Source organism: Danio rerio, chromosome 13 (assembly GCF_049306965.1).
Source record: "Danio rerio strain Tuebingen ecotype United States chromosome 13, GRCz12tu, whole genome shotgun sequence".
NCBI lineage: Eukaryota > Metazoa > Chordata > Actinopteri > Cypriniformes > Danionidae > Danio > Danio rerio.
The window spans coordinates 21,084,681-21,154,627 of record NC_133188.1 but is presented as its reverse complement, the minus strand read 5'-3'; positions in this window follow the sequence as shown (position 1 = coordinate 21,154,627).

Genomic DNA, 69,947 nt, shown 5'->3' with positions numbered 1-69,947 from the left:
CCCCAGAGTACCCACTGGACCTCCACCTAGGGGCCTCTGACTCCAGCAAGCTACCCAGGGGTCCACCTCTCTCAATGGGCTTGCAGTATAGGCCCCAGGGTGCCCCCTTTCCCTTCACCTAGGGGCTTCTGACCCAAGCAACCGACCCAGGGTTCCACCTCTCTTCCTGTACTTGCAGTAAAGGCCCCAGAGTGCCCCCTTGCCCTCCACCTAGGGGCCTCTGACCCCAGCAAGCTACCCAGGGGTCCACCTCTCTTTGTGGACTTGCAGAATAGGCCCCAGGGTGCCACCTGTCCCTCAACCTAGGGGCCTCTGACCCCTGCAAGCTACCCAGGGGTCCACCTCTTTCCCTGGACCTGCAGTATAGGCCCAAGAGTGCCCCCTGGCCCTCAACCTAGGGGCCTCTGACACCAGCAAGCGACCCAGAGTTCCACCTCTCTCCCTGGACTTGCAGTATAGGCCCCAGAGTGCCCACTGGACCTCCCCCTAGGGGCCTCTGACTCCAGCAAGCTACCCAGGGGTCCACCTCTCTCAATGGGCTTGCAGTATAGGCCCCAGAGTGCCCCCTTTGGCCCTCCAACTAGAGGCCTCGTATCCCAGCAAGCTACCCAGCGGCCCACCTCTCTCCCTGGACTTGCAATATAGACCCCAGCGTGCCCCATGGCCCTCCACCTAGGGGCTTCTAACCCCAGCAAGCTACCCAGGGGTCCACCTCTCTTCCTGGACTTGCAGTATAGGCCCCAGGGTGCCCCTTTCCCTTCACCTAGGGGCTTCTGACCCCAGCAAGCTACCCAGGGGTCCAACTCTCTCCCTGGACTTGCAATATAGGCCCCAGGTTGCCCTATGGCCCTCCACCTAGGGGCCTCTTACCCCAGCAAGCTACCCAGGGGTCAAACTCTCTCCCTGGACTTCCAGTATAATCCCCAGGGTGCCCTCTTTCCCTCAACCAAGGGGCCTCTGACCCCAGCAAGCTACCCAGGGGTCCACCTTTCTCCCTGGACTTGCAGAATAGGCCCCAAGGTGCCCCCTGGCCCTCCAACTAGGGGCCTCTGATTCCAGCAAGCTACCCAGGGTTCCACCTCTCTCCCTGGACTTGCAGTATAGGCCCCAGGGTGAACCCTGGCCCTCAACCTAGGGGCCTCTGACACCAGCAAGCTACCCAGAGTTCCACCTCTCTCCCTGAACTTGCAGTATAGGCCCCAGAGTACCCACTGGACCTCCACCTAGGGGCCTCTGACTCCAGCAAGCTACCCAGGGGTCCACCTCTCTCAATGGGCTTGCAGTATAGGCCCCAGGGTGCCCCCTTTCCCTTCACCTAGGGGCTTCTGACCCAAGCAACCGACCCAGGGTTCCACCTCTCTTCCTGTACTTGCAGTAAAGGCCCCAGAGTGCCCCCTTGCCCTCCACCTAGGGGCCTCTGACCCCAGCAAGCTACCCAGGGGTCCACCTCTCTTTGTGGACTTGCAGAATAGGCCCCAGGGTGCCCCCTGTCCCTCAACCTAGGGGCCTCTGACCCCTGCAAGCTACCCCTGGGGACCACCTCTCTCCCTGGACTTGCAGTATAGGCCCCAGGGTGCCTTCTGGCCTTCCATAAAGGGGCATCTGACCCCAGCAAGCTACCCAGGGGTCCACCTCTCTCCCTGGACTTTCAGTATAGGCCCCTGGGTGCCCACTGGCCCTGCACCTAGGGGCCTTTGACTCTAGCAAGCTACCCAGGTGTCCACCTCTCTTCCTGTACTTGCACTACAGGCCCCAGGCTGAATCCTGGCCCTCCACCTAGGGGCCTCTGACCCCAGCAAGCTACCCAGGGGTCCACCTCTCTTTTCCTGGACTTGCACTACAGGTTCCAGGGTGCCCAGTGGCCCTCCACCTAGGGGCCTCTGACCCCAGCAAGCTACCCAGGGGTCCACCTCTCTCCATGGACTTGCAGTAAAAGCCACAGGGTTGCCCCCTTGCCTCCACCTTGGGGCCTCTGACCCCAGCAAGCTACCCAGGGGTCCCAGGTCGCCCCCTGGCCCTCAACCTAGGGGCCTCTGACACCAGCAAGCGACCCAGAGTTCCACCTCTCTCCCTGGACTTGCAGTATAGGCCCAAGGGTGCCCCCTTTCCCTCCACCTAGGGGCTTCTGACCCCAGCAAGCGACCCAGGGTTTCACCTCTCTTTGTGGACTTGCAGAATAGGCCCCATGGTGCCCCCTGTCCCTCAACCTAGGGGCCTCTGATCCCTGCAAGCTACCCAGGGGACCACCTCTCTCCCTGGACTTGCAGTATAGGCCCCAGGGTGCCCCCTGGCCCTCCACCTAAGGGTCTCTGACTCCAGCAAGCTACTCAGGGGTCCACCTCTCTCCCTAGACTTGAAGTATAAACCCCAAGGTGCCCCCTGGCCCTCCACCGTGGGGCCTCTGACCCCAGCAAGCTACCAGAGGGTCCAGCTCTCTCCCTGGACTTGCAGTATAGGCCGCAGGGTTACCTCTTTCCCTCCTCCTAGGGGCCTCTGACCCCAGCAAGCGACCCAGGGGTCCACTTCTCTCACTGGACTTGCAGTATAGGCCCCAGGGTGACATCTTTCCCTCAACCTAGGGGCCTCTGACCCCAGCAACCTACCCAGGGGTCCACCTCTCTCCCTGGACTTGCAGAATAGGCCCCAAGGTGCCCCCTGGCCCTCCAACTAGGGGCCTCTGACTCCAGCAAGCTACCCAGGGTTTCACCTCTCTCAATGGACTTGCAGTATAGGCCCCAGGGTGCCCTCAGGCCCTGCACCTAAGGGCCTCTGACTCAAGCAAGCTACCCAGTGGTCCACCTCTCTCCCTGGACTTGCAGTATAGGCCCCAGGGTTGCCTTCTTGCCCTCCACCTAGAGGTCTCTGACCCCAGCAAGCTACCCATGGGTCCACCTCTCTCCCTGGACTTGCACTATAGGTTCCAGGGTGCCCAGTGGCCCTCCACCTAGGGGCCTCTGACGCCAGCAAGCTACCCAGGGGTCCACCTCTCTCCCTGGACTTGCAGTAAAAGCCCCAGGGTTGCCCCCTTGCCTCCACCTTGGGGCCTCTGACCCCAGCAAGCTACCCAGGGGTCCACCTCTCTCCCTGGACTTGCAGAATAGGCCCCAAGGTGTCCCCTGGCCCTCCAACTAGAGCCTCTGACTCCAGCAAGCTACCCAGGGTGCCACCTCTCTCCCTGGACTTTAAGTATAGGCCCCAGGTCGCCCCCTGGCCCTCAACCTAGGGGCCTCTGACACCAGAAAGCGACCCAGAGTTCCACCTCTCTCCCTGGACTTGCAGTAAAGGCCCCAGGGTGCCCCCTTTCCCTCCACCTAGGGGCTTCTGACCCCAGCAAGCAACCCAGTGTTCCACCTCTCTTTGTGGACTTGCAGAATAGGCCCCATGGTGCCCCCTGTCCCTCAACCTAGGGGCCTCTGACCCCTGCAAGCTACCCAGGGGACCACCTCTCTGCCTGGACTTGCAGTATAGGCCCCAGGGTGCCCCCTGGCCCTCAACCTAGGGGCCTCTGACCCCAGCAAGATAACCAGGGGACCACCTCTCTCCCTGGACTTGCAGTATAGGCATCTGGGTGCCCCCTGGCCCTCCACCTAGTGGCCTTTGACCCCAGCAACTTACCCAGGGGTCCACCTCTCTCCCTGGACTTGCAATATAGGCCACTGGGTGCCCCCTGGCCTTCCACTTAGGGGCCTCTGACCCCTGCAAGCTACCCAGGGGACCACCTCTCTCCCTGGACTTGCAGTATAGGCCCCAGGGTGCCCCCTTGCCCTCCAACAAGGGGTCTTTGACCCCAGCAAGCTACCCAGGGGTCCACCTCTCTCCCTGGACTTGCAGTATAGGCCCCAGGGTGCCCCCAGGCCCTGCACCTAAGGGCCTCTGACTCCAGCAAGCTACCCAGTGGTCCACCTCTCTCCCTGGACTTGCAGTATAGGCCCCAGGGTGCCCCCTGGCCCTCAACCAAGGGGCCTCTGACACCAGCAAGCGACCCAGAGTTCCACCTCTCTCCCTGGACTTGCAGTTAAGGCCCCAGGGTTGCCCCCTTGCCCTCCACCTAGGGGTCTCTGACTCCAGCAAGCTACTCAGGGGTCCACCTCTCTCCCTAGACTTGAAGTATAAACCCCAAGGTGCCCCCTGGCCCTCCACCTAGGGGCCTCTGACCCCAGCAAGCTACCCAAGGGTCCAGCTCTCTCCCTGGACTTGCAGTATAGGCCGCAGGGTTACCCCTTTCCCTCCACCTAGGGGCCTCTGACCCCAGCAAGCAACCCAGGGGTCCACCTCTCTCCCTGGACTTGCAGTGTAGTTCCCAGAGAGCTCCCTTGCCTCCACCTAAGGGCCTCTTACCCCAGCAAGCTACCCAGGGGTCCACCTCTCTTTGTGGACTTGCAGTATAGGCCCCAGGGTGACCTCTTTCCCTCAACCAAGGGGCCTCTGACCCCAGCAAGCTACCCCAGGGTCCACCTCTCTCCCTGGACTTGCAGAATAGGCCCCAAGGTGCCCCCTGGCCCTCCAACTAGGGGCCTCTGACTCCACCTCTCTCCCTGGACTTGCAGTATAGGCCCCAGGGTGCCCCCTGGCCCTCAACCTAGGGGCATCTGACACACAGCAAGCGACCCAGAGTTCCACCTCTCTCCCTGGACTTGCAGTATAGGCCCCAGAGTGCCCACTGGACCTCCACCTAGGGGCCTCTGACTCCAGCAAGCTACCCAGGGGTCCACCTCTCTCAATGGGCTTGCAGTATAGGCCCCAGAGTGCCCTTTGGCCCTCCACCTAGAGGCCTCGTATCCCAGCAAGCTACCCAGGGGACCACCTCTCTCTCTGGACTTGCAATATGGGCCCCAGCGTGCCCCATGGCCCTCCACCTAGGGGCCTCTAACCCCAGCAAGCTACCCAGGGGTCCACCTCTCTCCCTGGACTTGAACTATAGACCCCAGGGTGCCCCCTGGCCCTCCACCTAGGGGCCTCTGACATCAGCAAGCCACCCAGGGGTCCACCTCTTTCCCTGGACTTGCAGTATAGGCCCAAGAGTGCCCCCTTTCCCTCCACCTAGGGGCCTCTGACCCCAGCAAGCTACCCAGGGGTCCACCTCTCTCCCTGGACTTGCAGCATAATCCCAAGGGTGCCCCCTTGCCCTCCAACAAGGGGTCTTTGACCCCAGCAAGCTACCCAGGGGTCCACCTCTCTCCCTGGACTTGCAGTATAGGCCCCAGGGTGCCCCCAGGCCCTGCACCTAAGGGCCTCTGACTCCAGCAAGCTACCCAGTGGTCCACCTCTCTCCCTGGACTTGCAGTATAGGCCCAAGGGTTGCCTTCTTGCCCTCCTCCTAGGGGTCTCTGACCCCAGCAAGCTACCCAGGGGTCCACCTCTCTCCCTGGACTTGCACTACAGGTTCCAGGGTGCCCAGTGGCCCTCCACCTAGGGGCCTCTGTCCCCAGCAAGCTACCCAGGGGTCCACCTCTCTCCCTGGACTTGCAGTAAAAGCCCCAGGGTTGCCCCATTGCCTCCACCTTGGGGCCTCTGACCCCAGCAAGCTACCCAGGGGTCCACCTCTCTCAATGGGCTTGCAGTATAAGCCCCAGGTCGCCCGCTGGCCCTCAACCTAGGGGCTTCTGACCCAAGCAAGCGACCCAGGGTTTCACCTCTCTTTGTGGACTTGCAGAATAGGCCCCTTGGTGCCCCCTGTCCCTCAACCTAGGGGCCTCTGACCCCTGCAAGCTACCCAGGGGACCACCTCTCTCCCTGGACTTGCAGCATAATCCCAAGGAAGCCCCCTTGCCCTCCAACAAGGGGTCTTTGACCCCAGCAAGCTACCCAGGGGTCCACCTCTCTCCCTGGACTTGCAGTATAGGCCCCAAGGTGCCCCCAGGCCCTGCACCTAAGGGCCTCTGACTCCAGCAAGCTACCCAGTGGTCCACCTCTCTCCCTGGACTTGCAGTGTAGGCCCCAGGGTGCCCCCTGGCCCTCAACCTAGGGGCCTCTGACACCAGCAAGCGACCCAGAGTTCCACCTCTCTCCCTGAACTTGCAGTTAAGGCCCCAGGGTTGCCCCCTTGCCCTCCACCTAGGGGTCTCTGACTCCAGCAAGCTACTCAGGGGTACACCTCTCTCCCTAGACTTGAAGTATAAACCACAAGGTGCCCCCTGGCCCTCCACCTAGGGGCCTCTGACCCCAGCAAGCTACCCAAGGGTCCACCTCTCTCCCTGGACTTGCAGTATAGGCCGCAGGGTTACCCCTTTCCCTCCACCTAGGGGCCTCTGACCCAAGCAAGCGACCCAGGGGTCCACTTCTCTCCCTGGACTTGCAGTGTAGTTCCCAGAGAGCCCCCTTGCCTCCACCTAAGGGCCTCTTACCCCAGCAAGCTACCCAGGGGTCCACCTCTCTTTGTGGACTTGCAGTATAGGCCCCAGGGTGACCTCTTTCCCTCAACCAAGGGGCCTCTGACCCCAGCAAGCTACCCAAGGGTCCACCTCTCTCCCTGGACTTGCAGAAAAGGCCCCAAGGTGCCCCCTGGCCCTCCAACTAGGGGCCTCTGACTCCACCTCTCTCCCTGGACTTGCAGTATAGGCCCCAGGGTGCCCCCTGGCCCTCAACCTAGGGGCATCTGACACACAGCAAGCGACCCAGAGTTCCACCTCTCTCCCTGGACTTGCAGTATAGGCCCCAGAGTGCCCACTGGACCTCCACCTAGGGGCCTCTGACTCCAGCAAGCTACCCAGGGGTCCACCTCTCTCAATGGGCTTGCAGTATAGGCCCCGGAGTGCCCTTTGGCCCTCCACCTAGAGGCCTCGTATCCCAGCAAGCTACCCAGGGGCCCACCTCTCTCCCTGGACTTGCAATATGGAACCCAGCGTGCCCCATGGCCCTCCACCTAGGGGCCTCTAACCCCAGCAAGCTACCCAGCGGTCCACCTCTCTCCCTGGACTTGAACTATGGACCCCAGGGTGCCCCCTGGCCCTCAACCTAGGGGCCTCTGACAACAGCAAGCTACCCAGGGGTCCACCTCTTTCCCTGGACCTGCAGTATAGGCCCAAGGGTGCCCCCTGGCCCTCAACCTAGAGGCCTCGTATCCCAGCAAGCTACCCAGCGGCCCACCTCTCTCCCTGGACTTGCAGTATAGGCCCCAGAGTGCCCACTGGACCTCCCCCTAGGGGCATCTGACTCCAGCAAGCTGCCCAGGGGTCCACCTCTCTCAATGGGCTTGCAGTATAGGCCCCAGGGTGCCCCTTTCCCTCCACCTAGGGGCTTCTAACCCCAGCAAGCTACCCAGGGGTCCACCTCTCTCCCTGGACTTGCAATATAGGCCCCAGGTTGCCCCATGGCCCTCCACCTAGGGGCCTCTGACCCCAGCAAGCTACCCAGGGGTCAAACTCTCTCCCTGGACTTGCAGTATAGGCCCCATGGTGCCCTCTTTCCCTCAACCAAGGGGCCTCTGACCCCAGCAAGCTACCCAGGGGTCCAACTTTCTCCCTGGACTTGCAGAATAGGCCCCAAGGTGCCCCCTGGCCCTCCAACTAGGGGCCTCTGATTCCAGCAAGCTACCCAGGGTTCCACCTCTCTCCCTGGACTTGCAGTATAGGCCCCAGGGTGCCCCCTGGCCCTCAACCTAGGGAACTCTGACACCAGCAAGCGACCCAGAGTTCCACCTCTCTCCCTGGACTTGCAGTATAGGCCCCAGGGTGCCCCTTTCCCTCCACCTAGGGGCTTCTGACCCCAGCAAGCTACCCAGGGGTCCACCTCTCTCCCTGGACTTGCAATATAGGCCCCAGGGTGCCCCATGGCCGTCCACCTAGGGGCTTCTGACCCCAGCAAGCTACCCAGGTGTCCACCTCTCTCCCTGGACTTGCAGTATAGGCCCCAGGGTGCCCCCTTTTCCTTCACCTAGGGGCTTCTGACCCAAGCAACCAACCCAGGGTTCCACCTCTCTTCCTTTACTTGCAGTAAAGGCCCCAGAGTGCTCCCTGGCCCTCCACCTAGGGGCCTCTGACCCCAGCAAGCTACCCAGGGGTCCACCTCTCTTTGTGGACTTGCAGAATAGGCCCCAGGGTGCCCCCTGTCCCTCAACCTAGGGGCCTCTGACCCCTGCAAGCTACCCAGGGGACCACCTCTCTCCCTGGACTTGCAGTAGAGGCCCCAGGGTGCCTTCTGGCCTTCCAACAAGGGGCATCTGACCCTAGCAAGCTACCCAGGGGTCCACCTCTCTCCCTGGACTTGCAGTATAGGCCCCAGGGTGCCCCCAGGCCCTGCACCTAAGGGCCTCTGACTCCAGCAAGCTACCCAGTGGTCCACCTCTCTCCCTGGACTTGCAGTATAGGCCCCAGGTTGCCCCCTGGCCCTCAACCTAGGGGCCTCTGACACCAGCAAGCGACCCAGAGTTCCACCTCTCTCCCTGGACTTGCAGTTAAGGCCCCAGGGTTGCCCCCTTGCCCTCCACCTAGTGGTCTCTGACTCCAGCAAGCTACTCAGGGGTCCACCTCTCTCCCTAGACTTGAAGTATAAACCACAAGGTGCCCCCTGGCCCTCCACCTAGGGGCCTATGACCCCAGCAAGCTACCCAAGGGTCCACCTCTCTCCCTGGACTTGCAGTATAGGCCGCAGGGTTACCCCTTTCCCTCCACCTAGGGGCCTCTGACCCCAGCAAGCGACCCAGGGGTCCACCTCTCTCCCTGGACTTGCAGTGTAGTTCCCAGAGAGCCCCCTTGCCTCCACCTAAGGGCCTCTTACCCCAGCAAGCTACCCGTGGGTCCACCTCTCTTTGTGGACTTGCAGTATAGGCCCCAGGGTGACCTCTTTCCCTCAACCAAGGGGCCTCTGACCCCAGCAAGCTACCCAAGGGTCCACCTCTCTCCCTGGACTTGCAGAATAGGCCCCAAGGTGCCCCCTGGCCCTCCAACTAGGGGCCTCTGACTCCACCTCTCTCCCTGGACTTGCAGTATAGGCCCCAGGGTGCCCCCTGGCCCTCAACCTAGGGGCATCTGACACACAGCAGGCGACCCAGAGTTCCACCTCTCTCCCTGGACTTGCAGTATAGGCCCCAGAGTGCCCACTGGACCTCCACCTAGGGGCCTCTGACTCCAGCAAGCTACCCAGGGGTCCACCTCTCTCAATGAGCTTGCAGTATAGGCCCCAGAGTGCCCTTTGGCCCTCCACCTAGAGGCCTCGTATCCCAGCAAGCTACCCAGGGGCCCACCTCTCTCCCTGGATTTGCAATATGGGCCCCAGCGTGCCCCATGGCCCTCCACCTAGGGGCCTCTAACCCCAGCAAGCTACCCAGGGGTCCACCTCTCTCCCTGGACTTGAACTATAGACCCCAGGGTGCCCCCTGGCCCTCAACCTAGGGGCCTCTGACAACAGCAAGCTACCCAGGGGTCCACCTCTTTCCCTGGACCTGCAGTATAGGCCCAAGGGTGCCCCCTGGCCCTCAACCTAGGGGCCTCTGACACCAGCAAGCAACCCAGAGTTCCACCTCTCTCCCTGGACTTGCAGTATAGGCCCCAGAGTGCCCACTGGACCTCCCCCTAGGGGCCTCTGACTCCAGCAAGCTACCCAGGGGTCCACCTCTCTCAATGGGCTTGCAGTATAGGCCCCAGAGTGCCCCCTGGCCCTCCACCAAGAGGCCTCGTATCCCAGCAAGCTACGCAGCGGCCCGCCTCTCTCCCTGGACTTGCAATATAGACCCCAGCGTGCCCCAATGCCCTCCACCTAGGGGCTTCTAACCCCAGCAAGCTACCCAGGGGTCCACCTCTCTCCCTGGACTTGCAGTATAGGCCCCAGGGTGCCCCTTTCCCTCCACCTAAGGGCTTCTGACCCCAGCAAGCTACCCAGGGGTCCACCTCTCTCCCTGGACTTGCAATATAGGCCCCAGGTTGCCCCATGGCCCTCCACCTAGGGGCCTCTGACCCCAGCAAGCTACCCAGGGGTCAAACTCTCTCCCTGGACTTGCAGTATAGGCCCCAGGGTGCCCTCTTTCCCTCAACCAAGGGGCCTCTGACCCCAGCAAGCTACCCAGGGGTCCACCTTTCTCCCTGGACTTGCAGAATAGGCCCCAAGGTGCCCCCTGGCCCTCCAACTAGGGGCCTTTGATTCCAGCAAGCTACCCAGGGTTCCACCTCTCTCCCTGGACTTGCAGTATAGGCCCCAGGGTGCCCCATGGCCATCCACCTAGGGGCCTCTGACACCAGCAAGCTACCCAGGGGTCCACCTCTCTCCCTTGACTTGCAGTATAGGCCCCAGGGTGCCCCCTTTCCCTTCACCTAGGGGCTTCTGACCCAAGCAACCGACCCAGGGTTCCACCTCTCTTCCTGTACTTGCAGTAAAGGCCCCAGAGTGCTCCCTGGCCCTCCACCTAGGGGCCTCTGACCCCAGCAAGCTACCCAGGGGTCCACCTCTCTTTGTGGACTTGCAGAATAGGCCCCAGGGTGCCCCCTGTCCCTCAACCTATGGGCCTCTAACCCCTGCAAGGTACCCAGGGGACCACCTCTCTCCCTGGACTTGCAGTATAGGCCCCAGGGTGCCTTCTGTCCTTCCAAAAAGGGGCATCTGACCCCAGAAAGCTACCCAGGGGTCCACCTCTCTCCCTGGACTTGCAGTATAGGCCCCAGGGTGCCCATTGGCCCTGCACCTAGGGGCCTTTGACTCTGGCAAGCAACCCAGGTGTCCACCTCTCTTCCTGGACTTGCACTATAGGCCCCAGGCTGAATCCTGGCACTCCACCTAGGGGCCTCTGACCCCACCAAGCTACCCAGGGGTCCACCTCTCTCCCTGGACTTGAACTATAGACCCCAGGGTGCCCCCTGGCCCTCCACCTAGGGGCCTCTGACATCAGCAAGCCACCCAGGGGTCCACCTCTTTCCCTGGACTTGCAGTATAGGCCCAAGGGTGCCCCCTTTCTCTCCACCTAGGGGCCTCTGACCCCAGCAAGCTACCCAGGGGTCCACCTCTCTCCCTGGACTTGCAGCATAATCCCAAGGGTGCCCCCTTGCCCTCCAACAAGGGGTCTTTGACCCCAGCAAGCTACCCAGGGGTCCACCTCTCTCCCTGGACTTGCAGTATAGGCCCCAGGGTGCCCCCAGGCCCTGCACCTAAGGGCCTCTGACTCCAGCAAGCTACCCAGTGGTCCACCTCTCTCCCTGGACTTGCAGTATAGGCCCAAGGGTTGCCTTCTTGCCCTCCTCCGAGGGGTCTCTGACCCCAGCAAGCTACCCAGGGGTCCACCTCTCTTCCTGGACTGGCACTACAGATTCCAGGGTGCCCAGTGGCCCTCCACCTAGGGGCCTCTGACCCCAGCAAGCTACCCAGGGGTCCACCTCTCTCCCTGGACTTGCAGTATAAGCGACAGGTCGCCCACTGGCCCTCAACCTAGGGGCTTCTGACCCCAGCAAACGACCCAGGGTTTCACCTCTCTTTGTGGACTTGCAGAATAGGCCCCATGGTGCCCCCTGTCCCTCAACCTAGGGGCCTCTGACCCCTGCAAGCTACCCAGGGGACCACCTCTCTCCCTGGACTTGCAGCATAATCCCAAGGGTGCCCCTTTGCCCTCCAACAAGGGGTCTTTGACCCCAGCAAGCTACCCAGGGGTCCACCTCTCTCCCTGGACTTGCAGTATAGGCCCCAGGGTGCCCCCAGGCCCAGCACCTAAGGGCCTCTGACTCCAGCAAGCTACCCAGTGGTCCACCTCTCTCCCTGGACTTGCAGTATAGGCCCCAGGGTGCCCCCTGGCCCTCAACCTAGGGGCCTCTGACACCAGCAAGCGACCCAGAGTTCCACCTCTCTCCCTGGACTTGCAGTTAAGGCCCCAGGGTTGCCCCCTTGCCCTCCACCTAGGGGTCTCTGACTCCAGCAAGCTACTCAGGGGTCCACCTCTCTCCCTAGACTTGAAGTATAAACCACAAGGTGCCCCCTGGCCCTCCACCTAGGGGCCTCTGACCCCAGCAAGCTACCCAGGGGTCCCAGGTCGCCCCCTGGCCCTCAACCTAGGGGCCTCTGACACCAGCAAGCGACCCAGAGTTCCGCCTCTCTCCCTGGACTTGCAGTATAGGCCAAAGGGTGCCCCCTTTCCCTCCACCTAGGGGCTTCTGACCCCAGCAAGCGACCCAGGGTTTCACCTCTCTTTGTGGACTTGCAGAATAGGCCCCATGGTGCCCCCTGTCCCTCAACCTAGGGGCCTCTGACCCCTGCAAGCTACCCAAGGGACCACCTCTCTTCCTGGACTTGCAGTATAGGCCCCAGGGTGCCCCCTGGCCCTCAACCTAGGGGCCTCTGACCCCAGCAAGATAACCAGGGGACCACCTCTCTCCCTGGACTTGCAGTATAGGCCCCTGGGTGCCCCCTGGCCCTTCACCTAGTGGCCTTTGACCCCAGCAGGCTACCCAGGGGTCCACCTCTCTAACTTGACTTGCAATATAGGCCACTGGGTGCCCTCTGGCCTTCCACTTAGGGGCCTCTGACCCCAGCAAGCTAACCAGGGGTCCACCTCTCTCCCTGGACTTGCAGTTAAGGCCCCAGGGTTGCCCCCTTGCCCTCCACCTAGGGGTCTCTGACTCCAGCAAGCTACTCAGGGGTCCACCTCTCTCCCTAGACTTGAAGTATAAACCCCAAGGTGCCCCCTGGCCCTCCACCTAGGGGCCTCTGAACCCAGCAAGCTACCCAAGGGTCCACCTCTCTCCCTGGACTTGCAGTATAGGCCGCAGGGTTACCCCTTTCCTTCCACCTAGGGGCCTCTGACCCCAGCAAGCGACCCAGGGGTCCACCTCTCTCCCTGGACTTGCAGTGTAGTTCCCAGAGAGCGCCCTTGCCTCCACCTAAGGGCCTCTTACCCCAGCAAGCTACCCAGGGGTCCACCTCTCTTTGTGGACTTGCAGTATTGGCCCCAGGGTGACCTCTTTCCCTCAACCAAGGGGCCTCTGACCGCAGCAAGCTACCCAGGGGTCCACCTCTCTCCCTGGACTTGCAGAATAGGCCCCAAGGTGCCCCCTGGCCCTCCAACTAGGGGCCTCTGACAACAGCAAGCTACCCAGGGGTCCACCTCTTTCCCTGGACCTGCAGTATAGGCCCAAGGGTACCCCCTGGACCTCCCCCTAGGGGCCTCTGACTCCAGCAAGCTACCCAGGGGTCCACCTCTCTCAATGGGCTTGCAGTATAGGCCCCAGAGTGCCCCCTGGCCCTCCACCTAGAGGCCTCGTATCCCAGCAAGCTACCCAGCGGCCCACCTCTCTCCCTGGACTTGCAATATAGGCCCCAGCGTGCCCCATGGCCCTCCACCTAGGGGCTTCTAACCCCAGCAAGCTACCCAGGGGTCCACCTCTCTCCCTGGACTTGCAGTATAGGCCCCAGGGTGCCCCTTTCCCTACACCTAGGGGCTTCTGACCCCAGCAAGCTACCCAGGGGTCCACCTCTCTCACTGGACTTGCAATATAGGTCCCAGGTTGCCCCATGTCCCTCCACCTAGGGGCCTCTGACCCCAGCAAGCTACCCAGGGGTCAAACTCTCTCCCTGGACTTGCAGTATAAACCCCAGGGTGCCCTCTTTCCCTCAACCAAGGGGCCTCTTACCCCAGCAAGCTACCCAGGGGTCCACCTCTCTCCCTGGACTTGCAGAATAGGCCTCAAGGTGCCCCCTGGCTTTCCAACTAGGGGCCTCTGATTCCAGCAAGCTACCCAGGGTTCCACCTCTCTCCCTGGACTTGCAGTATAGGCCCCAGGGTGCCCCCTGGCCCTCAACCTAGGGGTCTCTGACACCAGCAAGCGACCCAGAGTTCCACCTCTCTCCCTGGACTTGCAGTATAGGCCCCAGAGTACCCACTGGACCTCCACCTAGGGGCCTCTGACTCCAGCAAGCTACCCAGGGGTCCACCTCTCTCAATGGGCTTGCAGTATAGGCCCCAGAGTGCCCCCTGGCCCTCCACCTAGAGGCCTCGTATCCCAGCAAGCTACCCAAGGGTCCACCTCTCTCCCTGGACTTGCAATATGGGCCCCAGTGTGCCCCATGGCCCTCCACCTAGGGGCCTCTAACCCCAGCAAGCTACCCAGGGGTCCACCTCTCTCCCTGGACTTGCAATATAGGCCCCAGGGTGCCCCATGGCCGTCCACCTAGGGGCCGCTGACCCCAGCAAGCTACCCAGGGGTCCACCTCTCTCCCTGGACTTGCAGTATAGGCCCCATGGTGCCCCCTTTCCCTTCACCTAGGGGCTTCTGACCCAAGCAACCGACCCAGGGTTCCACCTCTCTTCCTGTACTTGCAGTACAGGCCCCAGAGTGCTCCCTGGCCCTCCACCTAGGGGCCTCTGACCCCAGCAAGCTACCCAGGGGTCCACCTCTCTTTGTGGACTTGCAGAATAGGCCCCAGGGTGCCCCCTGTCCCTCAACCTAGGGGCCTCTGACCCCTGCAAGCTACCCAGGGGACCACCTCTCTCCCTGGACTTGCAGTATAGGCCCCAGGCTGAATCCTGGCCCTGCACCTAGGGGCTTTTGACTCTAGCAAGCTACCCAGGTGTCCACCTCTCTTCCTGGACTTGCACTATAGGCCCCAGGCTGAATCCTGGCCCTCCAACTAGGGGCCTCTGACCCCAGCAAGCTACCCAGGGGTCCACCTCTCTCCCTGGACTTGCAATATAGGCCCAAGGGTGCCCCCTCTCCCTCCACCTAGGGGCCTCTGACCCCAGCAAGCTACCCAGGGGTCCACCTCTCTCCCTGGACTTGCAGTAAAGGCCCCAGGGTTGCCCCCTTGCCTCCACCTAGGGGCCTCTGACCCCAGCAAGCTACCCAGGGGTCCACCTCTCTCCCTGGACTTGCAGTATATTGCCCAGGGTGCCCCCTGGTCCTCAACCTAGGGGCCTCTGACACCAGCAAGCTACTCATTTTTCCAACTCTCTCCCTGGACTTGCAGTATAGGCCCCAGGGTGCCTTCTGGCCTTCCAACAAGGGGCATCTGACCCTAGCAAGCTACCCAGGGGTCCACCTCTCTCCCTGGACTTGCAGTATAGGCCCCAGGGTGCCCACTGGCCCTGCACCTAGGGGCCTTTGACTCTAGCAAGCTACCCAGGTGTCCACCTCTCTTCCTGGACTTGCACTATAGGCCCCAGGCTGAATCATGGCTATCCACCTAGGGGCCTCTGACTCCAGCAAGCGACCCAGGGGTCCACCTCTCTACCTGGACTTGAACTATAGACCCCAGGGTGCCCCCTGGCCCTCCACCTAGGGGCCTCTGACATCAGCAAGCCACCCAGGGGTCCACCTCTTTCCCTGGACTTGCAGTATAGGCGCAAGGGTGCCCCCTTTCCCTCCACCTAGGGGCCTCTGACCCCAGCAAGCTACCCAGGAGTCCACCTCTCTCCCTGGACTTGCAGCATAATCCCAAGGGTGCCCCCTTGCCCTCCAACAAGGGGTCTTTGACCCCAGCAAGCTACCCAGGGGTCCACATTTCTCCCTGGACTTGCAGTATAGGCCCCAGGGTGCCCCCAGGCCCTGCACCTAAGGGCCTCTGACTCCAGCAAGCTACCCAGTTGTCCACCTCTCTCCCTGGACTTGCAGTATAGGCCCAAGGGTAGCCTTCTTGCCCTCCTCCTAGGGGTCTCTGACCCCAGCAAGCTACCCAGAGGTCCACCTCTCTCCCTGGACTTGCACTACAGGTTCCAGGGTGCCCAGTGGCCCTCCACCTAGGGGCCTCTGACCCCAGCAAGCTACCCAGGGGTCCACCTCTCTCCCTGGACTTGCAGTATAGGCCCCATGGTGCCCCCTTTCCCTTCACCTAGGGGCTTCTGACCCAAGCAACCGACCCAAGGTTCCACCTCTCTTCCTGTACTTGCAGTACAGGCCCCAGAGTGCTCCCTGGCCCTCCACCTAGGGGCCTCTGACCCCAGCAAGCTACCCAGGGGTCCACCTCTCTTTGTGGACTTGCAGAATAGGCCCCAGGGTGCCCCCTGTCCCTCAACCTAGGGGCCTCTGACCCCTGCAAGCTACCCAGGTGTCCACCTCTCTTCCTGGACTTGCACTATAGGCCCCAGGCTGAATCCTGGCCCTCCACCTAGGGGCCTCTGACCCCAGCAAGCTACCCAGGGGTCCACCTCTCTCCCTGGACTTGCATTATAGGCCCAAGGGTGCCCCCTCTCCCTCCACCTAGGGGCCTCTGACCCCAGCAAGCGACCCAGGGGTCCACCTCTCTACCTGGACTTGAACTATAGACCCCAGGGTGCCCCCTGGCCCTCCACCTAGGGGCCTCTGACATCAGCAAGCCACCCAGGGGTCCACCTCTTTCCCTGGACTTGCAGTATAGGCCCCAGGGTGCCCCCTGTCCCTCAACCTAGGGGCCTCTGACCCCTGCAAGCTACCCAGGTGTCCACCTCTCTTCCTGGACTTGCACTATAGGCCCCAGGCTGAATCCTGGCCCTCCACCTAGGGGCCTCTGACCCCAGCAAGCTACCCAGGGGTCCACCTCTCTCCCTGGACTTGCATTATAGGCCCAAGGGTGCCCCCTTTCCCTCCACCCAGGGGCCTCTGACCCCAGCAAGCTACCCAGAGGTCCACCTCTCTCCCTGGACTTGCAGCATAATCCCTAGGGTGCCCCCTTGCCCTCCAACAAGGGGTCTTTGACCCCAGCAAGCTACCCAGGGGTCCACCTCTCTCCCTGGACTTGCAGGTAAGGCCCCAGGGTTGCCCCCTTGCCCTCCACCTAAGTGTCTCTGACTCCAGCAAGCTACTTAGGGGTCCACCTCTCTCCCTGGATTTGCAGTATAGAACCCAATGTGCCCCCTGGCCCTCCACCCAGGGCCCTCTTACCCCAGCAACCTACCCAAGGGTCCACCTCTCTCCCAGGACTTGCAGTATAGGCCCAGGGTGACCCCTTTCCCTCCATTTAGGGGCCTCTGACCCCAGCAAGCGACCCAGGGGTCCACCTCTCTCCCTGGACTTGCAGTATAGGCCCCAGGGTGCCCCCTGGCCCTCAACCTAGGGGCCTCTGACCCCAGCAAGCTACCCAGGTTACCACCTCTCTCCCTGGACTTGCAGTATAGGCCCCAGGGTGCCTTCTGGCCTTCCAACAAGGGGCCTCTGACAACAGCAAGCTACCCAGGGGTCCACCTCTCTATTTGGACTTGCCGTATAGGCCACAGGGTGCCCCCTGGCCCCCCCATGTAGAGGCCTATCACCCCAGCAAGCTACCCAGGGGTCCACCTCTCTCCCTGGACTTAAAATTTAGGTCCAAGGGTGCCCCTAGCCCTCCATCTAAGGGCCTCTGACCCCAGAAAGCTACCCAGGGGTCCACCTCTCTGCCTGGACTTGCACTATAGGTTCCAGGATGTACCCTGGCCCTCCATCTAGGGGCCTCTGACCCCAGCAAGCCACCCAGGGGTCCACCTCTCTCCCTGGACTTGCAGGATAGACCCCAAGGTGCCCCCTAGCCTTCCACCCAGGGGCCTCTGACCCTTGCAAGCTACCCAGGGGTCCACCTCTCTTCCTGGACTTGCAGTATAGGCCCCAGCGTGCCCTCTGGCCCTCCAGCTAATGGCCTCTGACCCCAGCAAGTTACCCTGGGATCCACCTGTCTCTCGGACTTGCAGAATAGGCCAAGGGGTGCCGCCTGGCTATCCAACTAGGGGCTTCTGACCCCAGAAAGCTACCTAGGGGTCCACCTCTCTCCCTGGACTTGCAGTATATGCTCCAGAGTGCCCCCTGGCCCTCAACATAGGGGCCTCTGACCCAAACAAGCCACCCAGGGGTCCACCTCTCTCCCTCGACTTGCAGTAAAGACCCCAGAGTGCCCCCTGGCCTTCCACCTAGAGGCCTCATACCCCAGCAAGCTACCCAGGGGACCACCTCTCTCCCTGGACTTGCAGTATAGGCCGCAGGGTGCCCCTTTTCCCTCCACTTAGGGCCCTCTGACCCCAGCAAACGACCCAGGGGTCCACCTCTCTCCGTGGACTTGCAGTATAGGCCCCAGGGTGCCCCCTGGCCCTCAACCTAGGGGCCTCTGACCCCAGCAAGCTACACAGGGGACCACCTCTCTCCCTGGACTTGATGTATAGGCCCCAGGGTGCCCTGCCCTGCACCTAGGAGCCTCTGACCCCAGCAAGCTACCCAGGGGTCCACCTCTCTCCCTGGACTTGCAGTATAGGCCCCAGGGTGCCCTGCCCTTCACCTAGGGGCCTCTGACCCCAGCAAGCTACCCAGGGGTCCACCTTTCTCCCTGGACTTGCAGTATAGGCCACAGGGTGCGCCCTGGCCCCCCCACGTAGAGGCCTATCACCCCAGCAAGCTACCCAGGGGTCCACCTCTCTCCCTGGGTTTAAAATATAGGTCCAAGGGTGCCCCCTGGCCCTTCATCTAGGGGCCTCTGACCCAGCAAGCTACCCAGTGGTCCACCACTCTCCGTGGACTTGCAGTATTGGCCCCAGGGTGCCCCTAGCCCTCCACCTAAGGGCCTCTGACCCCAGAAAGCTACCCAGGGGTCCACCTCTCTCCCTGGACTTGCACTATAGGTTCCAGGGTGCCCCCTGGCCTCCACCTAGGGGCCTCTGACCCTAGCAAGCTACCCAAGGGTCCAACTCTCTCCCTGGACTTGCAGTATATGCTCCAGGGTGCCCCCTGGCCCTCCACCTAGGGGCCTCTGACCCCAGCAAGTTACCCAGGGGTCAACCTCTCTCCCTGGACTTGCAGTATAGGCCCCAGGGTGCCCCTAGCCCTCCACCTAAGGGCCTCTGACCCCAGAAAGCTACCCAGGGGTCCACCTCTCTCCCTGGACTTGCAGTATAGGCCAAAGGGTGCCCCTGGCCCTCCAACTAGGGGCCTCTGACCCCAGAAAGCTACCCAGGCATCCACCTCTCACCCTGGACTTGCAGTATAGGACCCAGGGTGCCCCCTGGCCCTCCACCTAGGGAACTCTGACCCTAGCAAGCTACCCAGGGGTCCACCTCTCTCCCTGGACTTGCAGTATAGGCCCCAGGGTGTCCCTAGCCCTCCACCTAAGGGCCTCTGACCCCATAAAGCTACCCAGGGGTCCACCTCTCTCCCTGAACTTGCACTATAGGTTCCAGGGTGCCCCCTGGCCCTCCACCTAGGGGCTTCTGACCCCAACAAGCTACCCACGGGTCCAACTCTCTCCCTGGACTTGCAGTATAGGCTCCAGGGTGCCCCCTTGCCCTCCACCCAGGGGCCTCTGACCCCAGCAAGCTACCCAGGGGTCCACCTCTCTCCCTGAACTTGCAGAATAGGCCCCAAGGTGCCCCCTGGCCCTCCAACTAGGGGCCTCTGACTCCAGCAAGCTACCCAGGGTTCCACCTCTCTCCCTGGACTTGCAGTATAGGCCCCAGGGTGCCCCCTGGCCCTGCAACGAGGGGCCTCTGACTCCAGCAAGCTACTCATGGGTCCACCTCTCTCCCTGGACTTGCACTATAGGCCCCAGGGTGCCTTCTGGCCTTCCAACAAGGGGCCTCTTACCCCAGCAAGCTACCCAGGGGTCCACCTCTCTCCCTGGACTTGCAGTATAGGCCCCAGGGTGCCCGCTGGCCCTGTACCTAGGGTCCTCGTACCCCAGCAAGTTACCCAGGGGTCCACCTCTTTCCCTGGTCTTGCACTATAGGTACCAGGATGCCCCTTGGCCCTCCACCTAGGGGCCTCTGACCCTAGCAAGCTACCCAAGGGTCTAACTCTCTCCCTGGACTTGCAGTATATGCTCCTGGGTGCCCCATGGCCCTCCACCTAGGGGCCTCTGACTCCAGCAAGCTACCCAGGGGTCAACCTCTCTCCCTGGACTTGCAGTATAGACCCCAAGGTGCCCCCTGGCCTTCCACCTAGGGGCTTCTGACCCCAGCAAGCGACCCAGGGTTCCACCTCTCTCCCTGGACTTGCAGTATAGGCCCCAGAGTGCCCCGTGGCCCTCCACCTAGGGGCCTCTGACCCCAGCAAGCTACCCAGGGGTCCACCTCTCTCCCTGGACTTGCAAAATAGGCCCCAGGGTGCCCACTGGCCCTGCACCTAGGGGCCTGTGACTCTAGCAAGCTACCCAGGTGTCAACCTCTCTTCCTGGACTTGCACTATAGGCCCCAGGGTGAACCCTGGCCCTCCTCCTAGGGGCCTCTGACCCCAGCAAGCAACCCAGGGGTCCACCTCTCTCCCTGGACTTGCAGTAAAGGCCACATAATTACCCCTTTGCCTCCACCTAGGGGCCTCTGACCCCAGCAAGCCACCCAGGGGTCCACCTCTCTCCCTGGACTTGCAGTATAGGCCCCAGGGTGCCCCCTGGCCCTCAACCTAGGGGCCTCTGACCCCAGCAAGCTGACCAGGGGACCACCTCTCTCCCTGGTCTTGCAGTATAGGCCCCTGGGTGCCCCCTGGCCCTCCACCTAGTGGCCTTTGACCCAAGCAAGCTACCCAGGAGTCCACCTCTCTCACTGGACTTGCAATATAGGCCACTGGGTGCCCCCTGGCCCTCCACCAAGTGACCTCTGACCCCAGCAAGCTACCCAGGGGTCCACCTCTCTCCCTGGACTTGCAATATAGGCCCCAGGGTGCCCCCTTTCCCTCCATCTAGGGGCTTTTGACCCCAGCAAGCGACCCAGGGTTCCACCTCTCTCCCTGGACTTGCAGTATAGGCCCCAGAGTGCCACCAGGCCCTCCTCCTATGGGCCTCTGACCCCAGCAAGCTACTCAGGGGTCCACCTCTCTCATGGACTTGTAGTATAGGCCCCAGGGTGCCCCCTGGCCCTCAACCTAGGGGCCTCTGACCCCAGCAAGCTACCCAGGGGACCACCTCTCTCCCTGGACTTGCAGTATAGGCCCCAGGGTGCCCCCTGGCACTCCACCTAGGGGCCTCTGACCCCAGCAAGCTACCCAGGGGTCCACCTCTCTCCCAGGATTTGCAGTATAGGCCCCAGGGTGCCCCCTGGCCCTCAACCTAGGCGCCTCTGACCCCAGCAAGCTAACCAGGGGACCACCTCTCTCCTTGGACTTTTAGTATAATCCCCTGGGGGCCCCCTGGCCCTCCACCTAGTGGTTTCTGTCCCCAGTAAGCTACCCAGGGGTCCATCTCTCCCTGAACTTGCAGTATAGACCCTTGGGGGCCCCCTGGCCCTCCACCTAGGGGACTCTGACCCCAGCAAGCTACCCAGGGGTCCACCTCTCTCCCTGGACTTGCAGTATAGGCCAAAAGGTTGCCCCATTGCCCTCCACCTAGGGGTCTCTGACCCCTGCAAGCTACTCAGGGGTCCACCTCTATCCCTGGATTTGCAGTATAGACCCTAAGGTGCCCCCTGGCCCTTCACCTAGGGGCCTCTGACCCCAGCAAGCTACCCAGGGGTCCACCTCTCTTCCTGGACTTGCAGTATAGGCCGCAGGGTGCCCCCATTTCCTCCACCTAGGGGCCTCTGACCCTAGCAAGCGACCCAGGGGTCCACCTCTCTCCCTGGACTTGCAGTGTAGGCCCCAGTGTGCCCCCTTGCCTCCAACTAAGGGCCTCTGACCCCAGCAAGCTACCCAGGGGTCCACCTCTCTCCGTGGACTGTCAGTATAGGCCCCAGGGTGACCCCTTTTCCTTAACCTAGGGGAATCTGACCCCAGCAAGCTACCCAGGGGTACACCTCTCTCCCTGGACTTGCACAATAGGCCCCAAGGTGCCCCCTGGCCCTCCAACTAGGGTCCTCTAACACCAGCAAGCTACCCAGGGGTCCACCTCTCTCCATGGACTTGCAGTATAGGGCCCAGGGTGCCCCCTGGCCCTCAACCTAGGGGCCTCTGACCAAAGAAAGCCATGCAGGGGTCAACCTCTCTCCCTGGACTTGCAGTATAGAACCCAGGGTGCTCCCTAGCCCTCCACCTAGGGGCCTCTGACTCCAGCAAGCTACCCAGGGGTCCACCTCTCTCCCTGGACTTGCAGTATAGGCCCCAGGGTGCCCCCTGGCCCTCAACCTAGGGGCCCCTTACCCCAGCAAGTTACTCAGGGGTCCGCCTCTCTCCCTGGACTTGCAGTATAGGCAAAAGGGTTGCCCCCTGGCCCTCCACCAAGGGAACTCAGACCCCAGCAAGCTACCCAGGGGTCCACCTCTCTGCCTGGACTTGCAGTAAAGGCTCCAGGGTGCCCCCTGCCCCCCCCCACGTAGAGGCCTATCACCACAGCAAGCTACCGAGGGGTCCACTTCTCTCCCTGGACTTGCAATATAGGCACAAGGGTGCCCCTGGCCCACCATCTAGGGGCCTCTGACCCCAACAAGCCACCCAGGGGTCCACCTCTCTCCCTGGACTTGCAGTATAGGCCCCAGGGTGCCCCCAGGCCCTGCACCTAGGGGCCTCTGACTCCAGCAAGCTACACAGTGGTCCACCACTCTCCTTGTACTTGCAGTATAGGCCCCAGGGTGCCCCTAGCCCTCCACCTAAGGGCCTCTGATCCCAGAAAGCTACCCAGGGGTCCACCTCTCTCCCTGGACTTGCACTATAGGTTCCAGAGTGCCCCCTGGCCCTCCACCTAGGGGCCTCTGACCGCAGCAAGCTACCCACGGGTCCAACTCTCTACTTGGACTTGCAGTACATGCTCCAGGGTGCCCCCTGGCCCTCCACCTAGGGGCCTCTGACACCAGCAAGCTACCCAGGGGTCCACCTCTCTCCCTGGACTTGCAGTAAAGGCCCCAGGGTTGCCACCTTGCCCTCCACCTAGGGGTGACCCCAGCAAGCCACCCAGGGGTCCACCTCTCTCCCTGGACTTGCAGTATAGACCCCAAGGTGCCCCCTGACCTTCCACCTAGGGGCCTCTGGCCCCAGCAAGCTACCCAGGGGTCCACCTCTCTCCCTGGACTTGCAGTATAGGCCACAGGGTGCCCACTGGTCCTCCACCTAGTGGCCTCTGACCCCAGCAAGCTACCCAGGGGTCCACCTCTCTCCCTGGACTTGCAGTATAGGGCCCAGTGTGCCCCCTGGTCCTCAACCTAGGGGCCTCTGACACAAGAAAGCCATGCAGGGGTCCACCTTTCTCCCTGGACTTGCAGTATAGAACCCAGGGTGCTCCCTAGCCCTCCACCTAGGGGCCTCTGACACTAGCAAGCTACTCATTTTTCCACCTCTCTCCCTGGACTTGCAGTATAGGCCCCAGGGTGCCTTCTGGCCTTCCAACAAGGGGCCTCTGACCCCAGCAAGCTACCCAGGGGTCCACCTCTCTCCCTGGACTTGAAATTTAGGTCCAAGGGTGCCCCCTGGCCCTCCATCTAGGGGCCACTGACACCAGCAAGCTACTCATTTTTCCACCTCTCTCCCTGGACTTGCAGTATAGGCCCCAGGGTGCCTTCTGGCCTTCCAACAAGGGGCCTCTGACCCCAGCAAGCTACCCAGGGGTCCACCTCTCTCCCTGGACTTGCAGTATAGGCCCCAGGGTGCCCCCTGTCCCTGCAACGAGGGGCCTCTGACTCCAGCAAGCTACCCAGGGGTCAATCTCTCTTCCTGGACTTGCACTATAGGCCCAAGGGTGTCCCTTGGCCCTCCATCTAAGGGCCTCTGACCCCAGCAAGCTACCCAGGGGTCCACCTCTCTCCCTGGACTTGCAATATAGGCCGAAGGGTGCCCCCTGGCCCTCCATCTAGGGGCCTCTGACCGTTGCAAGCAACCCAGTGGTCCACCTCTCTCCCTGGACTTGCAGTATATTCCTGAGGGTGCCCCCTGCCCCTCCACCTTGAGGCCTCGTATCCCAGCAAGCTACCCAGGGGTCCACCTCTCTCACTGGACTTGTAATATAGGCCACAGGGTGCCCCATGGCCCTCCACCTAGGGGCCTCTGACCCCAGCAAGCTACCCAGGGGTCCACATCCCTCCCTGGACTTGCAGTGTATGCCCCAGAGTGCCCCCTGGCCCTCCACCTAGGGGCCTCTGACCCCAGCAAGCTACCCAGGGGTCCACCTCTCTCCGTGGACTTGCAGTATAGGCCCCAGGGTGACCCCTTTCCCTCAACATAGGGGCCTCTGACCCCAGCAAGCTACCCAGGGGTCCACTTTTCTCCCTGGACTTGCAGTAAAGGCCACATAGTTGCCCCCTTGCCTCCACCTAGGGGCCTCTGACCCCAGCAAGCTACCCAGGGGTCCAACTCTCTCCCTGGACTTGCAGTATAGGCCCCAGGGTGCCTCCTGGCCCTCCACCTATTGACCTCTGACCCCAGCAAGCTACCCAAGGGTCCACCTCTCTCCCTGGACTTGCAGTATACACCCCAGGGTGCCCCTGGCCCTCAACCTACGGGCCTCTGACCCCAGCAAGCTACCCAGGGGTCCACCTCTCTCCCTGGACTTGCAGGTAAGGCCCCAGGGTTGCCCCCTTGCCCTCCACCTAAGTGTCTCTGACTCCAGCAAGCTACTTAGGGGTCCACCTCTCTCCCTGGATTTGCAGTATAGAACCCAAGGTGCCCCCTGGCCCTCCACCTAGGGCCCTCTTACCCCAGCAACCTACCCAAGGGTCCACCTCTCTCCCAGGACTTGCAGTATAGGCCCAGGGTGACCCCTTTCCCTCCATTTAGGGGCCTCTGACCCCAGCAAGCGACCCAGGGGTCCACCTCTCTCCCTGGACTTGCAGTATAGGCCCCAGGGTGCCCCCTGGCCCTCAACCTAGGGGCCTCTGACCCCAGCAAGCTACCCAGGTTACCACCTCTCTCCCTGGACTTGCAGTATAGGCCCCAGGGTGCCTTCTGGCCTTCCAACAAGGGGCCTCTGACAACAGCAAGCTACCCAGGGGTCCACCTCTCTATTTGGACTTGCCGTATAGGCCACAGGGTGCCCCCTGGCCCCCCCATGTAGAGGCCTATCACCCCAGCAAGCTACCCAGGGGTCCACCTCTCTCCCTGGACTTAAAATTTAGGTCCAAGGGTGCCCCTAGCCCTCCATCTAAGGGCCTCTGACCCCAGAAAGCTACCCAGGGGTCCACCTCTCTGCCTGGACTTGCACTATAGGTTCCAGGATGTACCCTGGCCCTCCATCTAGGGGCCTCTGACCCCAGCAAGCCACCCAGGGGTCCACCTCTCTCCCTGGACTTGCAGGATAGACCCCAAGGTGCCCCCTAGCCTTCCACCCAGGGGCCTCTGACCCTTGCAAGCTACCCAGGGGTCCACCTCTCTTCCTGGACTTGCAGTATAGGCCCCAGCGTGCCCTCTGGCCCTCCAGCTAGGGGCCTCTGACCCCAGCAAGTTACCCTGGGATCCACCTGTCTCTCGGACTTGCAGAATAGGCCAAGGGGTGCCGCCTGGCTATCCAACTAGGGGCTTCTGACCCCAGAAAGCTACCTAGGGGTCCACCTCTCTCCCTGGACTTGCAGTATATGCTCCAGAGTGCCCCCTGGCCCTCAACATAGGGGCCTCTGACCCAAACAAGCCACCCAGGGGTCCACCTCTCTCCCTCGACTTGCAGTAAAGACCCCAGAGTGCCCCCTGGCCTTCCACCTAGAGGCCTCATACCCCAGCAAGCTACCCAGGGGCCCACCTCTCTCCCTGGACTTGCAGTATAGGCCGCAGGGTGCCCCTTTTCCCTCCACTTAGGGCCCTCTGACCCCAGCAAACGACCCAGGGGTCCACCTCTCTCCGTGGACTTGCAGTATAGGCCCCAGGGTGCCCCCTGGCCCTCAACCTAGGGGCCTCTGACCCCAGCAAGCTACACAGGGGACCACCTCTCTCCCTGGACTTGATGTATAGGCCCCAGGGTGCCCTGCCCTGCACCTAGGAGCCTCTGACCCCAGCAAGCTACCCAGGGGTCCACCTCTCTCCCTGGACTTGCAGTATAGGCCCCAGGGTGCCCTGCCCTTCACCTAGGGGCCTCTGACCCCAGCAAGCTACCCAGGGGTCCACCTTTCTCCCTGGACTTGCAGTATAGGCCACAGGGTGCGCCCTGGCCCCCCCACGTAGAGGCCTATCACCCCAGCAAGCTACCCAGGGGTCCACCTCTCTCCCTGGGTTTAAAATATAGGTCCAAGGGTGCCCCCTGGCCCTTCATCTAGGGGCCTCTGACCCAGCAAGCTACCCAGTGGTCCACCACTCTCCGTGGACTTGCAGTATTGGCCCCAGGGTGCCCCTAGCCCTCCACCTAAGGGCCTCTGACCCCAGAAAGCTACCCAGGGGTCCACCTCTCTCCCTGGACTTGCACTATAGGTTCCAGGGTGCCCCCTGGCCTCCACCTAGGGGCCTCTGACCCCAGCAAGCTACCCAAGGGTCCAACTCTCTCCCTGGACTTGCAGTATATGCTCCAGGGTGCCCCCTGGCCCTCCACCTAGGGGCCTCTGACCCCAGCAAGTTACCCAGGGGTCAACCTCTCTCCCTGGACTTGCAGTATAGGCCCCAGGGTGCCCCTAGCCCTCCATCTAAGGGCCTCTGACCCCAGAAAGCTACCCAGGGGTCCACCTCTCTCCCTGGACTTGCAGTATAGGCCAAAGGGTGCCCCTGGCCCTCCAACTAGGGGCCTCTGACCCCAGAAAGCTACCCAGGCATCCACCTCTCACCCTGGACTTGCAGTGTATGCCCCAGAGTGCCCCCTGGCCCTCCACCTAGGGAACTCTGACCCTAGCAAGCTACCCAGGGGTCCACCTCTCTCCCTGGACTTGCAGTATAGGCCCCAGGGTGTCCCTAGCCCTCCACCTAAGGGCCTCTGACCCCATAAAGCTACCCAGGGGTCCACCTCTCTCCCTGAACTTGCACTATAGGTTCCAGGGTGCCCCCTGGCCCTCCACCTAGGGGCTTCTGACCCCAACAAGCTACCCACGGGTCCAACTCTCTCCCTGGACTTGCAGTATAGGCTCCAGGGTGCCCCCTTGCCCTCCACCCAGGGGCCTCTGACCCCAGCAAGCTACCCAGGGGTCCACCTCTCTCCCTGAACTTGCAGAATAGGCCCCAAGGTGCCCCCTGGCCCTCCAACTAGGGGCCTCTGACTCCAGCAAGCTACCCAGGGTTCCACCTCTCTCCCTGGACTTGCAGTATAGGCCCCAGGGTGCCCCCTGGCCCTGCAACGAGGGGCCTCTGACTCCAGCAAGCTACTCATGGGTCCACCTCTCTCCCTGGACTTGCACTATAGGCCCCAGGGTGCCTTCTGGCCTTCCAACAAGGGGCCTCTTACCCCAGCAAGCTACCCAGGGGTCCACCTCTCTCCCTGGACTTGCAGTATAGGCCCCAGGGTGCCCGCTGGCCCTGTACCTAGGGTCCTCGTACCCCAGCAAGTTACCCAGGGGTCCACCTCTTTCCCTGGTCTTGCACTATAGGTACCAGGATGCCCCTTGGCCCTCCACCTAGGGGCCTCTGACCCTAGCAAGCTACCCAAGGGTCTAACTCTCTCCCTGGACTTGCAGTATATGCTCCAGCGTGCCCCATGGCCCTCTACCTAGGGGCCTCTGACTCCAGCAAGCTACCCAGGGGTCAACCTCTCTCCCTGGACTTGCAGTATAGACCCCAAGGTGCCCCCTGGCCTTCCACCTAGGGGCTTCTGACCCCAGCAAGCGACCCAGGGTTCCACCTCTCTCCCTGGACTTGCAGTATAGGCCCCAGAGTGCCCCGTGGCCCTCCACCTAGGGGCCTCTGACCCCAGCAAGCTACCCAGGGGTCCACCTCTCTCCCTGGACTTGCAAAATAGGCCCCAGGGTGCCCACTGGCCCTGCACCTAGGGGCCTGTGACTCTAGCAAGCTACCCAGGTGTCAACCTCTCTTCCTGGACTTGCACTATAGGCCCCAGGGTGAACCCTGGCCCTCCTCCTAGGGGCCTCTGACCCCAGCAAGCAACCCAGGGGTCCACCTCTCTCCCTGGACTTGCAGTAAAGGCCACATAATTACCCCTTTGCCTCCACCTAGGGGCCTCTGACCCCAGCAAGCCACCCAGGGGTCCACCTCTCTCCCTGGACTTGCAGTATAGGCCCCAGGGTGCCCCCTGGCCCTCAACCTAGGGGCCTCTGACCCCAGCAAGCTGACCAGGGGACCACCTCTCTCCCTGGTCTTGCAGTATAGGCCCCTGGGTGCCCCCTGGCCCTCCACCTAGTGGCCTTTGACCCAAGCAAGCTACCCAGGTGTCCACCTCTCTCACTGGACTTGCAATATAGGCCACTGGGTGCCCCCTGGCCCTCCACCAAGTGACCTCTGACCCCAGCAAGCTACCCAGGGGTCCACCTCTCTCCCTGGACTTGCAATATAGGCCCCAGGGTGCCCCCTTTCCCTCCATCTAGGGGCTTTTGACCCCAGCAAGCGACCCAGGGTTCCACCTCTCTCCCTGGACTTGCAGTATAGGCCCCAGAGTGCCACCAGGCCCTCCTCCTATGGGCCTCTGACCCCAGCAAGCTACTCAGGGGTCCACCTCTCTCATGGACTTGTAGTATAGGCCCCAGGGTGCCCCCTGGCCCTCAACCTAGGGGCCTCTGACCCCAGCAAGCTACCCAGGGGACCACCTCTCTCCCTGGACTTGCAGTATAGGTCCCAGGGTGCCCCCTGGCACTCCACCTAGGGGCCTCTGACCCCAGCAAGCTACCCAGGGGTCCACCTCTCTCCCAGGATTTGCAGTATAGGCCCCAGGGTGCCCCCTGGCCCTCAACCTAGGCGCCTCTGACCCCAGCAAGCTAACCAGGGGACCACCTCTCTCCTTGGACTTTTAGTATAATCCCCTGGGGGCCCCCTGGCCCTCCACCTAGTGGTTTCTGTCCCCAGTAAGCTACCCAGGGGTCCATCTCTCCCTGGACTTGCAGTATAGACCCTTGGGGGCCCCCTGGCCCTCCACCTAGGGGACTCTGACCCCAGCAAGCTACCCAGGGGTCCACCTCTCTCCCTGGACTTGCAGTATAGGCCAAAAGGTTGCCCCATTGCCCTCCACCTAGGGGTCTCTGACCCCTGCAAGCTTCTCAGGGGTCCACCTCTCTCCCTGGATTTGCAGTATAGACCCTAAGGTGCCCCCTGGCCCTTCACCTAGGGGCCTCTGACCCCAGCAAGCTACCCAGGGGTCCACCTCTCTTCCTGGACTTGCAGTATAGGCCGCAGGGTGCCCCCATTTCCTCCACCTAGGGGCCTCTGACCCTAGCAAGCGACCCAGGGGTCCACCTCTCTCCCTGGACTTGCAGTGTAGGCCCCAGTGTGCCCCCTTGCCTCCAACTAAGGGCCTCTGACCCCAGCAAGCTACCCAGGGGTCCACCTCTCTCCGTGGACTGTCAGTATAGGCCCCAGGGTGACCCCTTTTCCTTAACCTAGGGGAATCTGACCCCAGCAAGCTACCCAGGGGTCCACCTCTCTCCCTGGACTTGCACAATAGGCCCCAAGGTGCCCCCTGGCCCTCCAACTAGGGTCCTCTAACTCCAGCAAGCTACCCAGGGGTCCACCTCTCTCCATGGACTTGCAGTATAGGGCCCAGGGTGCCCCCTGGCCCTCAACCTAGGGGCCTCTGACCAAAGAAAGCCATGCAGGGGTCAACCTCTCTCCCTGGACTTGCAGTATAGAACCCAGGGTGCTCCCTAGCCCTCCACCTAGGGGCCTCTGACTCCAGCAAGCTACCCAGGGGTCCACCTCTCTCCCTGGACTTGCAGTATAGGCCCCAGGGTGCCCCCTGGCCCTCAACCTAGGGGCCCCTTACCCCAGCAAGTTACTCAGGGGTCCGCCTCTCTCCCTGGACTTGCAGTATAGGCAAAAGGGTTGCCCCCTGGCCCTCCACCAAGGGAACTCAGACCCCAGCAAGCTACCCAGGGGTCCACCTCTCTGCCTGGACTTGCAGTAAAGGCTCCAGGGTGCCCCCTGCCCCCCCCCACGTAGAGGCCTATCACCACAGCAAGCTACCGAGGGGTCCACTTCTCTCCCTGGACTTGCAATATAGGCACAAGGGTGCCCCTGGCCCACCATCTAGGGGCCTCTGACCCCAACAAGCCACCCAGGGGTCCACCTCTCTCCCTGGACTTGCAGTATAGGCCCCAGGGTGCCCCCAGGCCCTGCACCTAGGGGCCTCTGACTCCAGCAAGCTACACAGTGGTCCACCACTCTCCTTGTACTTGCAGTATAGGCCCCAGGGTGCCCCTAGCCCTCCACCTAAGGGCCTCTGATCCCAGAAAGCTACCCAGGGGTCCACCTCTCTCCCTGGACTTGCACTATAGGTTCCAGAGTGCCCCCTGGCCCTCCACCTAGGGGCCTCTGACCGCAGCAAGCTACCCACGGGTCCAACTCTCTACTTGGACTTGCAGTACATGCTCCAGGGTGCCCCCTGGCCCTCCACCTAGGGGCCTCTGACACCAGCAAGCTACCCAGGGGTCCACCTCTCTCCCTGGACTTGCAGTAAAGGCCCCAGGGTTGCCACCTTGCCCTCCACCTAGGGGTGACCCCAGCAAGCCACCCAGGGGTCCACCTCTCTCCCTGGACTTGCAGTATAGACCCCAAGGTGCCCCCTGACCTTCCACCTAGGGGCCTCTGGCCCCAGCAAGCTACCCAGGGGTCCACCTCTCTCCCTGGACTTGCAGTATAGGCCACAGGGTGCCCACTGGTCCTCCACCTAGTGGCCTCTGACCCCAGTAAGCTACCTAGGGGTCTACCTCTCTCAATGGGCTGGCAGTATAGGCCCCAGAGTGCCCCCTGGCCCTCCACCTAGAGGCCTTGTACCCCAGCAAGCTACCCAGGGGCCCACCTCTCTCCCTGGACTTGCAATATAGGCCCCAGCGTGCCCCATGGCCCTCCACCCAGGGGCCTCTGACACCAGCAAGCTACCCAGGGGTCCACCTCTCTCCCTGGACTTGCAATATAGGCCCCAGGGTGCCCCCTTTTCTTACACCTAGGGGCTTCTGACCCCAGCAAGCGACCCAGGGGTCCACCTCTCTCCCTAAACTTGCAGTATAGGCCCCAGAGTGCCCCCTGGCCCTCCACCTAGGGGCCTCTGACCCCTGCAAGCTACCCAGGGGTCCACCTCTCTTTGTGGACTTGCAGTATAGGCCCCAGGGTGCCCCCTTGCCCTCAAACTAGAGGCCTCTGACCCCTGAAAGCTACCCAAGGGTCCACCTCTCTTTGTGGTCTTGCAGTAAAGGCCCCAGGGTGCCCCCTTGCCCTCAACCTAGGGGCCTCTGACCCCAGCAAGCTACCCAGGGGTCCACCTCTCTCCCTGGACTTGCAGTATAGGTCCCAGGGTGCCCCCTGGCCCTCAACCTAGGGGCCCCTTACCCCAGCAAGTTACCCAGGGTCCGCCTCTCTCCCTGGACTTGCAGTATAGGCCAAAGGGTTGCCCCTTGGCCCTCCACCAAGGGAACTCTGACCCCAGCAAGTTACCCAGGGGTCAACCTCTCTCCCTGGACTTGCAGTATAGGCCCCAGGGTGCCCCTAGCCCTCCACCTAAGGGCCTCTGACCCCAGAAAGCTACCCAGGGGTCCACCTCTCTCCCTGGACTTGCAGTATAGGCCAAAGGGTGCCCCTGGCCCTCCAACTAGGGGCCTCTGACCCCAGAAAGCTACCCAGGCATCCACCTCTCACCCTGGACTTGCAGTATAGGACCCAGGGTGCCCCCTGGCCCTCCACCTAGGGAACTCTGACCCTAGCAAGCTACCCAGGGGTCCACCTCTCTCCCTGGACTTGCAGTATAGGCCCCAGGGTGTCCCTAGCCCTCCACCTAAGGGCCTCTGACCCCATAAAGCTACCCAGGGGTCCACCTCTCTCCCTGAACTTGCACTATAGGTTCCAGGGTGCCCCCTGGCCCTCCACCTAGGGGCTTCTGACCCCAACAAGCTACCCACGGGTCCAACTCTCTCCCTGGACTTGCAGTATAGGCTCCAGGGTGCCCCCTTGCCCTCCACCCAGGGGCCTCTGACCCCAGCAAGCTACCCAGGGGTCCACCTCTCTCCCTGAACTTGCAGAATAGGCCCCAAGGTGCCCCCTGGCCCTCCAACTAGGGGCCTCTGACTCCAGCAAGCTACCCAGGGTTCCACCTCTCTCCCTGGACTTGCAGTATAGGCCCCAGGGTGCCCCCTGGCCCTGCAACGAGGGGCCTCTGACTCCAGCAAGCTACTCATGGGTCCACCTCTCTCCCTGGACTTGCACTATAGGCCCCAGGGTGCCTTCTGGCCTTCCAACAAGGGGCCTCTTACCCCAGCAAGCTACCCAGGGGTCCACCTCTCTCCCTGGACTTGCAGTATAGGCCCCAGGGTGCCCGCTGGCCCTGTACCTAGGGTCCTCGTACCCCAGCAAGTTACCCAGGGGTCCACCTCTTTCCCTGGTCTTGCACTATAGGTACCAGGATGCCCCTTGGCCCTCCACCTAGGGGCCTCTGACCCTAGCAAGCTACCCAAGGGTCTAACTCTCTCCCTGGACTTGCAGTATATGCTCCAGGGTGCCCCATGGCCCTCCACCTAGGGGCCTCTGACTCCAGCAAGCTACCCAGGGGTCAACCTCTCTCCCTGGACTTGCAGTATAGACCCCAAGGTGCCCCCTGGCCTTCCACCTAGGGGCTTCTGACCCCAGCAAGCGACCCAGGGTTCCACCTCTCTCCCTGGACTTGCAGTATAGGCCCCAGAGTGCCCCGTGGCCCTCCACCTAGGGGCCTCTGACCCCAGCAAGCTACCCAGGGGTCCACCTCTCTCCCTGGACTTGCAAAATAGGCCCCAGGGTGCCCACTGGCCCTGCACCTAGGGGCCTGTGACTCTAGCAAGCTACCCAGGTGTCAACCTCTCTTCCTGGACTTGCACTATAGGCCCCAGGGTGAACCCTGGCCCTCCTCCTAGGGGCCTCTGACCCCAGCAAGCAACCCAGGGGTCCACCTCTCTCCCTGGACTTGCAGTAAAGGCCACATAATTACCCCTTTGCCTCCACCTAGGGGCCTCTGACCCCAGCAAGCCACCCAGGGGTCCACCTCTCTCCCTGGACTTGCAGTATAGGCCCCAGGGTGCCCCCTGGCCCTCAACCTAGGGGCCTCTGACCCCAGCAAGCTGACCAGGGGACCACCTCTCTCCCTGGTCTTGCAGTATAGGCCCCTGGGTGCCCCCTGGCCCTCCACCTAGTGGCCTTTGACCCAAGCAAGCTACCCAGGTGTCCACCTCTCTCACTGGACTTGCAATATAGGCCACTGGGTGCCCCCTGGCCCTCCACCAAGTGACCTCTGACCCCAGCAAGCTACCCAGGGGTCCACCTCTCTCCCTGGACTTGCAATATAGGCCCCAGGGTGCCCCCTTTCCCTCCATCTAGGGGCTTTTGACCCCAGCAAGCGACCCAGGGTTCCACCTCTCTCCCTGGACTTGCAGTATAGGCCCCAGAGTGCCACCAGGCCCTCCTCCTATGGGCCTCTGACCCCAGCAAGCTACTCAGGGGTCCACCTCTCTCATGGACTTGTAGTATAGGCCCCAGGGTGCCCCCTGGCCCTCAACCTAGGGGCCTCTGACCCCAGCAAGCTACCCAGGGGACCACCTCTCTCCCTGGACTTGCAGTATAGGCCCCAGGGTGCCCCCTGGCACTCCACCTAGGGGCCTCTGACCCCAGCAAGCTACCCAGGGGTCCACCTCTCTCCCAGGATTTGCAGTATAGGCCCCAGGGTGCCCCCTGGCCCTCAACCTAGGCGCCTCTGACCCCAGCAAGCTAACCAGGGGACCACCTCTCTCCTTGGACTTTTAGTATAATCCCCTGGGGGCCCCCTGGCCCTCCACCTAGTGGTTTCTGTCCCCAGTAAGCTACCCAGGGGTCCATCTCTCCCTGGACTTGCAGTATAGACCCTTGGGGGCCCCCTGGCCCTCCACCTAGGGGACTCTGACCCCAGCAAGCTACCCAGGGGTCCACCTCTCTCCCTGGACTTGCAGTATAGGCCAAAAGGTTGCCCCATTGCTCTCCACCTAGGGGTCTCTGACCCCTGCAAGCTACTCAGGGGTCCACCTCTCTCCCTGGATTTGCAGTATAGACCCTAAGGTGCCCCCTGGCCCTTCACCTAGGGGCCTCTGACCCCAGCAAGCTACCCAGGGGTCCACCTCTCTGCCTGGACTTGCAGTATAGGCCGCAGGGTGCCCCCATTTCCTCCACCTAGGGGCCTCTGACCCTAGCAAGCGACCCAGGGGTCCACCTCTCTCCCTGGACTTGCAGTGTAGGCCCCAGTGTGCCCCCTTGCCTCCAACTAAGGGCCTCTGACCCCAGCAAGCTACCCAGGGGTCCACCTCTCTCCGTGGACTGTCAGTATAGGCCCCAGGGTGACCCCTTTTCCTTAACCTAGGGGAATCTGACCCCAGCAAGCTACCCAGGGGTCCACCTCTCTCCCTGGACTTGCACAATAGGCCCCAAGGTGCCCCCTGGCCCTCCAACTAGGGTCCTCTAACTCCAGCAAGCTACCCAGGGGTCCACCTCTCTCCATGGACTTGCAGTATAGGGCCCAGGGTGCCCCCTGGCCCTCAACCTAGGGGCCTCTGACCAAAGAAAGCCATGCAGGGGTCAACCTCTCTCCCTGGACTTGCAGTATAGAACCCAGGGTGCTCCCTAGCCCTCCACCTAGGGGCCTCTGACTCCAGCAAGCTACCCAGGGGTCCACCTCTCTCCCTGGACTTGCAGTATAGGCCCCAGGGTGCCCCCTGGCCCTCAACCTAGGGGCCCCTTACCCCAGCAAGTTACTCAGGGGTCCGCCTCTCTCCCTGGACTTGCAGTATAGGCAAAAGGGTTGCCCCCTGGCCCTCCACCAAGGGAACTCAGACCCCAGCAAGCTACCCAGGGGTCCACCTCTCTGCCTGGACTTGCAGTAAAGGCTCCAGGGTGCCCCCTGCCCCCCCCCACGTAGAGGCCTATCACCACAGCAAGCTACCGAGGGGTCCACTTCTCTCCCTGGACTTGCAATATAGGCACAAGGGTGCCCCTGGCCCACCATCTAGGGGCCTCTGACCCCAACAAGCCACCCAGGGTTCCACCTCTCTCCCTGGACTTGCAGTATAGGCCCCAGGGTGCCCCCAGGCCCTGCACCTAGGGGCCTCTGACTCCAGCAAGCTACACAGTGGTCCACCACTCTCCTTGTACTTGCAGTATAGGCCCCAGGGTGCCCCTAGCCCTCCACCTAAGGGCCTCTGATCCCAGAAAGCTACCCAGGGGTCCACCTCTCTCCCTGGACTTGCACTATAGGTTCCAGAGTGCCCCCTGGCCCTCCACCTAGGGGCCTCTGACCGCAGCAAGCTACCCACGGGTCCAACTCTCTACTTGGACTTGCAGTACATGCTCCAGGGTGCCCCCTGGCCCTCCACCTAGGGGCCTCTGACACCAGCAAGCTACCCAGGGGTCCACCTCTCTCCCTGGACTTGCAGTAAAGGCCCCAGGGTTGCCACCTTGCCCTCCACCTAGGGGTGACCCCAGCAAGCCACCCAGGGGTCCACCTCTCTCCCTGGACTTGCAGTATAGACCCCAAGGTGCCCCCTGACCTTCCACCTAGGGGCCTCTGGCCCCAGCAAGCTACCCAGGGGTCCACCTCTCTCCCTGGACTTGCAGTATAGGCCACAGGGTGCCCACTGGTCCTCCACCTAGTGGCCTCTGACCCCAGCAAGCTACCCAGGGGTCCACCTCTCTCCCTGGACTTGCAGTATAGGGCCCAGGGTGCCCCCTGGTCCTCAACCTAGGGGCCTCTGACACAAGAAAGCCATGCAGGGGTCCACCTTTCTCCCTGGACTTGCAGTATAGAACCCAGGGTGCTCCCTAGCCCTCCACCTAGGGGCCTCTGACACTAGCAAGCTACTCATTTTTCCACCTCTCTCCCTGGACTTGCAGTATAGGCCCCAGGGTGCCTTCTGGCCTTCCAACAAGGGGCCTCTGACCCCAGCAAGCTACCCAGGGGTCCACCTCTCTCCCTGGACTTGAAATTTAGGTCCAAGGGTGCCCCCTGGCCCTCCATCTAGGGGCCACTGACACCAGCAAGCTACTCATTTTTCCACCTCTCTCCCTGGACTTGCAGTATAGGCCCCAGGGTGCCTTCTGGCCTTCCAACAAGGGGCCTCTGACCCCAGCAAGCTACCCAGGGGTCCACCTCTCTCCCTGGACTTGCAGTATAGGCCCCAGGGTGCCCCCTGTCCCTGCAACGAGGGGCCTCTGACTCCAGCAAGCTACCCAGGGGTCAATCTCTCTTCCTGGACTTGCACTATAGGCCCAAGGGTGTCCCTTGGCCCTCCATCTAAGGGCCTCTGACCCCAGCAAGCTACCCAGGGGTCCACCTCTCTCCCTGGACTTGCAATATAGGCCGAAGGGTGCCCCCTGGCCCTCCATCTAGGGGCCTCTGACCGTTGCAAGCAACCCAGTGGTCCACCTCTCTCCCTGGACTTGCAGTATATTCCTGAGGGTGCCCCCTGCCCCTCCACCTTGAGGCCTCGTATCCCAGCAAGCTACCCAGGGGTCCACCTCTCTCACTGGACTTGTAATATAGGCCACAGGGTGCCCCATGGCCCTCCACCTAGGGGCCTCTGACCCCAGCAAGCTACCCAGGGGTCCACATCCCTCCCTGGACTTGCAGTGTATGCCCCAGAGTGCCCCCTGGCCCTCCACCTAGGGGCCTCTGACCCCAGCAAGCTACCCAGGGGTCCACCTCTCTCCGTGGACTTGCAGTATAGGCCCCAGGGTGACCCCTTTCCCTCAACATAGGGGCCTCTGACCCCAGCAAGCTACCCAGGGGTCCACTTTTCTCCCTGGACTTGCAGTAAAGGCCACATAGTTGCCCCCTTGCCTCCACCTAGGGGCCTCTGACCCCAGCAAGCTACCCAGGGGTCCAACTCTCTCCCTGGACTTGCAGTATAGGCCCCAGGGTGCCTCCTGGCCCTCCACCTATTGACCTCTGACCCCAGCAAGCTACCCAAGGGTCCACCTCTCTCCCTGGACTTGCAGTATACACCCCAGGGTGCCCCTGGCCCTCAACCTACGGGCCTCTGACCCCAGCAAGCTACCCAGGGGTCCACCTCTCTCCCTGGACTTGCAGGTAAGGCCCCAGGGTTGCCCCCTTGCCCTCCACCTAAGTGTCTCTGACTCCAGCAAGCTACTTAGGGGTCCACCTCTCTCCCTGGATTTGCAGTATAGAACCCAAGGTGCCCCCTGGCCCTCCACCTAGGGCCCTCTTACCCCAGCAACCTACCCAAGGGTCCACCTCTCTCCCAGGACTTGCAGTATAGGCCCAGGGTGACCCCTTTCCCTCCATTTAGGGGCCTCTGACCCCAGCAAGCGACCCAGGGGTCCACCTCTCTCCCTGGACTTGCAGTATAGGCCCCAGGGTGCCCCCTGGCCCTCAACCTAGGGGCCTCTGACCCCAGCAAGCTACCCAGGTTACCACCTCTCTCCCTGGACTTGCAGTATAGGCCCCAGGGTGCCTTCTGGCCTTCCAACAAGGGGCCTCTGACAACAGCAAGCTACCCAGGGGTCCACCTCTCTATTTGGACTTGCCGTATAGGCCACAGGGTGCCCCCTGGCCCCCCCATGTAGAGGCCTATCACCCCAGCAAGCTACCCAGGGGTCCACCTCTCTCCCTGGACTTAAAATTTAGGTCCAAGGGTGCCCCTAGCCCTCCATCTAAGGGCCTCTGACCCCAGAAAGCTACCCAGGGGTCCACCTCTCTGCCTGGACTTGCACTATAGGTTCCAGGATGTACCCTGGCCCTCCATCTAGGGGCCTCTGACCCCAGCAAGCCACCCAGGGGTCCACCTCTCTCCCTGGACTTGCAGGATAGACCCCAAGGTGCCCCCTAGCCTTCCACCCAGGGGCCTCTGACCCTTGCAAGCTACCCAGGGGTCCACCTCTCTTCCTGGACTTGCAGTATAGGCCCCAGCGTGCCCTCTGGCCCTCCAGCTAGGGGCCTCTGACCCCAGCAAGTTACCCTGGGATCCACCTGTCTCTCGGACTTGCAGAATAGGCCAAGGGGTGCCGCCTGGCTATCCAACTAGGGGCTTCTGACCCCAGAAAGCTACCTAGGGGTCCACCTCTCTCCCTGGACTTGCAGTATATGCTCCAGAGTGCCCCCTGGCCCTCAACATAGGGGCCTCTGACCCAAACAAGCCACCCAGGGGTCCACCTCTCTCCCTCGACTTGCAGTAAAGACCCCAGAGTGCCCCCTGGCCTTCCACCTAGAGGCCTCATACCCCAGCAAGCTACCCAGGGGCCCACCTCTCTCCCTGGACTTGCAGTATAGGCCGCAGGGTGCCCCTTTTCCCTCCACTTAGGGCCCTCTGACCCCAGCAAACGACCCAGGGGTCCACCTCTCTCCGTGGACTTGCAGTATAGGCCCCAGGGTGCCCCCTGGCCCTCAACCTAGGGGCCTCTGACCCCAGCAAGCTACACAGGGGACCACCTCTCTCCCTGGACTTGATGTATAGGCCCCAGGGTGCCCTGCCCTGCACCTAGGAGCCTCTGACCCCAGCAAGCTACCCAGGGGTCCACCTCTCTCCCTGGACTTGCAGTATAGGCCCCAGGGTGCCCTGCCCTTCACCTAGGGGCCTCTGACCCCAGCAAGCTACCCAGGGGTCCACCTTTCTCCCTGGACTTGCAGTATAGGCCACAGGGTGCGCCCTGGCCCCCCCACGTAGAGGCCAATCACCCCAGCAAGCTACCCAGGGGTCCACCTCTCTCCCTGGGTTTAAAATATAGGTCCAAGGGTGCCCCCTGGCCCTTCATCTAGGGGCCTCTGACCCAGCAAGCTACCCAGTGGTCCACCACTCTCCGTGGACTTGCAGTATTGGCCCCAGGGTGCCCCTAGCCCTCCACCTAAGGGCCTCTGACCCCAGAAAGCTACCCAGGGGTCCACCTCTCTCCCTGGACTTGCACTATAGGTTCCAGGGTGCCCCCTGGCCTCCACCTAGGGGCCTCTGACCCCAGCAAGCTACCCAAGGGTCCAACTCTCTCCCTGGACTTGCAGTATATGCTCCAGGGTGCCCCCTGGCCCTCCACCTAGGGGCCTCTGACCCCAGCAAGTTACCCAGGGGTCAACCTCTCTCCCTGGACTTGCAGTATAGGCCCCAGGGTGCCCCTAGCCCTCCACCTAAGGGCCTCTGACCCCAGAAAGCTACCCAGGGGTCCACCTCTCTCCCTGGACTTGCAGTATAGGCCAAAGGGTGCCCCTGGCCCTCCAACTAGGGGCCTCTGACCCCAGAAAGCTACCCAGGCATCCACCTCTCACCCTGGACTTGCAGTATAGGACCCAGGGTGCCCCCTGGCCCTCCACCTAGGGAACTCTGACCCTAGCAAGCTACCCAGGGGTCCACCTCTCTCCCTGGACTTGCAGTATAGGCCCCAGGGTGTCCCTAGCCCTCCACCTAAGGGCCTCTGACCCCATAAAGCTACCCAGGGGTCCACCTCTCTCCCTGAACTTGCACTATAGGTTCCAGGGTGCCCCCTGGCCCTCCACCTAGGGGCTTCTGACCCCAACAAGCTACCCACGGGTCCAACTCTCTCCCTGGACTTGCAGTATAGGCTCCAGGGTGCCCCCTTGCCCTCCACCCAGGGGCCTCTGACCCCAGCAAGCTACCCAGGGGTCCACCTCTCTCCCTGAACTTGCAGAATAGGCCCCAAGGTGCCCCCTGGCCCTCCAACTAGGGGCCTCTGACTCCAGCAAGCTACCCAGGGTTCCACCTCTCTCCCTGGACTTGCAGTATAGGCCCCAGGGTGCCCCCTGGCCCTGCAACGAGGGGCCTCTGACTCCAGCAAGCTACTCATGGGTCCACCTCTCTCCCTGGACTTGCACTATAGGCCCCAGGGTGCCTTCTGGCCTTCCAACAAGGGGCCTCTTACCCCAGCAAGCTACCCAGGGGTCCACCTCTCTCCCTGGACTTGCAGTATAGGCCCCAGGGTGCCCGCTGGCCCTGTACCTAGGGTCCTCGTACCCCAGCAAGTTACCCAGGGGTCCACCTCTTTCCCTGGTCTTGCACTATAGGTACCAGGATGCCCCTTGGCCCTCCACCTAGGGGCCTCTGACCCTAGCAAGCTACCCAAGGGTCTAACTCTCTCCCTGGACTTGCAGTATATGCTCCAGGGTGCCCCATGGCCCTCCACCTAGGGGCCTCTGACTCCAGCAAGCTACCCAGGGGTCAACCTCTCTCCCTGGACTTGCAGTATAGACCCCAAGGTGCCCCCTGGCCTTCCACCTAGGGGCTTCTGACCCCAGCAAGCGACCCAGGGTTCCACCTCTCTCCCTGGACTTGCAGTATAGGCCCCAGAGTGCCCCGTGGCCCTCCACCTAGGGGCCTCTGACCCCAGCAAGCTACCCAGGGGTCCACCTCTCTCCCTGGACTTGCAAAATAGGCCCCAGGGTGCCCACTGGCCCTGCACCTAGGGGCCTGTGACTCTAGCAAGCTACCCAGGTGTCAACCTCTCTTCCTGGACTTGCACTATAGGCCCCAGGGTGAACCCTGGCCCTCCTCCTAGGGGCCTCTGACCCCAGCAAGCAACCCAGGGGTCCACCTCTCTCCCTGGACTTGCAGTAAAGGCCACATAATTACCCCTTTGCCTCCACCTAGGGGCCTCTGACCCCAGCAAGCCACCCAGGGGTCCACCTCTCTCCCTGGACTTGCAGTATAGGCCCCAGGGTGCCCCCTGGCCCTCAACCTAGGGGCCTCTGACCCCAGCAAGCTGACCAGGGGACCACCTCTCTCCCTGGTCTTGCAGTATAGGCCCCTGGGTGCCCCCTGGCCCTCCACCTAGTGGCCTTTGACCCAAGCAAGCTACCCAGGTGTCCACCTCTCTCACTGGACTTGCAATATAGGCCACTGGGTGCCCCCTGGCCCTCCACCAAGTGACCTCTGACCCCAGCAAGCTACCCAGGGGTCCACCTCTCTCCCTGGACTTGCAATATAGGCCCCAGGGTGCCCCCTTTCCCTCCATCTAGGGGCTTTTGACCCCAGCAAGCGACCCAGGGTTCCACCTCTCTCCCTGGACTTGCAGTATAGGTCCCAGAGTGCCACCAGGCCCTCCTCCTATGGGCCTCTGACCCCAGCAAGCTACTCAGGGGTCCACCTCTCTCATGGACTTGTAGTATAGGCCCCAGGGTGCCCCCTGGCCCTCAACCTAGGGGCCTCTGACCCCAGCAAGCTACCCAGGGGACCACCTCTCTCCCTGGACTTGCAGTATAGGCCCCAGGGTGCCCCCTGGCACTCCACCTAGGGGCCTCTGATCCCAGCAAGCTACCCAGGGGTCCACCTCTCTCCCAGGATTTGCAGTATAGGCCCCAGGGTGCCCCCTGGCCCTCAACCTAGGCGCCTCTGACCCCAGCAAGCTAACCAGGGGACCACCTCTCTCCTTGGACTTTTAGTATAATCCCCTGGGGGCCCCCTGGCCCTCCACCTAGTGGTTTCTGTCCCCAGTAAGCTACCCAGGGGTCCATCTCTCCCTGGACTTGCAGTATAGACCCTTGGGGGCCCCCTGGCCCTCCACCTAGGGGACTCTGACCCCAGCAAGCTACCCAGGGGTCCACCTCTCTCCCTGGACTTGCAGTATAGGCCAAAAGGTTGCCCCATTGCCCTCCACCTAGGGGTCTCTGACCCCTGCAAGCTACTCAGGGGTCCACCTCTCTCCCTGGATTTGCAGTATAGACCCTAAGGTGCCCCCTGGCCCTTCACCTAGGGGCCTCTGACCCCAGCAAGCTACCCAGGGGTCCACCTCTCTTCCTGGACTTGCAGTATAGGCCGCAGGGTGCCCCCATTTCCTCCACCTAGGGGCCTCTGACCCTAGCAAGCGACCCAGGGGTCCACCTCTCTCCCTGGACTTGCAGTGTAGGCCCCAGTGTGCCCCCTTGCCTCCAACTAAGGGCCTCTGACCCCAGCAAGCTACCCAGGGGTCCACCTCTCTCCGTGGACTGTCAGTATAGGCCCCAGGGTGACCCCTTTTCCTTAACCTAGGGGAATCTGACCCCAGCAAGCTACCCAGGGGTCCACCTCTCTCCCTGGACTTGCACAATAGGCCCCAAGGTGCCCCCTGGCCCTCCAACTAGGGTCCTCTAACTCCAGCAAGCTACCCAGGGGTCCACCTCTCTCCATGGACTTGCAGTATAGGGCCCAGGGTGCCCCCTGGCCCTCAACCTAGGGGCCTCTGACCAAAGAAAGCCATGCAGGGGTCAACCTCTCTCCCTGGACTTGCAGTATAGAACCCAGGGTGCTCCCTAGCCCTCCACCTAGGGGCCTCTGACTCCAGCAAGCTACCCAGGGGTCCACCTCTCTCCCTGGACTTGCAGTATAGGCCCCAGGGTGCCCCCTGGCCCTCAACCTAGGGGCCCCTTACCCCAGCAAGTTACTCAGGGGTCCGCCTCTCTCCCTGGACTTGCAGTATAGGCAAAAGGGTTGCCCCCTGGCCCTCCACCAAGGGAACTCAGACCCCAGCAAGCTACCCAGGGGTCCACCTCTCTGCCTGGACTTGCAGTAAAGGCTCCAGGGTGCCCCCTGCCCCCCCCCACGTAGAGGCCTATCACCACAGCAAGCTACCGAGGGGTCCACTTCTCTCCCTGGACTTGCAATATAGGCACAAGGGTGCCCCTGGCCCACCATCTAGGGGCCTCTGACCCCAACAAGCCACCCAGGGGTCCACCTCTCTCCCTGGACTTGCAGTATAGGCCCCAGGGTGCCCCCAGGCCCTGCACCTAGGGGCCTCTGACTCCAGCAAGCTACACAGTGGTCCACCACTCTCCTTGTACTTGCAGTATAGGCCCCAGGGTGCCCCTAGCCCTCCACCTAAGGGCCTCTGATCCCAGAAAGCTACCCAGGGGTCCACCTCTCTCCCTGGACTTGCACTATAGGTTCCAGAGTGCCCCCTGGCCCTCCACCTAGGGGCCTCTGACCGCAGCAAGCTACCCACGGGTCCAACTCTCTACTTGGACTTGCAGTACATGCTCCAGGGTGCCCCCTGGCCCTCCACCTAGGGGCCTCTGACACCAGCAAGCTACCCAGGGGTCCACCTCTCTCCCTGGACTTGCAGTAAAGGCCCCAGGGTTGCCACCTTGCCCTCCACCTAGGGGTGACCCCAGCAAGCCACCCAGGGGTCCACCTCTCTCCCTGGACTTGCAGTATAGACCCCAAGGTGCCCCCTGACCTTCCACCTAGGGGCCTCTGGCCCCAGCAAGCTACCCAGGGGTCCACCTCTCTCCCTGGACTTGCAGTATAGGCCACAGGGTGCCCACTGGTCCTCCACCTAGTGGCCTCTGACCCCAGTAAGCTACCTAGGGGTCTACCTCTCTCAATGGGCTGGCAGTATAGGCCCCAGAGTGCCCCCTGGCCCTCCACCTAGAGGCCTTGTACCCCAGCAAGCTACCCAGGGGCCCACCTCTCTCCCTGGACTTGCAATATAGGCCCCAGCGTGCCCCATGGCCCTCCACCCAGGGGCCTCTGACACCAGCAAGCTACCCAGGGGTCCACCTCTCTCCCTGGACTTGCAATATAGGCCCCAGGGTGCCCCCTTTTCTTACACCTAGGGGCTTCTGACCCCAGCAAGCGACCCAGGGGTCCACCTCTCTCCCTAAACTTGCAGTATAGGCCCCAGAGTGCCCCCTGGCCCTCCACCTAGGGGCCTCTGACCCCTGCAAGCTACCCAGGGGTCCACCTCTCTTTGTGGACTTGCAGTATAGGCCCCAGGGTGCCCCCTTGCCCTCAAACTAGAGGCCTCTGACCCCTGAAAGCTACCCAAGGGTCCACCTCTCTTTGTGGTCTTGCAGTAAAGGCCCCAGGGTGCCCCCTTGCCCTCAACCTAGGGGCCTCTGACCCCAGCAAGCTACCCAGGGGTCCACCTCTCTCCCTGGACTTGCAGTATAGGTCCCAGGGTGCCCCCTGGCCCTCAACCTAGGGGCCCCTTACCCCAGCAAGTTACCCAGGGTCCGCCTCTCTCCCTGGACTTGCAGTATAGGCCAAAGGGTTGCCCCTTGGCCCTCCACCAAGGGAACTCTGACCCCAGCAAGCTACCCAGGGGTCCACCTCTCTGCCTGGACTTGCAGTAAAGGCTCCAGGGTGCCCCCTGGCCCCCCCACGTAGAGGCCTATCACCCCAGCAAGCTACCGAGGGGTCCACCTCTCTTTGTGGACTTGCAGTATAGGCCCCAGGGTGCCCCCTTGCCCTCAACCTAGGGGCCTCTGACCCCTGAAAGCTACCCAGGGGTCCACCTCTCTTTGTGGACTTGCAGTATAGGCCCCAGGGTGCCCCCTTGCCCTCAACCTAGGGGCCTCTGACCCCAGCAAGCTACCCAGGGGTCCACCTCTCTCCCTGGACTTGCAGTATAGGTCCCAGGGTGCCCCCTGGCCCTCAACCTAGGGTCCTCTGACCCAAGCAAGCTACCCAGGGGTCCTTCTCTCTCCCTGAACTTGCACTATAGGTTCCAGGCTGCCCCCTGGCCCTCCACCTAGGGGCCTCTGACCCCAGCAAGCTACCCACGGGTCCAACTCTCTCCCTGGACTTGCAGTACATGCTCCAGGGTGCCCCTGGCCCTCCACCTAGGAGCCTCTGACCCCAGCAAGCTACCCAGGGGTCCACCTATCTCCCTGGACTTGCAGTAAAGGCCCCAGGGTTGCCCCCTTGCCCTCCACCTAGGGGTCTCTGACCCCAGCAAGCTACTCAGGGGTCCACCTCTCTCCCTGGACTTGCAGTATAGGCCACAGGGTGCCCCCTTGCCCTCAACCTAGGGGCCTCTGACCCCTGAAAGCTACCCAGGGGTCCACCTCTCTTTGTGGACTTGCAGTATAGGCCCCAGGGTGCCCCCTTGCCCTCAACCTAGGGGCCTCTGACCCCAGCAAGCTACCCAGGGGTCCACCTCTCTCCCTGGACTTGCAGTATAGGCCCCAGGGTGCCCACTTTCCTTACACCTAGGGGCTTCTGACCCCAGCAAGCAACCAAGGGGTCCACCTCTCTCCCTGGACTTGCAGTATAGGCCCCAGGGTGCCCCCTGGCCCTCCACCTAGGGGCCTCTGACTCCAGCAAGCTACCCAGGGGTCCACTTCTCTCCCTGTACTTGCAGTATAAGCCCAAGGGTGCCCCCTTTCCCTCCACATAGGGGCTTCTGACCCCAGCAAGCTACCCAGGGGTCCACCTCTCTCCCTGGACTTGCAGTATAGGCCCAAGGGTGCCCCCTTGCCCTCCAACAAGGGGTCTCTGACCCCAGCAAGCTACCCAGGGGTCAACCTCTCTCGTGGACTTGATCTTAAGGCCCCAGGGTTGCCCCCTTGCCCTCCACCTAGGGATCTCTGACCCCAGCAAGCTACCCAGGGATCCACCTCTCTCCCTGGACTTGCATTATAGACCCCAGGGTGCCCCTTGGCCCTCCACCTAGCTGCCTCTGACCCCAGCAAGCTACCCAGGGGTCCACCTCTCTTCCTGGACTTGCAGTATAGACCACAAGGTGCCCCCTGGCTCTCCACCTAGGGGCCGCTGACACCAGGAAGCTACCCAGAGGTCCACCTCTCTCCCTGGACTTGCAGTATAGGTCCCAGGGTGCCCCCTGGCCCTCAACCTAGGGTCCTCTGACCCAAGCAAGCTACCCAGGGGTCCTTCTCTCTCCCTGAACTTGCACTATAGGTTCCAGGCTGCCCCCTGGCCCTCCACCTAGGGGCCTCTGACCCCAGCAAGCTACCCACGGGTCCAACTCTCTCCCTGGACTTGCAGTACATGCTCCAGGGTGCCCCTGGCCCTCCACCTAGGAGCCTCTGACCCCAGCAAGCTACCCAGGGGTCCACCTATCTCCCTGGACTTGCAGTAAAGGCCCCAGGGTTGCCCCCTTGCCCTCCACCTAGGGGTCTCTGACCCCAGCAAGCTACTCAGGGGTCCACCTCTCTCCCTGGACTTGCAGTATAGACCCCAGAGTGCCCCCTGGCCCTCCACCTAGGGGCCTCTGACCCCTGCAAGCTACCCAGGGGTCCACCTCTCTATGTGGACTTGCAGTATAGGCCACAGGGTGCCCCCTTGCCCTCAACCTAGGGGCCTCTGACCCCTGAAAGCTACCCAGGGGTCCACCTCTCTTTGTGGACTTGCAGTATAGGCCCCAGGGTGCCCCCTTGCCCTCAACCTAGGGGCCTCTGACCCCTGCAAGCAACCCAGTGGTCCACCTCTCTCCCTGGACTTGCAGTATATTCCTGAGGGTGCCCCCTGCCCCTACACCTTGAGGCCTCGTATCCCAGCAAGCTACCCAGGGGTCCACCTCTCTCCCTGGACTTGCAATATAGGCCCCAGGGTGCCCCTTTTCCTTACACCTAGGGGCTTCTGACCCCAGCAAGCGACCCAGGGTTCCACCTCTCTCCCTGAACTTGCAGTATAGGCCCCAGAGTGCCCCCTGGCCCTCCACCTAGGGGCCTCTGACCCCTGCAAGATACCCAGGGGTCCACCTATTTGTGGACTTGCAGTATAGGCCAAAGGGTTGCCCTCTGGCCCTCCACCAAGGGAACTCTGACCCCAGCAAGCTACCCAGGGGTCCACCTCTCTGCCTGGACTTGCAGTAAAGGCTCCAGGGTTCCCCCTGGCCCCCCCCACGTAGAGGCTTATCACCCCAGCAAGCTACCCAGGGGTCCACCTCTCTGCCTGGACTTGCAATATAGGCCCAAGGGTGCCCCCTGGCACACCATCTAGGGGCCTCTGACCCCAACAAGCCACCCAGGGGTCTACCTCTCTCCCTGGGCTTGCAGTATAGGCCCCAGGGTGCCCCCAGGCCCTGCACCTAGGGGCCTCTGACTCCAGCAAGCTACCCAGTGGTCCACCACTCCTCTTGTACTTGCAGTATAGGCCCCAGGGTGCCCCTAGCCCTCCACCTAAGGGCCTCTGATCCCAGAAAGCTACCCAGGGGTCCACCTCTCTCCCTGGACTTGCACTATAGGTTCCAGGGTGCCCCCTGGCCCTCCACCTAGGGGCCTCCGACCCCAGCAAGCTACCCACGGGTCCAACTCTCTACCTGGACTTGCAGTACATGCTCCAGGGTGCCCACTGGCCCTCCACCTAGGGGCCTCTGACAACAGCAAGCTACCCAGGGGTCCACCTCTCTCCCTGGACTTGCAGTAAAGGCCTCAGGGTTGCCCCCTTGCCCTCCACCTAGGGGTCTCTGACCCCAGCAAGCTACCCAGGGGTCCACCTCTCTCCCTGGACTTGCAGTATAGACCCCAAGTTGCCCCCTGGCCTTCCTCCTAGGGGCCTCTGACCCCAGCAAGCTACGCAGGGGTCCACCTCTCTCCCTGGACTTGCAGTATAGGCCACAGGGTGCCCCCTGGTCCTCTACCTAGTGGCCTCTGACCCCTGCAAGCAACCTAGGGGTCTACCTCTCTCAGTGGGCTTGCAGTATAAGCCCCAGCGTGCCCCATGGCCCTCCACCCAGGGGCCTCTGACCCCAGCAAGCTACCCAGGGGTCCACCTCTCTCCCTGGACTTGCAGTATAGGCCCCAGGGTGCCCACTTTCCTTACACCTAGGGGCTTCTGACCCCAGCAAGCAACCAAGGGGTCCACCTCTCTCCCTGGACTTGCAGTATAGGCCCCAGGGTGCCCCCTGGCCCTCCACCTAGGGGCCTCTGACTCCAGCAAGCTACCCAGGGGTCCACTTCTCTCCCTGTACTTGCAGTATAGGCCCAAGGGTGCCCCCTTTCCCTCCACATAGGGTCTTCTGACCCCAGCAAGCTACCCAGGGGTCCACCTCTCTCCCTGGACTTGCAGTATACGCCCAAGGGTGCCCCCTTGCCCTCCAACAAGGGGTCTCTGACCCCAGCAAGCTACCCAGGGGTCAACCTCTCTCGTGGACTTGATCTTAAGGCCCCAGGGTTGCCCCCTTGCCCTCCACCTAGGGATCTCTGACCCCAGCAAGCTACCCAGGGATCCACCTCTCTCCCTGGACTTGCATTATAGACCCCAGGGTGCCCCCTGGCCCTCCACCTAGCTGCCTCTGACCCCAGCAAGCTACCCAGGGGTCCACCTCTCTTCCTGGACTTGCAGTATAGACCACAAGGTGCCCCCTGGCTCTCCACCTAGGGGCCGCTGACACCAGGAAGCTACCCAGAGGTCCACCTCTCCCCCTGGACTTGCAGTATAGGCCCCAGGGTGCCCCCTGGCACACCATCTAGAGGCCTTTGACCCCAGCAAGCTACCCATTGTTCCACCTCTCTCCCTAGACTTGCACTATAGGCTCCAGGGTGCCCCCTGGCCCTCAACCTAGGGTCCTCTGAAACAAGCAAGCCACCCAGGGGTCCTCCTCTCTCCCTGGACTTGCATTTTAGAACCCAGGGTGCTCCCTGGCCCTCCACCTAGGGGCCTCTGACTCCAGCAAGCTACCCAGGGGTCCACCTCTCTCCCTGGACTTGCAGTATAGGCCCCAGGTTGCCCCTAGCCCTCCACCTAAGGGCCTCTGACCCCAAAAAGCTACCCAGGGGTCCACCTCTCTCCCTGAACTTGCACTATAGGTTCCAGGCTGCCCCCTGGCTCTCCATCCAAGGGGGACTCTGACCCCAGCAAGCTACCCACGGGTCCAACTCTCTCCCTGGACTTGCAGTACATGCTCCAGGGTGCCCCTGGCCCTCCACCTAGGAGCCTCTGACCCCAGCAAGCTACCCAGGGGTCCACCTCTCTCCCTGGATTTGCAGTAAAGGTCCCAGGGTTGCCCCCTTGCCCTCCACCTAGGGGTCTCTGACCCCAGCAAGCTACTCAGGGGTCCACCTCTCTCCCTGGACTTGCAGTATAGACCCCAAGGTGCCCCCTGGCCCTCCACCTAGGGGCCTCTGACCTCAGCAAGCTACCCAGGGGTCCACCTCTCTCCCTGGACTTGAAGTATAGGCCCCAGGGTGCCCCTAGCCCTCCACCTAGGGGCCTCTGACCCCAGCAAGCTACCCAGGGGTCCACCTCTTACCCTGGACTTGCAATATAGGCCCCAGGGTGCCCCTTGGCCCTCGACCTAGTGGTCTCTGACCCCAGCAAGCTACCCAAGGGTCTACTTCTCTCTCTGGACTTGCACTATAGGCCCCAGGGTGCCCCCTGGCCCTCCACCTAGCTGCCTCTGACCCCAGCAAGCTACACAAGGGTCCACCTCTCTCCCTGGACTTGCAGTATAGACCACAGGGTGCCCCCTGGCCCTCCACCAAGGGGCCGCTGACCCCAACAAGCTACCCAGGGGTCCACCTTTCTCCCTGGACTTGCAGTATAGACCCCAGAGTGCCCCCTGGCCCTCCACCTAGGGGCCTTTGACCCCTGCAAGCTTCCTAGGGGTCTACCTCTCTCTGTGGGCTTGCAGTATAGGCCCCAGAGTGCCCCCTGGCCCTCCACCTAGAGGCCTCGTACCCCAGCAAGCTACCCAGGGGCCCACCTCTCTCCCTGGACTTGCAATATAGGCCCCAGCGTGCCCCATGGCCCTCCACCCAGGGGCCTCTGACCCCAGCAAGCTACCCAGGGGTCCACCTCTCTCCCTGGACTTGCAGTATAGGCCCCAGGGTGCCCCCTTTCCTTACACCTAGGGGATTCTGACCCCAGCAAGCTACCCAGGGGTCCACCTCTCTTTGTGGACGTGCAGTATAGGCCCCAGGGTGCCCCCTTGCCCTCAACCTAGGGGCCTCTGACCCCAGCAAGCTACCCAGGGGTCCACCTCTCTCTCTGGACTTGCACTATAGGCCCCAGGGTGCCCCCTGGCCCTCCACCTAGGGGCCTCTGACCCCAGCAAGCAACCCAGGGGTCCACTTCTCTCCCTGGACTTGCAGTATAGGCCCCAAGGTACCCCCTGGCCCTGCACCTAGGGGCCTCTGACTCTAGCAAGCTACCCAGGTGTCCACCTCTCTTCCTGGACTTGCACTATAGGCCCCAGGGTGAACCCTGGCCCTCCACCTAGGGGCCTCTGACCCCAGCAAGCTACCCGGGGGTCCACCTCTCTGCCTGGACTTGCACTATAGGCCCCAGGGTGCCCCCTGGCCCTCCACCTAGGGGCCTCTGACCCCAGCAAGCAACCAAGGGGTCCACCTCTCTCCCTGGACTTGCAGTATAGGCCCCAGGGTGCCCCCTTTCCCTCCACCTAGGGGCTTCTGACCCCAGCAAGCTACTCAGGGGTTCACCTCTCTCCCTGGACTTGCAGTATATACCCCAGAGTGCCCCCTGGCCCTCCACCTAGGGGCCTCTGACCCCTGCAAGCTACCCAGGGGTCCACCTCTCTTTGTGGACTTGCAGTATAGGCCCCAGGGTGCCCCCTTGCCCTCAACCTAGGGGCCTCTGACCCCTGAAAGCTACCCAGAGGTCCACCTCTCTTTGTGGACTTGCAGTATAGGTCTTAGGGTGCCCCCTGGCCCTCAACCTAGGGTCCTCTGACCCAAGCAAGCCACCAGGGGGTCCTTCTCTCTCCCTGGACTTCCATTTTAGAACCCAGGGTGCTCCCTGGCCCTCCACCTAGGGGCCTCTGACTCCAGCAAGCTACCCAGGGGTCCACCTCTCTCCCTGGACTTGCAGTATAGGCCCCAGGGTGCCCCTAGCCCTCCACCTAAGGGCCTCTGACCCCATAAAGCTACCCAGGGGTCCACCTCTCTCCCTGAACTTGCACTATAGGTTCCAGGCTAACCCCTGGCCCTCCACCTAGGGGCCTCTGACCCCAGCAAGCTACCCACGGGTCCAACTCTCTCCCTGGACTTGCAGTACATGCTCCAGGGTGCCCCTGGCCCTCCACCTAGGAGCCTCTGACCCGAGCAAGCTACCCAGGGGTCCACCTCTCTCGCTGGACTTGCAGTATAGGTCCCAGGGTGCCCCCTGGCCCTCAACCTAGGGTCCTCTGACCCAAGCAAGCCACACAGGGGTCCTTCTCTCTCCCTAGACTTGCATTTTAGAACCCAGGGTGCTCCCTGGCCCTCCACCTAGGGGACTCTGACTCCAGCAAGCTACCCAGGGGTCCACCTCTCTCCCTGGACTTGCAGTATAGGCCCCAGGGTGCCCCTAGCCCTCCACCTAGGGGCCTCTGACCCCAGCAAGCTACCCAGGGGTCCACCTCTCTCCCTGGACTTGCAATATAGGCCCCAGGGTGCCCCTTGGCCCTCGACCTAGTGGTCTCTGACCCCAGCAAGCTACCCAAGGGTCCACTTCTCTCTCTGGACTTGCACTATAGGCCCCAGGGTGCCCCCTGGCCCTCCACCTAGCTGCCTCTGACCCCAGCAAGCTACACAAGGGTCCACCTCTCTCCCTGGACTTGCAGTATAGACCACAGGGTGCCCCCTGGCCCTCCACCAAGGGGCCGCTGACCCCAACAAGCTACCCAGGGGTCCACCTTTCTCCCTGGACTTGCAGTATAGACCCCAGAGTGCCCCCTGGCCCTCCACCTAGGGGCCTTTGACCCCTGCAAGCTTCCTAGGGGTCTACCTCTCTCTGTGGGCTTGCAGTATAGGCCCCAGAGTGCCCCCTGGCCCTCCACCTAGAGGCCTCGTACCCCAGCAAGCTACCCAGGGGCCCACCTCTCTCCCTGGACTTGCAATATAGGCCCCAGCGTGCCCCATGGCCCTCCACCCAGGGGCCTCTGACCCCAGCAAGCTACCCAGGGGTCCACCTCTCTCCCTGGACTTGCAGTATAGGCCCCAGGGTGCCCCCTTTCCTTACACCTAGGGGATTCTGACCCCAGCAAGCTACCCAGGGGTCCACCCCTCTTTGTGGACGTGCAGTATAGGCCCCAGGGTGCCCCCTTGCCCTCAACCTAGGGGCCTCTGACCCCAGCAAGCTACCCAGGAGTCCACCTCTCTCTCTGGACTTGCACTATAGGCCCCAGGGTGCCCCCTGGCCCTGCACCTAGGGGCCTCTGACCCCAGCAAGCAACCCAGGGGTCCACCTCTCTCCCTGGACTTGCAGTATAGGCCCCAAGGTACCCCCTGGCCCTGCACCTAGGGGCCTCTGACTCTAGCAAGCTACCCAGGTGTCCACCTCTCTTCCTGGACTTGCACTATAGGCCCCAGGGTGAACCCTGGCCCTCCACCTAGGGGCCTCTGACCCCTGCAAGCTACCCGGGGGTCCACCTCTCTGCCTGGACTTGCACTATAGGCCCCAGGGTGCCCCCTGGCCCTCCACCTAGGGGCCTCTGACCCCAGCAAGCAACCAAGGGGTCCACCTCTCTCCCTGGACTTGCAGTATAGGCCCCAGGGTGCCCCCTTTCCCTCCACCTAGGGGCTTCTGACCCCAGCAAGCTACTCAGGGGTTCACCTCTCTCCCTGGACTTGCAGTATATACCCCAGAGTGCCCCCTGGCCCTCCACCTAGGGGCCTCTGACCCCTGCAAGCTACCCAGGGGTCCACCTCTCTTTGTGGACTTGCAGTATAGGCCCCAGGGTGCCCCCTTGCCCTCAACCTAGGGGCCTCTGACCCCTGAAAGCTACCCAGAGGTCCACCTCTCTTTGTGGACTTGCAGTATAGGCCCCAGGGTGCCCCCTTGCCCTCAACCTAGGGGCCTCTGACTCCAGCAAGCTACCCAGGGGTCCACCTCTCTTCCTGGACTTGCAGTATAGGCCCCAGGGTGCCCCTAGCCCTCCACCTAAGGGCCTCTGACCCCATAAAGCTACCCAGGGGTCCACCTCTCTCCCTGAACTTGCACTATAGGTTCCAGGCTAACCCCTGGCCCTCCACCTAGGGGCCTCTGACCCCAGCAAGCTACCCACGGGTCCAACTCTCTCCCTGGACTTGCAGTACATGCCCCAGCGTGCCCCTGGCCCTCCACCTAGGAGCCTCTGACCCCAGCAAGCTACCCAGGGGTCCACCTCTCTCCCTGAACTTGCAGTATAGGCCCCAGGGTGCCCCCTTTCCTTACACCTAGGGGATTCTGACCCCAGCAAGCTACCCAGGAGTCCACCCCTCTTTGTGGACGTGCAGTATAGGCCCCAGGGTGCCCCCTTGCCCTCAACCTAGGGGCCGCTGACCCCAACAAGCTACCCAGGGGTCCACCTTTCTCCCTGGACTTGCAGTATAGACCCCAGAGTGCCCCCTGGCCTTCCACCTAGGGGCCTTTGACCCCTGCAAGCTTACTAGGGGTCTACCTCTCTCTGTGGGCTTGCAGTATAGGCCCCAGAGTGCCCCCTGGCCCTCCACCTAGAGGCCTCGTACCCCAGCAAGCTACCCAGGGGCCCACCTCTCTCCCTGGACTTGCAATATAGGCCCCAGCGTGCCCCATGGCCCTCCACCCAGGGGCCTCTGACCCCAGCAAGCTACCCAGGGGTCCACCTCTCTCCCTGGACTTGCAGTATAGGCCCCAGGGTGCCCCCTTTCCTTACACCTAGGGGATTCTGACCCCAGCAAGCTACCCAGGGGTCCACCCCTCTTTGTGGACGTGCAGTATAGGCCCCAGGGTGCCCCCTTGCCCTCAACCTAGGGGCCTCTGACCCCAGCAAGCTACCCAGGGGTCCACCTCTCTCTCTGGACTTGCACTATAGGCCCCAGGGTGCCCCCTGGCCCTCCACCTAGGGGCCTCTGACCCCAGCAAGCAACCCAGGGGTCCACCTCTCTCCCTGGACTTGCAGTATAGGCCCCAAGGTACCCCCTGGCCCTGCACCTAGGGGCCTCTGACTCTAGCAAGCTACCCAGGTGTCCACCTCTCTTCCTGGACTTGCACTATAGGCCCCAGGGTGAACCCTGGCCCTCCACCTAGGGGCCTCTGACCCCAGCAAGCTACCCGGGGGTCCACCTCTCTGCCTAGATTTGCACTATAGGCCCCAGGGTGCCCCCTGGCCCTCCACCTAGGGGCCTCTGACCCCAGCAAGCAACCAAGGGGTCCACCTCTCTCCCTGGACTTGCAGTATAGGCCCCAGGGTGCCCCCTTTCCCTCCACCTAGGGGCTTCTGACCCCAGCAAGCTACTCAGGGGTTCACCTCTCTCCCTGGACTTGCAGTATATACCCCAGAGTGCCCCCTGGCCCTCCACCTAGGGGCCTCTGACCCCTGCAAGCTACCCAGGGGTCCACCTCTCTTTGTGGACTTGCAGTATAGGCCCCAGGGTGCCCCCTTGCCCTCAACCTAGGGGCCTCTGACCCCTGAAAGCTACCCAGAGGTCCACCTCTCTTTGTGGACTTGCAGTATAGGTCTCAGGGTGCCCCCTGGCCCTCAACCTAGGGTCCTCTGACCCAAGCAAGCCACCAGGGGGTCCTTCTCTCTCCCTGGACTTCCATTTTAGAACCCAGGGTGCTCCCTGGCCCTCCACCTAGGGGCCTCTGACTCCAGCAAGCTACCCAGGGGTCCACCTCTCTCCCTGGACTTGCAGTATAGGCCCCAGGGTGCCCCTAGCCCTCCACCTAAGGGCCTCTGACCCCATAAAGCTACCCAGGGGTCCACCTCTCTCCCTGAACTTGCACTATAGGTTCCAGGCTAACCCCTGGCCCTCCACCTAGGGGCCTCTGACCCCAGCAAGCTACCCACGGGTCCAACTCTCTCCCTGGACTTGCAGTACATGCTCCAGGGTGCCCCTGGCCCTCCACCTAGGAGCCTCTGACCCGAGCAAGCTACCCAGGGGTCCACCTCTCTCGCTGGACTTGCAGTATAGGTCCCAGGGTGCCCCCTGGCCCTCAACCTAGGGTCCTCTGACCCAAGCAAGCCACACAGGGGTCCTTCTCTCTCCCTAGACTTGCATTTTAGAACCCAGGGTGCTCCCTGGCCCTCCACCTAGGGGACTCTGACTCCAGCAAGCTACCCAGGGGTCCACCTCTCTCCCTGGACTTGCAGTATAGGCCCCAGGGTGCCCCTAGCCCTCCACCTAGGGGCCTCTGACCCCAGCAAGCTACCCAGGGGTCCACCTCTCTCCCTGGACTTGCAATATAGGCCCCAGGGTGCCCCTTGGCCCTCGACCTAGTGGTCTCTGACCCCAGCAAGCTACCCAAGGGTCCACTTCTCTCTCTGGACTTGCACTATAGGCCCCAGGGTGCCCCCTGGCCCTCCACCTAGCTGCCTCTGACCCCAGCAAGCTACACAAGGGTCCACCTCTCTCCCTGGACTTGCAGTATAGACCACAGGGTGCCCCCTGGCCCTCCACCAAGGGGCCGCTGACCCCAACAAGCTACCCAGGGGTCCACCTTTCTCCCTGGACTTGCAGTATAGACCCCAGAGTGCCCCCTGGCCCTCCACCTAGGGGCCTTTGACCCCTGCAAGCTTCCTAGGGGTCTACCTCTCTCTGTGGGCTTGCAGTATAGGCCCCAGAGTGCCCCCTGGCCCTCCACCTAGAGGCCTCGTACCCCAGCAAGCTACCCAGGGGCCCACCTCTCTCCCTGGACTTGCAATATAGGCCCCAGCGTGCCCCATGGCCCTCCACCCAGGGGCCTCTGACCCCAGCAAGCTACCCAGGGGTCCACCTCTCTCCCTGAACTTGCAGTATAGGCCCCAGGGTGCCCCCTTTCCTTACACCTAGGGGATTCTGACCCCAGCAAGCTACCCAGGGGTCCACCCCTCTTTGTGGACGTGCAGTATAGGCCCCAGGGTGCCCCCTTGCCCTCAACCTAGGGGCCTCTGACCCCAGCAAGCTACCCAGGAGTCCACCTCTCTCTCTGGACTTGCACTATAGGCCCCAGGGTGCCCCCTGGCCCTCCACCTAGGGGCCTCTGACCCCAGCAAGCAACCCAGGGGTCCACCTCTCTCCCTGGACTTGCAGTATAGGCCCCAAGGTACCCCCTGGCCCTGCACCTAGGGGCCTCTGACTCTAGCAAGCTACCCAGGTGTCCACCTCTCTTCCTGGACTTGCACTATAGGCCCCAGGGTGAACCCTGGCCCTCCACCTAGGGGCCTCTGACCCCAGCAAGCTACCCGGGGGTCCACCTCTCTGCCTGGACTTGCACTATAGGCCCCAGGGTGCCCCCTGGCCCTCCACCTAGGGGCCTCTGACCCCAGCAAGCAACCAAGGGGTCCACCTCTCTCCCTGGACTTGCAGTATAGGCCCCAGGGTGCCCCCTTTCCCTCCACCTAGGGGCTTCTGACCCCAGCAAGCTACTCAGGGGTTCACCTCTCTCCCTGGACTTGCAGTATATACCCCAGAGTGCCCCCTGGCCCTCCACCTAGGGGCCTCTGACCCCTGCAAGCTACCCAGGGGTCCACCTCTCTTTGTGGACTTGCAGTATAGGCCCCAGGGTGCCCCCTTGCCCTCAACCTAGGGGCCTCTGACCCCTGAAAGCTACCCAGAGGTCCACCTCTCTTTGTGGACTTGCAGTATAGGCCCCAGGGTGCCCCCTTGCCCTCAACCTAGGGGCCTCTGACTCCAGCAAGCTACCCAGGGGTCCACCTCTCTCCCTGGACTTGCAGTATAGGCCCCAGGGTGCCCCTAGCCCTCCACCTAAGGGCCTCTGACCCCATAAAGCTACCCAGGGGTCCACCTCTCTCCCTGAACTTGCACTATAGGTTCCAGGCTAACCCCTGGCCCTCCACCTAGGGGCCTCTGACCCCAGCAAGCTACCCACGGGTCCAACTCTCTCCCTGGACTTGCAGTACATGCTCCAGGGTGCCCCTGGCCCTCCACCTAGGAGCCTCTGACCCCAGCAAGCTACCCAGGGGTCCACCTCTCTCCCTGAACTTGCACTATAGGTTCCAGGCTAACCCCTGGCCCTCCACCTAGGGGCCTCTGACCCCAGCAAGCTACCCACGGGTCCAACTCTCTCCCTGGACTTGCAGTACATGCTCCAGGGTGCCCCTGGCCCTCCACCTAGGAGCCTCTGACCCGAGCAAGCTACCCAGGGGTCCACCTCTCTCGCTGGACTTGCAGTATAGGTCCCAGGGTGCCCCCTGGCCCTCAACCTAGGGTCCTCTGACCCAAGCAAGCCACACAGGGGTCCTTCTCTCTCCCTAGACTTGCATTTTAGAAGCCAGGGTGCTCCCTGGCCCTCCACCTAGGGGACTCTGACTCCAGCAAGCTACCCAGGGGTCCACCTCTCTCCCTGGACTTGCAGTATAGGCCCCAGGGTGCCCCTAGCCCTCCACCTAGGGGCCTCTGACCCCAGCAAGCTACCCAGGGGTCCACCTCTCTCCCTGGACTTGCAATATAGGCCCCAGGGTGCCCCTTGGCCCTCGACCTAGTGGTCTCTGACCCCAGCAAGCTACCCAAGGGTCCACCTCTCTCCCTGGACTTGCAGTATAGACCACAGGGTGCCCCCTGGCCCTCCACCAAGGGGCCGCTGACCCCAACAAGCTACCCAGGGGTCCACCTTTCTCCCTGGACTTGCAGTATAGACCCCAGAGTGCCCCCTGGCCCTCCACCTAGGGGCCTTTGACCCCTGCAAGCTTCCTAGGGGTCTACCTCTCTCTGTGGGCTTGCAGTATAGGCCCCAGAGTGCCCCCTGGCCCTCCACCTAGAGGCCTCGTACCCCAGCAAGCTACCCAGGGGCCCACCTCTCTCCCTGGACTTGCAATATAGGCCCCAGCGTGCCCCATGGCCCTCCACCCAGGGGCCTCTGACCCCAGCAAGCTACCCAGGGGTCCACCTCTCTCCCTGGACTTGCAGTATAGGCCCCAGGGTGCCCCCTTTCCTTACACCTAGGGGATTCTGACCCCAGCAAGCTACCCAGGGGTCCACCCCTCTTTGTGGACGTGCAGTATAGGCCCCAGGGTGCCCCCTTGCCCTCAACCTAGGGGCCTCTGACCCCAGCAAGCTACCCAGGGGTCCACCTCTCTCTCTGGACTTGCACTATAGGCCCCAGGGTGCCTCCTGGCCCTCCACCTAGGGGCCTCTGACCCCAGCAAGCAACCCAGGGGTCCACCTCTCTCCCTGGACTTGCAGTATAGGCCCCAAGGTACCCCCTGGCCCTGCACCTAGGGGCCTCTGACTCTAGCAAGCTACCCAGGTGTCCACCTCTCTTCCTGGACTTGCACTATAGGCCCCAGGGTGAACCCTGGCCCTCCACCTAGGGGCCTCTGACCCCAGCAAGCTACCCGGGGGTCCACCTCTCTGCCTAGACTTGCACTATAGGCCCCAGGGTGCCCCCTGGCCCTCCACCTAGGGGCCTCTGACCCCAGCAAGCAACCAAGGGGTCCACCTCTCTCCCTGGACTTGCAGTATAGGCCCCAGGGTGCCCCCTTTCCCTCCACCTAGGGGCTTCTGACCCCAGCAAGCTACTCAGGGGTTCACCTCTCTCCCTGGACTTGCAGTATATACCCCAGAGTGCCCCCTGGCCCTCCACCTAGGGGCCTCTGACCCCTGCAAGCTACCCAGGGGTCCACCTCTCTTTGTGGACTTGCAGTATAGGCCCCAGGGTGCCCCCTTGCCCTCAACCTAGGGGCCTCTGACCCCTGAAAGCTACCCAGAGGTCCACCTCTCTTTGTGGACTTGCAGTATAGGCCCCAGGGTGCCCCCTTGCCCTCAACCTAGGGGCCTCTGACCCCAGCAAGCTACCCAGGGGTCCACCTCTCTCCCTGGACTTGCAGTATAGGTCTCAGGGTGCCCCCTGGCCCTCAACCTAGGGACCTCTGACCCAAGCAAGCCACCAGGGGGTCCTTCTCTCTCCCTGGACTTCCATTTTAGAACCCAGGGTGCTCCCTGGCCCTCCACCTAGGGGCCTCTGACTCCAGCAAGCTACCCAGGGGTCCACCTCTCTCCCTGGACTTGCAGTATAGGCCCCAGGGTGCCCCTAGCCCTCCACCTAAGGGTTTCTGACCCCATAAAGCTACCCAGGGGTCCACCTCTCTCCCTGAACTTGCACTATAGGTTCCAGGCTAACCCCTGGCCCTCCACCTAGGGGCCTCTGACCCCAGCAAGCTACCCACGGGTCCAACTCTCTCCCTGGACTTGCAGTACCTACTCCAGGGTGCCCCTGGCCCTCCACCTAGGAGCCTCTGACCCCAGCAAGCTACCCAGGGGTTCACCTCTCTCGCTTGACTTGCAGTATAGGTCCCAGGGTGCCCCCTGGCCCTCAACCTAGGGTCCTCTGACCCAAGCAAGCCACCCAGGGGTCCTTCTCTCTCCCTAGACTTGCATTTTAGAACCCAGGGTGCTCCCTGGCCCTCCACCTAGGGGCCTCTGACTCCAGCAAGCTACCCAGGGGTCCACCTCTCTCCCTGGACTTGCAGTATAGGCCCCAGGGTGCCCCTAGCCCTCCACCTAAGGGCCTCTGACCCCATAAAGCTACCCAGGGTTCCACCTCTCTCCCTGAACTTGCACTATAGGTTCCAGGCTGCCCCCTAGCCCTCCACCAAGGGGCCTCTGACTCCAGCAAGCTACCCAGGGGTCTACTTCTCTCCCTGGACTTGCAGTATAGGCCCCAGGGTTCCCCCTGGCCCTCCACCTAGGGGCCTCTGACTCCAGCAAGCTACCCAGGGGTCCACTTCTCTCCCTGGACTTGCAGTATAGGCCCAAGGGTGACCCCTTTCTCTCCACCTAGGGGCTTCTGGCCCCAGCAAGCTACCCAGGGGTCCACTTCTCTCCCTGGACTTGCAGTATAGGCCCAAGGGTGACCCCTTTCTCTCCACCTAGGGGCTTCTGGCCCCAGCAAGCTACCCAGGGGTCCACCTCTCTCCCTGGACTTGCAGTTTAGGCCCCAGGGTGCCCCCAGGCCCTGCACCTAGAGGCCTCTGACTCCAGCAAGCTACCCAGGGGTCCACTTCTCTCCTTGGACTTGCAGTATAGGCCCCAGGGCGCCCCCTTGCCCTACACCTAGGGGCCTCTGACCCCAGCAAGCTACCCAGGGGTCCACCTCTCTTCCTGGACTTGCAGCATAATCCCCAGGGTGCCCCCTGGCCCTGCACCTAGGGACTTCTGACCTTAGCAAGCTACCCAGGGGTAGACTTGCAGTATAGGCCTCAGGGTGCCCCCTGGCCCTCCACCTAGGGGTCTCTGACCCCAGCAAGCTACCCAGGGGTTCAACTCTCTCCCTGGACTTGCAGTATAAGCCCCAGACTGCCCCCTGGCCCTCCAACTAGGTGCCTCTGACCCCAGCAAGATACCCAGGGGTCCACCTCTCTCCCTGGACTTGCAGTATAAGCCCAAGGGTGCCCCCTTGCCCTCCAACAAGGGGTCTCTGACCCCAGCAAGCTACCCAGGGGTCCACCTCTCTCCGTGGATTTGCAGTATAGGCCCCAGGGTGACCCCTTTCCCTCAACCTAGGGGCCTCTGACCCCAGCAAGCTACCCAGGGGTCCACCTCTCTCCCTGGACTTGCAGTAAAGGCCCCAGGGTTGTCCCCTTGTTTCCACCTAGGGGCCTCTGACCCCAGCAAGCTACCCAGGGGTCCACGTCTCTCCCTGGAGTTGCAGTAAAGGCCCCAGGGTGCCCCCTGGCCCTCCAACTAGAGGCCTATCACCCCGCAAGCTACCCAGGGATCCAACTCTCTCCTTGGACTTGCAATATAAGCCCCAGTGTGCCGCCTGGACCTCCACCTAGGGGCCTCTGACCCCAGCAAGCTACCCAGGGGTCCACCTCTCTCCTTGAACTGGCATTATAGGCCCCAGGGTGCTCCATAGCCCTCCACTTAGGTTTCTCTGACCCCAGCAAGCTACCCAGGGGTCCACCTCTCTCCCTGGACTTGCAGTTTAGGCCCCATGGTGCCCCCTGGCCCTCCACCTAGGGGCCTCTGACCCCAGCAAGCTACCCAGGGGTCCACCTCTCTCCCTGGACTTTCAGTAGAGGCCCCAGAGTAATTTTGGCCCTCCACCAAGGGGCCTCTGACCCCAGCAAGCTACCCAGGGGTCCACCTCTCTCCCTGGACTTGCAGTGTAGGCCCCAAGGTGCCCCCTTGCCCTCCACCTAGGGGTCTCTCACCCCAGCAAGCTACCCAAGGGTCCACCTCTCTCCCTGGACTTGCAGTATATGCCCCAGGATGGTCCATGGCCCTCCACTTAGGTTTCTCTGACCCCAGCAAGCTACCCAGGGGTCCACCTCTCTCCCTGGACTTGCAGGTTAGGCCCCATAGTGCCCCCTGGCCCTCCACCTAGGGGCCTCTAACACCAGCAAGCTACCCAGGGGTCCACCTCTCTCCCTGGACTTGCAGTATAGGCCCCATAGTAATCTTGGCCCTTCACCAAGGGGCCTCTGACCCCAGCAAACTACCCAGGGGTCCACCTCTTTCCCTGGACTTACAGTATAGAACCCAGGGTGCCCCCTGGCCCTCCACCTAGGGGTCTCTGTCTCCTGCAAGGTACCCAGGGGTCCACCTCTCTCCCTGGACTTGCAGTATAGGCCCCAGGGTGCCCCCTGGCCCTCGACCTAGGGGTCTCTGACCCCAGTAAGCTAACCAGGGGTCCACTTCTCTCCCTGGACTTGCAGTATAGGCCCCAGGGTGCCCCCTGGCCCTCCACCTAGCTGCCTCTGACCCAAGCAAGCTACCCAGGGGCCACCTCTCTCCCTGGACTTGTAGTGTAGGGCCCAGAGTGCCCCCTGGCCCTCCAACTAGGGTCCTCTGACCCTAGCAAGCTACCCAGGGGTCCACCTCTCTCCCTGGACTTGCAGTATAGGCCCCAGGGTGCCCACTGGTCCTTAACCTAGGGGCCTCTGACCCCAGCAAGCTAACCAGGGGCCACCTCTCTCCCTGGACTTGTAGTGTAGGCCCCAGAGTGCCCCCTGGCCCTCCAACTAGGGGCCTCTGACCCTAGCAAGCTACCCAGGGGTCCACCTCTCTCCCTGGACTTGCAGTATAGGCCCTAGGGTGCTGCCTGGCCCTCCACCTAGAGGCCTATCAACCCGCAAGCTACCCAGCGGTCCACCTCTCTCCCTGGACTTGCAGTTTAGGCTTCATGGTGCCCCCTGGCCCTCCACCTAGGGGCCTCTGACCCCAGCAAGCTACCCAGGGGTCCACCTCTCTCCCTGGACTTGCAGTATAGGCCCCAGAGTAATCTTGGCCCCCCACCAAGGGGCCTCTGACCCCAGCAAGCTACCCAGGGGTCCATCTCTCTCCCTGGACTTGCAGTATAATCCCCAGGGTGCCTCCTAGCCCTCCTCCTAGAGACCTCAGCAAGCTACCCTGGGGTCCACCTCTCTCCCTGGACTTGCATTAAAGGCTCCATGGTGCCCACTTAACCTCCACCTAGGGTTCTCTGATCCCAGCAAGCTACCCAGGGGTCCACCTCTCTCCCTAGACTTGTTGTCTGGGCCTCAGAGGGCCCCCTTGCCCTCCACCTAGGGGCCACAGACCCCAGCAAGCTACCCAGGGTCCAACCTCTCTCCCTGAGCTTGCAGTCGATGCCCTATTGGGCCCCCTTGCCCTTTAACTAAAAGGTCCCTTACCCCAGCAAGCTACCCAGGGTCCACCTCTCTCCCTGGACTTGCAATCTGGGTCCCAGTGGGCACCCTTGCCCTACAACTAGTGGTCTCTGACCCCAGCAAGCTACCCAGGGGCCCACCTTTCTCCCTGGACTTGCAGTCTGTGCCCCAGAGGGTGCACTTGCTATACAACTAGTGGTCTCTGACCCCAGCAAGCTACCCAAGGGTCCACCTCTCTCTCTGGACTTGCAATCTGTGCCCCAGAGGGCGCACTTGCTATACAACTAGTGGTCTCTGACCCAAGCAAGCTACCCAGGGGCCCACCTCTCTTCATAAACTTGCAGTCTGGGACCCAGAGGGCCCTCTTGCCCTCCACCTAGGGGTCTCTGACCCCAGCGAGCTACCCAGGGGCCACCTTTCTCCTTGCACATGCAGTCTGGGCCCTAGAGGGCCCCCTTGCTCTCCACCTAAGGGGTCTCTGACCCAAGCAAGCTACCCAGGGGTCCACCTCTCTCCCTGGACTTGCAGTCTGGGCCCCAGAGGGCCCCCTTGCCTTCCATATTTTGGTCTCTGACCCCAGCAAGCTACCCAGGGGCCCACCTTTCTCCCTGGACTTGCAATCTGGGCTCCAGAGGGTCCCCTTGCCATCCAACTAGTGGTCTCTGACCCCAGCAAGCTAGACAGGGGCCCACCTCTTTCCCTGGACTTGCAGTCTGGGCCCCAGAGGGCCCCCTTGCCCTCCACCTAGGGGTCCCTGACCCCAGCAAGCTACCCAGGGTCCACCTCTCTTCCTGAGCTTGCAGTCGGGGCCCCATTGGGCCCCCTTGCCCTAAAACTAAAGGGTCTCTGACCCCAGCAACCTACCTAGGGGCCCACCATAGTCTCTGGACTTGCAGTCTGGGACCCAGAGGGCCCCCTTGCCCTCTACCTAGGTGTCTCTGACCCCGGCAAGTTACCCAGGGGCCAACCGTTTTCCCTGGACTTGCAGTCTGGGTCCAAGAGGATCCCATTGCAGTCCACCAAGGGGTCTCTGACCCCAGCAAGCTACCCAGGGGTCCACCTCTTTCCCTGGACTTGCAGTCTGGGCCCCAGTGGGCACCTTTGCCCTACAACTATTGGTCTCTGACATAAAATCGTTTGTGTCTTTGTATAGTCTCTGTGTATAGATGCCCAGCTTGTACACCGAGACTAATAACCACACACACTCAATTAACTTTGACTGAGGCACCGAATCTGCGACAGAAACCCGTGCCGAGCTGCTGACCCGAAGCTCTGCCGCGTGCACCCCGACAGAAACCCATGCCGCGTGAAGCTGCTGACCCGAAGCTCCAGGGGCCCACCTTTCTTCCTGGACTTGCAGTCTGGGCCCCAGAGGATCCTATTGCCCTCCACATAGGGGTCTCTGACCCCAGCAAGCTACCCAGGGGCCCACCTTTCTCCCTGGACTTGCAGTCTGGGCCCCAAAGGGTCCCCTTGCCATCCAACTAGTGTTCTCTAACTCCGGCTAGCTAGACAAGGGCCCACCTCCCTCCCTGGACTTGCAGTTTGGGCCCCAGAGGGCCCCCTTGCCCTCCACCTAGGGGTGTCTGATCCCAGCAAGCTACCCAGGGGCCCACCTTTCTCCCTGGACTTGCAGTCTGGGCCCCAGAGGACCTCCTTGCCCTCCAACTAGGGGTTTCTTACCCCAGCAAGCTACCCAGCGTCAAACCTCTCTCCCTGAGCTTGCAGTCGGGCAACCATTAGGCCCTCTTGCCCTATAACTAAAGGGTCTCTGACCCCAGCAACCTGCCTAGGGGCCCGCCACTTTCTCTGGACTTGCAGTCTGGGACCCAGAGGGCCAACTTGCCCTCTACCTAGGTCTCTCTTACCCCGGCAAGCTACCCAGGGGCCAACCTTTTTCCCTGGACTTGCATTCTCGGTCCTAGAGGATCCCATTGCACTCCACCAAGGGGTCTCTGACCACAGCAAGCTATCCAGGGGTCCACCTCTCTCCCTGGACTTGCAATCTGGGTCCCAGTGAGCACCCTTGCCCTACAACTAGTGGTCTCTGACCCCAGCAAGCTACCCAGGGGCCCACCTTTCTCCCTGGACTTGCAGTCTGGGCCCCAGAGGGCCCCCTTGCCCTCCACCTAGGGGTCTCTGACCCCAGCAAGCTACCCAGGGGTCCACCTCTCTCCCTGGACTTGCAATCTGTGCCCCAGAGGGCACACTTGCCATACAACTAGTGGTCTCTGACCCCAGCAAGCTACCCAGGGGCCCACCTTTCTCCCTGGACTTGCAGTCTGGTTCCCAGAGGGTCCCCTTGCCGTCCAACTAGTGGTGTCTGACCCCAGCAATCTAGACAGAGGCCCACCTCTCTCCCTGGACTTGCAGTCTGGGCCCCAGAGGGCCCTCTTGCCCTCCACCTAGGGGTCTCTGACCCCAGCAAGCTACCCAGGGGCCCACCTTTCTCACTGGACCTGCAGTCTGGGCCACAGAGGACCTCCTTGCCCTCAACCTAGGGGTCCCTGACCCCAGCAAGCTACCCAGGGTCCAACCTCTTTCCCTGGGCTTGCAGTCGGGGCCCCATTGGGCCCCCTTGCTCTATAACTAAAGGGTCTCTGACCCCAGCAAGCTTCCCAGGGGCCCACCTCTCTCCCTTTGCTTGCAGTCTTGGCACCAGAGGGCCCCCTTGCACTCCACCTAGGGGTGTCTGATCCCAGCAAGCTACCCAGGGGCCAACCTCTCTCCCTGGACTTGTTGTCTGGGCCCCAGAGGATCCCCTTCCCCTATACCTAAAGGGTCCCTGACCCCAGCAAACTACCCAGTGGCCTACCTTTCTTCCAGGACTTGCAGTCTGGGCCCTAGATGGCCCCCTTGCCCTTCATATTTTGGTCTCTGACCCCAGCAAGCTACCCAGGTGCCCACCTTTCTCCCTGGACTTGCAGTTTGGGCCCCAGAGGGCCTCCTTGCCCTCCACCTAGGGGTCTCTGATCTCAGCAAGCTACCCAGAGGCCCACCTTTCTCCCTGGACTTGCAGTCTGGGCCCCAGAGGACCTCCTTGTCCTCCAACTAGGGGTCCCTGACCCCAGCAAGCTACCCAGGGTCAAACCTCTCTCCCTGAGCTTGCAGTCGGGCAACCATTGGGCCCCCTTGCTCTATAACTATAGGGTCTCTGACCCCAGCAAGCTACCCAGGGGCCCACCTTTCTCCCTGGACCTGCAGTCTGGGCCCCAGAGGACCTCCTTGCCCTCTACCTAGGTGTCTCTGACCCCGGCAAGCTACCCAGGGTCCAATCTCTCTCCCTGGGCTTGCAGTCGGGGCCCCATTGGGCCCCCTTGCCCTATAACTAAAGGGTCTCTGACCCCAGCAAGCTACCCAGGGGCCCACCTTTCTCCCTGGACTTGCAGTTTGGGCCCCAGAGGGCCCCCTTGCCCTACACCTAGGGGTCTCTGATCTCAGCAAGCTACCCAGGGGCCCACCTTTCTCCCTGGACTTGCAGTCTGGGCCCCAGAGGACCTCCTTGCCCTCCAACTAGGGGTCCCTGACCCCAGCAAGCTACCCAGGGTCAAACCTCTCTCCCTGAGCTTGCAGTCGGGCAACCATTGGGCCCCCTTGCCCTATAACTAAAGGGTCTCTGACCCTAGCAAGCTACCCAGGGGCCCACCTTTCTCCCTGGACCTGCAGTCTGGACCCCAGAGGACCTCCTTGCCCTCTACCTAGGTGTCTCTGACCCCGGCAAGCTACCCAGGGTCCAATCTCTCTCCCTGGGCTTGCAGTCAGGGCCCCTTTGGGCCCCCTTGCCCTATAACTAAAGGGTCTCTGACCCCAGCAAGCTTCCCAGGGGCCCACCTCTCTCCCTTTGCTTGCAGTCTTGGCACCAGAGGGCCCCCTTGCACTCCACCTAGGGGTGTCTGATCCCAGCAAGCTACCCAGGGGCCAACCTCTCTCCCTGGACTTGTTGTCTGGGCCCCAGAGGATCCCCTTCCCCTATACCTAAAGGGTCCCTGACCCCAGCAAACTACCCAGTGGCCTACCTTTCTTCCAGGACTTGCAGTCTGGGCCCTAGATGGCCCCCTTGCCCTTCATATTTTGGTCTCTGACCCCAGCAAGCTACCCAGGTGCCCACCTTTCTCCCTGGACTTGCAGTTTGGGCCCCAGAGGGCCTCCTTGCCCTCCACCTAGGGGTCTCTGATCTCAGCAAGCTACCCAGAGGCCCACCTTTCTCCCTGGACTTGCAGTCTGGGCCCCAGAGGACCTCCTTGTCCTCCAACTAGGGGTCCCTGACCCCAGCAAGCTACCCAGGGTCAAACCTCTCTCCCTGAGCTTGCAGTCGGGCAACCATTGGGCCCCCTTGCCCTATAACTATAGGGTCTCTGACCCCAGCAAGCTACCCAGGGGCCCACCTTTCTCCCTGGACCTGCAGTCTGGGCCCCAGAGGACCTCCTTGCCCTCTACCTAGGTGTCTCTGACCCCGGCAAGCTACCCAGGGTCCAATCTCTCTCCCTGGGCTTGCAGTCGGGGCCCCATTGGGCCCCCTTGCCCTATAACTAAAGGGTCTCTGACCCCAGCAAGCTACCCAGGGGCCCACCTTTCTCCCTGGACTTGCAGTTTGGGCCCCAGAGGGCCCCCTTGCCCTACACCTAGGGGTCTCTGATCTCAGCAAGCTACCCAGGGGCCCACCTTTCTCCCTGGACTTGCAGTCTGGGCCCCAGAGGACCTCCTTGCCCTCCAACTAGGGGTCCCTGACCCCAGCAAGCTACCCAGGGTCAAACCTCTCTCCCTGAGCTTGCAGTCGGGCAACCATTGGGCCCCCTTGCCCTATAACTAAAGGGTCTCTGACCCTAGCAAGCTACCCAGGGGCCCACCTTTCTCCCTGGACCTGCAGTCTGGACCCCAGAGGACCTCCTTGCCCTCTACCTAGGTGTCTCTGACCCCGGCAAGCTACCCAGGGTCCAATCTCTCTCCCTGGGCTTGCAGTCAGGGCCCCTTTGGGCCCCCTTGCCCTATAACTAAAGGGTCTCTGACCCCAGCAAGCTTCCCAGGGGCCCACCTCTCTCCCTTTGCTTGCAGTTTTGGCACCAGAGGGCCCCCTTGCACTCCACCTAGGGATGTCTGATCCCAGCAAGCTACCCAGGGGCCAACCTCTCTCCCTGGACTTGTTGTCTGGGCCCCAGAGGATCCCCTTGCCCAATACCTAATGGGTCCCTGACCCCAGCAAGCTACCCAGTGGCCTACTTCTCTTCCAGGACTTGCAGTCTGGGCCCCATAGGGCCCCTTGCCCTCCACCTAAAGGGTCCCTGCCCCCAGCAAGCTACCCATGGGCCAACCTTTCTTCCTGGACTTGCATTTTGGGCCCCAGGGGGTCCCCTTTCCCTCCTTCTCCAGGGTGTCTGACCCCAGTGAGCTGTCCAGGGGTGATCCACTCTCCCAGGGCTTGCAGTCTGGGCCATAGAGGGCCCTCTTGCCCTCCACCTAAGGGGTCCTTGACCCCAGGAAGATACCCAGGGGCTAACCTCTATCCCTGGACTTCAAGTAGAGTGATTTACTGTAAATATTGTTCTTCAATATTTGTGTAGTACAAAAATATGAATGAAAATATGAGCAAAATATCACCTGTAGTAGGTCGATTTTGCCTATACGAATGTACTACACCATTTTAAATCTAAAAATTCCAGTAGGTTGATTTACTGTGTATAATTTTTTTCAATATTTGTGTACTGTACAAATATGACTAAAAATATGTGTGAAGCTACTCTAGGCTGATTTATTGTAAATAATTTTCTTCAATATTTGAATACTGTAAAAAATATGAATGAAAATATGGGTAAAGTCTCTCCTGTAGCTACTCCAAGAGGCCTCTGTGAGTGTATTAAACCTTAAATTAAAGTATCATAAATTAAATAAATAAAAATCATTAAATAAAAATCATAAATTAAAGTAGGATGATTTACTGTAAATATTTTTTTTAAATATTTGTGTACTGTAAAAACATGAATAAAAAAATTGGTAAAATTTCACTTGTAGTAGATCAGTTTTGCCTATCCGAATGTACTACATCCTTTTAAGGGGACCTATGGTGAAAAATCTACTTTTTAAGCTGTTTGGACAGACATGTGTGTAGGTATAGTGTATAGACTGTCATACTGGGGTGATATAAACACACAGTCCTTTTTTTTCAATTTAACAACAAAAAAATTGTGGATCAATTGGAGCGGTTTTCAGACCGACCGCAACTTTAGGTAGGAGTGCGGTCCCCCCGCTCACCAATATTGATTGACAGCCTTGCGTCAAGATCATATGCTCAGTTTCTTGTTGCAAATCCGCCATTTTAAGTGTGTGAGTCAAAGCGATATCATTAAAGGAACACTCTTGCTCTATTTTTTCTATGAAAAGCTCATTGGGCTCAACACAAGATCAATATTCTCCACATTATCGCTGTAATCGGATTTATTGCTTGTACCTTTTGCGTGGCGCGGCGCCGTGCATTTCAGAGTTCTGGGCGTGGATTTCTGTCGGGGTGCAGGTGGCAGAGCTTCAGGTCAGCAGCTTGGCGCGGGTTTCTGTCGGGGTGCACGTGGCGGAGCTTCGGGTCAACGGCTCGGCACGGCGTGGGTGTCTGTCGGGGTGCACACGGCAGAGCTTCGAGTCAGCAGCTTGGTGCGGCGTGGGTTTCTGTCGGGGTGCACGTGGCAGAGCTTCGGGTCAGCGGCTCGGTGCGGGTTTCTGTCGGGGTGCACGCGGCGAAGCTTCGGGTCAGCAGCTCGGTGCCACGCCGTTGTGTTTGCCCTGGTGGAGGTCTGTGTTTGGAGTTCTGTAATGCGTGGAGCGACGATTCGGGACACTTCATGTTTCTGCCACGTCACTGAGTGTGTCTGGTTTGCCATGTCGCAGCCAATTCGGTGCCTCAGTCAAAGTTAATTCAGTGTGTGTGGTTATTAGTCTCGGCGTACAAGCTCGGCACTTGTACACAGAGACTATACAAAGACACAAATGATTTTGTACTCTCTGCTTGGTCTGTGTCCATACATGTATGGCTAAATGCTCATCCTAGCTCAGCTTAGCTTCTCCCTCTCTGTCTGTCAGCCTGTCTGCTGCAAACACAGAGCGTAGGAGCTCTTGGCTCCGCCCCCTTGTTATTTTGGGTGGGAAGCCTGAAACTGTGATGCAACACGCCCCTAAAACAGCAAACTGTGTACATGCCCCCAACATGACACTTTTTAACACATTATAATAAAAACATCTGAACTGTGTGTTGAACTGAATATAAACTGGCACACTCAGAAGAACGTTCGAGGTTACTAAGTAACCCTTCGTTCCCCGAGGAGGGGAACGGAAGCACTATAAGTGGATTTGATTGTTAAAATCCACGTATTAGGAGGTTCGGTTCAGAAGCTACTCGTCTGAAAGAGTATTGAACGGGCTAATTAAGAATGAATTGGCAGCGCAAGCCTGCGCAGGTGAGCGGCATAAGCAATCAACTGAGTATATAAGCTCACCTGGCGCCAGCAGACGCTATCCTTTTTAAGCTGAAGAGACTTTTAACAGCTAAGGGACAGTCATTATGGCGACGGAGTATAGTGCTTCCGTTCCCCTCCTCGGGGAACGAAGGGTTACTTAGTAACCTCGAACGTTCCCCTTCGGGGGGAACTCCAGCACTATAAGTGGATTTGATTGTTAAAATCCACGCATTGGGAGCCCATTGAAAGCGCCATAATGACTGCACCTTACCAACACCCACCATGAGAGAGCAGTCAGGCAAGCGTGACGCACCCAGATCACGAGAGGCGTGGTCCTCCAACGTGCCCTTGGCCCTAACTTATCCTACTTCAAAAGAAATTTTATGGAATAGGTATCTTTTTTGGGAGTCGCTAGCGTCTAGATAATTCTAGGAATACACGACAGTACGTTGGGAAGCGTGCCATCCCAGTAGGGAGGACGCTGCGGAGACCATCCGCACCCAATAGGGGGAACAAATGGCATTACATATGGACTAACCCTGAAAAGGGGGAGTGCGCATAAAAGGTGGTTAACAGATAGGGAAAGCACGGGTCCGCCCAGGGGGGG